Genomic DNA, 72,089 nt, shown 5'->3' with positions numbered 1-72,089 from the left:
TTGCCCAAATGCATCTCAGAAGTGTGCAACTTGTTCCCTGAGTTAGAAAACGTCGAGAAACGGTCGTTTCTGCTAGCGCTGTGCTTCTACACATCTATTTGCTGAACGGTGAAAGCGCACAGTAATGCACTTTTCTCCCAGCAAATACACTGTTTCTAAGGAAATGGGAACACACTGAGGAGACACTTGTGGGAGCTACTGTGACTAAAACTGAGCTTCCCTACGCACAGGGAAGCAAGAGAAATGCTGATTTCATCAAGCCCAGTTACATACTCAGAATCTGTACTACTGCGCAAATAGGCATGTCTCTGTAGGCAAAAAACTCATTTCTGACAAAGTTGCCCAAATGCATCTCAGAAGTGTGCAACTTGTTCCCTGAGTTAGAAAACGTCGAGAAACGGTCGTTTCTGCTAGCGCTGTGCTTCTACACATGTATTTGCTGAACGGTGAAAGCGCACAGTAATGCACTTTTCTCCCAGCAAATACACTGTTTCTAAGGAAATGGGAACACACTGAGGAGACACTTGTGGGAGCTACTGTGACTAAAACTGAGCTGCCCTACACACAGGGAAGCAAGAGAAATGCTGATTTCATCAAGCCCAGTTACATACTCAGAATCTGTACTACTGCGCAAATAGGCATGTCTCTGTAGGCAAAAAACCCATTTCTGACAAAGTTGCCCAAATGCATCTCAGAAGTATGCCACTTGTTCCCTGAGTTAGAAAACGTCGAGAAACGGTCGTTTCAGCTAGCGCTGTGCTTCTACACATGTATTTGCTGAACGGTGAAAGCGCACAGTAATGCACTTTTCTCCCAGCAAATACACTGTTTCTAAGGAAATGGGAACACACTGAGGAGACACTTGTGGGAGCTACTGTGACTAAAACTGACCTTCCCTACACACAGGGAAGCAAGAGAAATGCTGATTTCATCAAGCCCAGTAACATACTCAGAATCTGTACTACTGCGCAAATAGGCATGTCTCTGTAGCCAAAAAACTCATTTCTGACAAAGTTGCCCAAATGCATCCCAGAAGTGTACAACTTGTTCCCTGAGTTAGAAAATGTCGAGAAACGGTCGTTTCTGCTAGCGCTGTGCTTCTACACATGTATTTGCTGTACAGTGAAAGCACAAAGTGATGCACTTTTCTCCCAGCAAATACACTGTTTCTAAGGAAATGGGAACACACTGAGGAGACACTTGTGGGAGCTACTGTGACTAAAACTGAGCTTCCCTACGCACAGGGAAGCAAGAGAAATGCTGATTTCATCAAGCCCAGTTACATACGCAGAATCTGTACTACTGCGCAAATAGGCATGTCTCTGTAGGCAAAAAACTCATTTCTGACAAAGTTGCCCAAATGCATCTCAGAAGTGTGCAACTTGTTCCCTGATTTAGAAAACGTCGAGAAACCGTCGTTTCTGCTAGCGCTGTGCTTCTACACATCTATTTGCTGAACGGTGAAAGCGCACAGTAATGCACTTTTCTCCCAGCAAATACACTGTTTCTAAGGAAATGGGAACACACTGAGGAGACACTTGTGGGAGCTACTGTGACTAAAACTGAGCTTCCCTACATAAAGGGAAGCAAGAGAAATGCTGATTTCATCAAGCCCAGGTACATACTCAGAATCTGTACTACTGCGCAAATAGGCATGTCTCTGTAGGCAAAAAACTCATTTCTGACAAAGTTGCCCAAATGCATCTCAGAAGTGTGCAACTTGTTCCCTGAGTTAGAAAACGTCGAGAAACGTTCGTTTCTGCTAGCGCTGTGCTTCTACACATGTATTTGCTGAACGGTGAAAGCGCACAGTAATGCACTTTTCTCCCAGCAAATACACTGTTTCTAAGGAAATGGGAACACACTGAGGAGACACTTGTGGGAGCTACTGTGACTAAAACTGAGCTTCCCTACGCACAGGGAAGCAAGAGAAATGCTGATTTCATCAATCCCAGTTACATACTCTGAATATGTACTACTGCGCAAATAGGCATGTCTCTGTAGGCAAAAAACTCATTTCTGACAAAGTTGCCCAAATGCATCTCAGAAGTGTGCAACTTGTTCCCTGAGTTAGAAAACGTCGAGAAACGGTCGTTTCTGCTAGCGCTGTGCTTCTACACATCTATTTGCTGAACGGTGAAAGCGCACAGTAATGCACTTTTCTCCCAGCAAATACACTGTTTCTAAGGAAATGGGAACACACTGAGGAGACACTTGTGGGAGCTACTGTGACTAAAACTGAGCTTCCCTACGCACAGGGAAGCAAGAGAAATGCTGATTTCATCAAGCCCAGTTACATACTCTGAATGTGTACTACTGCGCAAATAGGCATGTCTCTGTAGGCAAAAAACTCATTTCTGACAAAGTTGCCCAAATGCATCTCAGAAGTGTGCAACTTGTTCCCTGAGTTAGAAAACGTCGAGAAACGGTCGTTTCTGCTAGCGCTGTGCTTCTACACATCTATTTGCTGAACGGTGAAAGCGCACAGTAATGCACTTTTCTCCCAGCAAATACACTGTTTCTAAGGAAATGGGAACACACTGAGGAGACACTTGTGGGAGCTACTGTGACTAAAACTGAGCTTCCCTACGCACAGGGAAGCAAGAGAAATGCTGATTTCATCAAGCCCAGTTAAATACTCAGAATCTGTACTACTGCGCAAATAGGAATGTCTCTGTAGGCAAAAAACTCATTTCTGACAAAGTTGCCCAAATGCATCTCAGAAGTGTGCAACTTGTTCCCTGAGTTAGAAAACGTCGAGAAACGGTCGTTTCTGCTAGCGCTGTGCTTCTACACATGTATTTGCTGAACGGTGAAAGCGCACAGTAATGCACTTTTCTCCCAGCAAATACACTGTTTCTAAGGAAATAGGAACACACTGAGGAGACACTTGTGGGAGCTACTGTGACTAAAACTGAGCTTCCCTACGCACAGGGAAGCTAGAGAAATGCTGATTTCATCAAGCCCAGTTACATACTCAGAATCTGTACTACTGCGCAAATAGGCATGTCTCTGTAGGCAAAAAACTCATTTCTGACAAAGTTGCCCAAATGCATCTCAGAAGTGTGCAACTTGTTCCCTGAGTTAGAAAACGTCGAGAAACGGTCGTTTCTGCTAGCGCTGTGCTTCTACACATGTATTTGCAGAACTGGGAAAGCGCACAGTAATGCACTTTTCTAACAGCAAATAAACTGTTTCTAAGGAAATGGGAACACACTGAGGAGACACTTGTGGGAGCTACTGTGACTAAAACTGAGCTTCCCTACGCACAGGGAAGCAAGAGAAATGCTGATTTCATCAAACCCAGTTACATACTCAGAATCTGTACTACTGCGCAAATAGGCATGTCTCTGTAGGCAAAAAATTCATTTCTGATAAAGTTGCCCAAATGCATCTCAGAAGTGTGCCACTTGTTCCCTGAGTTAGAAAACATCGAGAAACGGTCTTTTCTGTTAGCGCTGTGCTTCTACACATGTATTTGCTGAACGGTGAAAGCGCAAGGTAATGCATTTTCCCCCAACAAATACACTGTTTCTTAGGAAATGGGAACACACTGAGGAGACACTTGTGGGAGATACTGTGACTAAAACTGAGCTTCCCTACGCACAGGGAAGCAAGAGAAATGCTGATTTCATCAAGCCCAGTTACATACTCAGAATCTGTACTACTGCGCAAATAGGCATGTCTCTGTAGGCAAAAAACTCATTTCTGACAAAGTTGCCCAAATGCATCTCAGAAGTGTGCAACTTGTTCCCTGATTTAGAAAACGTCGAGAAACCGTCGTTTCTGCTAGCGCTGTGCTTCTACACATGTATTTGCTGAACGGTGAAAGCGCACAGTAATGCACTTTTCTCCCAGCAAATACACTGTTTCTAAGGAAATGGGAACACACTGAGGAGACACTTGTGGGAGCTACTGTGACTAAAACTGAGCTTCCCTACATAAAGGGAAGCAAGAGAAATGCTGATTTCATCAAGCCCAGGTACATACTCAGAATCTGTACTACTGCGCAAATAGGCATGTCTCTGTAGGCAAAAAACTCATTTCTGACAAAGTTGCCCAAATGCATCTCAGAAGTGTGCAACTTGTTCCCTGAGTTAGAAAACGTCGAGAAACGTTCGTTTCTGCTAGCGCTGTGCTTCTACACATGTATTTGCTGAACGGTGAAAGCGCACAGTAATGCACTTTTCTCCCAGCAAATACACTGTTTCTAAGGAAATGGGAACACACTGAGGAGACACTTGTGGGAGCTACTGTGACTAAAACTGAGCTTCCCTACGCACAGGGAAGCAAGAGAAATGCTGATTTCATCAATCCCAGTTACATACTCTGAATATGTACTACTGCGCAAATAGGCATGTCTCTGTAGGCAAAAAACTCATTTCTGACAAAGTTGCCCAAATGCATCTCAGAAGTGTGCAACTTGTTCCCTGAGTTAGAAAACGTCGAGAAACGGTCGTTTCTGCTAGCGCTGTGCTTCTACACATCTATTTGCTGAACGGTGAAAGCGCACAGTAATGCACTTTTCTCCCAGCAAATACACTGTTTCTAAGGAAATGGGAACACACTGAGGAGACACTTGTGGGAGCTACTGTGACTAAAACTGAGCTTCCCTACGCACAGGGAAGCAAGAGAAATGCTGATTTCATCAAGCCCAGTTACATACTCTGAATGTGTACTACTGCGCAAATAGGCATGTCTCTGTAGGCAAAAAACTCATTTCTGACAAAGTTGCCCAAATGCATCTCAGAAGTGTGCAACTTGTTCCCTGAGTTAGAAAACGTCGAGAAACGGTCGTTTCTGCTAGCGCTGTGCTTCTACACATCTATTTGCTGAACGGTGAAAGCGCACAGTAATGCACTTTTCTCCCAGCAAATACACTGTTTCTAAGGAAATGGGAACACACTGAGGAGACACTTGTGGGAGCTACTGTGACTAAAACTGAGCTTCCCTACGCACAGGGAAGCAAGAGAAATGCTGATTTCATCAAGCCCAGTTAAATACTCAGAATCTGTACTACTGCGCAAATAGGAATGTCTCTGTAGGCAAAAAACTCATTTCTGACAAAGTTGCCCAAATGCATCTCAGAAGTGTGCAACTTGTTCCCTGAGTTAGAAAACGTCGAGAAACGGTCGTTTCTGCTAGCGCTGTGCTTCTACACATGTATTTGCTGAACGGTGAAAGCGCACAGTAATGCACTTTTCTCCCAGCAAATACACTGTTTCTAAGGAAATAGGAACACACTGAGGAGACACTTGTGGGAGCTACTGTGACTAAAACTGAGCTTCCCTACGCACAGGGAAGCTAGAGAAATGCTGATTTCATCAAGCCCAGTTACATACTCAGAATCTGTACTACTGCGCAAATAGGCATGTCTCTGTAGGCAAAAAACTCATTTCTGACAAAGTTGCCCAAATGCATCTCAGAAGTGTGCAACTTGTTCCCTGAGTTAGAAAACGTCGAGAAACGGTCGTTTCTGCTAGCGCTGTGCTTCTACACATGTATTTGCAGAACTGGGAAAGCGCACAGTAATGCACTTTTCTAACAGCAAATAAACTGTTTCTAAGGAAATGGGAACACACTGAGGAGACACTTGTGGGAGCTACTGTGACTAAAACTGAGCTTCCCTACGCACAGGGAAGCAAGAGAAATGCTGATTTCATCAAACCCAGTTACATACTCAGAATCTGTACTACTGCGCAAATAGGCATGTCTCTGTAGGCAAAAAATTCATTTCTGATAAAGTTGCCCAAATGCATCTCAGAAGTGTGCCACTTGTTCCCTGAGTTAGAAAACATCGAGAAACGGTCTTTTCTGTTAGCGCTGTGCTTCTACACATGTATTTGCTGAACGGTGAAAGCGCAAGGTAATGCATTTTCCCCCAACAAATACACTGTTTCTTAGGAAATGGGAACACACTGAGGAGACACTTGTGGGAGATACTGTGACTAAAACTGAGCTTCCCTACGCACAGGGAAGCAAGAGAAATGCTGATTTCATCAAGCCCAGTTACATACTCAGAATCTGTACTACTGCGCAAATAGGCATGTCTCTGTAGGCAAAAAACTCATTTCTGACAAAGTTGCCCAAATGCATCTCAGAAGTGTGCAACTTGTTCCCTGAGTTAGAAAACGTCGAGAAACGGTCGTTTCTGCTAGCGCTGTGCTTCTACACATGTATTTGCTGAACGGTGAAAGCGCAAGGTAATGCACTTTTCTCCCAGCAAATACACTGTTTCTTAGGAAATGGGAACACACTGAGGAGACACTTGTGGGAGCTACTGTGACTAAAACTGAGCTTCCCTACGCACAGGGAAGCAAGAGAAATGCTGATTTCATCAAGCCCAGTTACATACTCAGAATCTTTACTACTGCGCAAATAGGCATGTCTCTGTAGGCAAAAAACTCATTTCTGACAAAGTTGCCCAAATGCATCTCAGAAGTGTGCAACTTGTTCCCTGAGTTAGAAAACGTCGAGAAACGGTCGTTTCTGCTAGCGCTGTGCTTCTACACATGTATTTGCAGAACGGTGAAAGCGCACAGTAATGCACTTTTCTAACAGCAAATAAACTGTTTCTAAGGAAATGGGAACACACTGAGGAGACACTTGTGGGAGCTACTGTGACTAAAACTGAGCTTCCCTACGCACAGGGAAGCAAGAGAAATGCTGATTTCATCAAACCCAGTTACATACTCACAATCTGTATTACTGCGCAAATAGACATGTCTCTGTAGGCAAAAAATTCATTTCTGATAAAATTGCCCAAATGCATCTCAGAAGTGTGCCACTTGTTCCCTGAGTTAGAAAATATCGAGAAACGGTCTTTTCTGTTAGCGCTGTGCTTCTACACATGTTTTTGCTGAACGGTGAAAGCGCAAGGTAATGCACTTTTCTCCCAGCAAATACACTGTTTCTTAGGAAATGGGAACACACTGAGGAGACACTTGTGGGACCTACTGTGACTAAACCTGAGCTTCCCTACGCACAGGGAAGCAAGAGAAATGCTGATTTCATCAAGCCCAGTTACATACTCAGAATCTTTACTACTGCGCAAATAGGCATGTCTCTGTAGGCAAAAAACTCATTTTTGACAAAGTTGCCCAAATGCATCTCAGAAGTGTGCAACTTGTTCCCTGAGTTAGAAAACGTCGAGAAACGTTCGTTTCTGCTAGCGCTGAGCTTCTACACATGTATTTGCTGAACGGTGAAAGCGCACAGTAATGCACTTTTCTCCCAGCAAATACACTGTTTCTAAGGAAATGGGAACACACTGAGGAGACACTTGTGGGAGCTACTGTGACTAAAACTGAGCTTCCCTACGCACAGGGAAGCAAGAGAAATGCTGATTTCATCAAGCCCAGTTACATACTCAGAATCTGTACTACTGCGCAAATAGGCATGTCTCTGTAGGTAAAAAACTCATTTCTGATAAAGTTGCCCAAATGCATCTCAGAAGTGTGCAACTTGTTCCCTGAGTTAGAAAACGTCGAGAAACGGTCGTTTCAGCTAGCGCTGTGCTTCTACACATGTATTTGCTGAACGTTGAAAGCGCACAGTAATGCACTTTTCTCCCAGCAAAAACACTGTTTCTAAGGAAATGGGAACACACTGAGGAGACACTTGTGGGAGCTACTGTGACTAAAACTGAGCTTCCCTACGCACAGGGAAGCAAGAGAAATGCTGATTTCATCCAGCCCAATTACATACTCAGAATCTGTACTACTGCGCAAATAGGCATGTCTCTTTAGGCAAAAAACTCATTTCTGACAAAGTTGCCCAAATGCATCTCAGAAGTGTGCCACTTGTTCCCTGAGTTAGAAAACGTCGAGAAATGATCGTTTCAGCTAGCGCTGTGCTTCAACACATATATTTGCTGAACGGTGCAAGCGCACAGTAATGCACTTTTCTCCCAGCAAATACACTGTTTCTAAGGAACTGGGAACACACTGAGGAGACACTTGTGGGAGCTACTGTGACTAAAACTGAGCTTCCCTACGCACAGGGAAGCAAGAGAAATGCTGATTTCATCAAGCCCAGTTACATACTCAGAATCTGTACTACTGCGCAAATAGGCATGTCTCTGTAGGCAAAAAACTCATTTCTGAGAAAGTTGCCCAAATGCATCGCAGAAGTGTGCAACTTGTTCCCTGAGTTCGAAAACGTCGAGAAACGTTCGTTTCTGCTAGCGCTGTGCTTCTACACATGTATTTGCTGAACGGTGAAAGCGCACAATAATGAACTTTTCTCCCAGCAAATACACTGTTTCTAAGGAAATGGGAACACACTGAGGAGACACTTGTGGGAGCTACTGTGACTAAAACTGAGCTTCCCTACGCACAGGGAAGCAAGAAAAATGCTGATTTCATCAAGCCCAGTTACATACTCAGAATCTGTACTACTGCGCAAATAGGCATGTCTCTGTAGGCAAAAAAAATCATTTTTGAGAAAGTTACCGAAATGCATCTCAGAAGTGTGCAACTTGTTCCCTGAGTTCGAAAACGTCGAGAAACGTTCGTTTCTGCTAGCGCTGTGCTTCTACACATGTATTTGCTGAACGGTGAAAGTGCACAGTAATGCACTTTTCTCCCAGAATACACTGATTCTAAGGAAATGGGAACACACTGAGGAGACACTTGTGGGAGCTACTGTGACTAAAACTGAGCTTCCCTACGCACTGGGAAGCAAGAGAAATGCTGATTTCATCAAGCCCAGTTACATACTCAGAATCTGTACTACTACGCAAATAGGCATGTCTCTGTAGGCAAAAAACTCATTTTTGAGAAAGTTACCGAAATGCATCTCAGAAGTGTGCAACTTGTTCCCTGAGTTAGAAAACGTCGAGAAACGGTCGTTTCTGCTAGCGCTGTGCTTCTACACATGTATTTGCTGAACGGTGAAAGCGCGCAGTAATGCACTTTTCTCCCAGCAAATACACTGTTTCTAAGGAAATGGGAACACACTGAGGAGACACTTGTGGGAGCTACTGTGACTAAAACTGAGCTTCCCTACGCACAGGGAAGCAAGAGAAATGCTGATTTCATCAAGCCCAGTTACATACTCAGAATCTGTACTACTGCGCAAATAGGCATGTCTCTGTAGGCAAAAAACTCATTTCTGAGAAAGTTGCCCAAATGCATCGCAGAAGTGTGCAACTTGTTCCCTGAGTTCGAAAACGTCGAGAAACGTTCGTTTCTGCTAGCGCTGTGCTTCTACACATGTATTTGCTGAACGGTGAAAGCGCACAGTAATGAACTTTTCTCCCAGCAAATACACTGTTTCTAAGGAAATGGGAACACACTGAGGAGACACTTGTGGGAGCTACTGTGACTAAAACTGAGCTTCCCTACGCACAGGGAAGCAAGAAAAATGCTGATTTCATCAAGCCCAGTTACATACTCAGAATCTGTACTACTGCGCAAATAGGCATGTCTCTGTAGGCAAAAAAAATCATTTTTGAGAAAGTTACCGAAATGCATCTCAGAAGTGTGCAACTTGTTCCCTGAGTTCGAAAACGTCGAGAAACGTTCGTTTCTGCTAGCGCTGTGCTTCTACACATGTATTTGCTGAACGGTGAAAGTGCACAGTAATGCACTTTTCTCCCAGAATACACTGATTCTAAGGAAATGGGAACACACTGAGGAGACACTTGTGGGAGCTACTGTGACTAAAACTGAGCTTCCCTACGCACTGGGAAGCAAGAGAAATGCTGATTTCATCAAGCCCAGTTACATACTCAGAATCTGTACTACTACGCAAATAGGCATGTCTCTGTAGGCAAAAAACTCATTTTTGAGAAAGTTACCGAAATGCATCTCAGAAGTGTGCAACTTGTTCCCTGAGTTAGAAAACGTCGAGAAACGGTCGTTTCTGCTAGCGCTGTGCTTCTACACATGTATTTGCTGAACGGTGAAAGCGCGCAGTAATGCACTTTTCTCCCAGCAAATACACTGTTTCTAAGGAAATGGGAACACACTGAGGAGACACTTGTGGGAGCTACTGTGACTAAAACTGAGCTTCCCTACGCACAGGGAAGCAAGAGAAATGCTGATTTCATCAAGCCCAGGTACATACTCAGAATCTGTACTACTGCGCAAATAGGCATGTCTCTTTAGGCAAAAAACTCATTTCTGACAAAGTTGCCCAAATGCATCTCAGAAGTGTGCAACTTGTTCCCTGAGTTAGAAAACGTCGAGAAACGGTCGTTTCTGCTAGCGCTGTGCTTCTACACATGTATTTGCTGAACGGTGAAAGCGCACAGTAATGCAATTTTCTCCCAGCAAATACACTGTTTCTAAGGAAATGGGAACACACTGAGGAGACACTTGTGGGAGCTACTGTGACTAAAACTGAGCTTCCCTATGCACAGGGAAGCAAGAGAAATGCTGATTTCATCAAGCCCAGTTACATACTCAGAATCTGTACTACTGCGCAAATAGGCATGAATCTGAAGGCAAAAAACTCATTTCTGACAAAGTTGCCCAAATGCATCTCAGAAGTGTGCAACTTGTTCCCTGAGTTAGAAAACGTCGAGAAACGTTCGTTTCTGCTAGCGCTGTGCTTCTACACATGTATTTGCTGAACGGTGAAAGCGCACAGTAATGCACTTTTCTCCCAGCAAATACACTGTTTCTACGGAACTGGGAACACACTTAGGAGACACTTGTGGGAGCTACTGTGACTAAAACTGAGCTTCCCTACGCACAGGGAAGCAAGAGAAATGCTGATTTCATCAAGCCCAGTTACATACTCAGAATCTGTACTACTGCGCAAATAGGCATGTCTCTGTAGGCAAAAAACTCATTTCTGACAAAGTTGCCCAAATGCATCTCAGAAGTGTGCAACTTGTTCCCTGAGTTAGAAAACGTCGAGAAACGGTCGTTTCTGCTAGCACTGTGCTTCTACACATGTATTTGCTGAACGGTGAAAGCGCACAGTAATGCACTTTTCTCCCAGCAAATACACTGTTTCTAAGGAAATGGGAACACACTGAGGAGACACTTGTGGGAGCTACTGTGACTAAAACTGGGCTTCCCTACGCACAGGGAAGCAAGAGAAATGCTGATTTCATCAAGCCCAGTTACATACACAGAATCTGTACTACTGCGCAAATAGGCATGTCTCTGTAGGCAAAAAACTCATTTCTGACAAAGTTGCCCAAATGCATCTCAGAAGTGTGCCACTTGTTCCCTGAGTTAGAAAACGTCGAGAAACGGTCGTTTCAGCTAGCGCTGTGCTTCTACACATGTATTTGCTGAACGGTGAAAGCGCACAGTAATGCACTTTTCTCCCAGCAAATACACTGTTTCTAAGGAAATGGGAACACACTGAGGAGACACTTGTGGGAGCTACTGTGACTATAACTGAGCTTCCCTACGCACAGGGAAGCAAGAGAAATGCTGATTTCATCAAGCCCAGTTACATACTCAGAATCTGTACTACTGCGCAAATAGGCATGTCTCTGTAGGCAAAAAACTCATTTCTGACAAAGTTGCCCAAATGCATCTCAGAAGTGTGCAATTTGTTCCCTGAGTTAGAAAACGTCGAGAAACGGTCGTTTCTGCTAGCGCTGTGCTTCTACACATGTATTTGCTGAACGGTGAAAGCGCACAGTAATGCACTTTTCTCCCAGCAAATACACTGTTTCTAAGGAACTGGGAACACACTGAGGAGACACTTGTGGGAGCTACTGTGAGTAAAATTGAGCTTCCCTACGCACAGGGAAGCAAGAGAAATGCTGATTTCATCAAGCCCAGTTACATACTCAGAATCTGTACTACTGCGCAAATAGGCATGTCTCTGTAGGCAAAAAACTCATTTCTGACAAAGTTGCCCAAATGCATCTCAGAAGTGTGCAACTTGTTCCCTGACTTAGAAAACGTCGAGAAACATTCGTTTTTGCTAGTGCTGTGCTTCTACACATGTATTTGCTGAACGGTGAAAGCGCACAGTAATGCACTTTTCTCCCAGCAAATACACTGTTTCTAAGGAAATGGGAACACACTGAGGAGACACTTGTGGGAGCTACTGTGACTAAAACTGAGCTTCCCTACGAACAGGGAAGCAAGAGAAATGCTGATTTCATCAAGCCCAGTTACATACTCAGAATGTGTACTACTGCACAAATAGGCATGTCTCTTAAGGCAAAAAACTCATTTTTGAGAAAGTTGCCCAAATGCATCTTAGAAGTGTGCATCTTGTTCCCTGAGTTAGAAAACGTCGAAAAACGGTCGTTTCTGCTAGCGCTGTGCTTCTACACATGTATTTGCTGAACGGTGAAAGCGCACAGTAATGCACTTTACTCCCAGCAAATACACTGTTTCTAAGGAAATGGGAACACACTGAGGAGACACTTGTGGGAGCTACTGTGACTAAAAGTGAGCTTCCCTATGCACAGGGAAGCAAGAGAAATGCTGATTTCATCAAGCACAGTTACATACTCAGAATCTGTACTACTGCGCAAATAGGCATGAATCTGAAGGCAAAAAACTCATTTCTGACAAAGTTGCCCAAATGCATCTCAGAAGTGTGCAACTTGTTCCCTGAGTTAGAAAACGTCGAGAAACGTTCGTTTCTGCTAGCGCTGTGCTTCTACACATGTATTTGCTGAACGGTGAAAGCGCACAGTAATGCACTTTTCTCCCAGCAAATACACTGTTTCTAAGGAACCGGGAACACACTTAGGAGACACTTGTGGGAGCTACTGTGACTAAAACTGAGCTTCCCTACGCACAGGGAAGCAAGAGAATGCTGATTTCATCAAGCCCAGTTACCTACTCAGAATCTGTACTACTGCGCAAATAGGCATGTCTCTGTAGGCAAAAAACTCATTTCTGACAAAGTTGCCCAAATGCATCTCAGACGTGTGCAACTTGTTCCCTGAGTTAGAAAACGTCGAGAAACGGTCGTTTCTGCTAGCGCTGTGCTTCTACACATGTATTTGCTGAACGGTGAAAGCGCACAGTAATGTACTTTTCTCCCAGCAAATACACTGTTTCTAAGGAAATGGGAACACACTGAGGAGACACTTGTGGGAGCTACTGTGACTAAAACTGAGCTTCCCTACGCACAGGGAAGCAAGAGAAATGCTGATTTCATCAAGCCCAGTTACATACTCAGAATCTGTACTACTGCGCAAATAGGCATGTCTCTGTAGGCAAAAAACTCATTTCTGACAAAGTTGCCCAAATGCATCTCAGAAGTGTGCAAATTGTTCCCTGAGTTAGAAAACGTCGAGAAACGGTCGTTTCTGCTAGCACTGTGCTTCTACACATGTATTTACTGAACGGTGAAAGCGCACAGTAATGCACTTTTCTCCCAGCAAATACACTGTTTCTAAGGAAATGGGAACACACTGAGGAGACACTTGTGGGAGCTACTGTGACTAAAACTGAGCTTCCCTACGCACAAGGAAGCAAGAGAATGCTGATTTCATCAAGCCCAGTTACATGCTCAGAATCTGTACTACTGCGCAAATAGGCATGTCTCTGTAGGCAAAAAACTCATTTCTGACAAAGTTGCCCAAATGCATCTCAGAAGTGTGCAACTTGTTCCCTGAGTTAGAAAACGTCGAGAAACGTTCGTTTCTGCTAGCGCTGTGCTTCTAGACATGTATTTTCTGAACGGTGAAAGCGCACAGTAATGCACTTTTCTCCCAGCAAATACACTGTTTCTAAGGAAATGGGAACACACTGAGGAGACACTTGTGGGAGCTACTGTGACTAAAACTGGGCTTCCCTACACACAGGGAAGCAAGAGAAATGCTGATTTCATCAAGCCCAGTTACATACACAGAATCTGTACTACTGGGCAAATAGGCATGTCTCTGTAGGCAAAAAACTCATTTCTGACAAAGTTGCCCAAATGCATCTCAGAAGTGTGCAACTTGTTCCCTGAGTTAGAAAACGTCGAGAAACGGTCGTTTCAGCTAGCGCTGTGCTTCTACACATGTATTTGCTGAACGGTGAAAGCGCACAGTAATGCACTTTTCTCCCAGCAAATACACTGTTTCTAAGGAAATGGGAACACACTGAGGAGACACTTGTGGGAGCTACTGTGAGTAAAACAGAGCTTCCCTACGCACAGGGAAGCAAGAGAAATGCTGATGTCATCAATCCCAGTTACATACTCAGAATCTGTACTACTGCGCAAATAGGCATGTCTCTGTAGGCAAAAAACTCATCTGACAAAGTTGCCCAAATGCATCTCAGAAGTGTGCAACTTGTTCCCTGAGTTAGAAAACGTCGAGAAACGGTAGTTTCTGCTAGCGCTGTGCTTCTACACATGTATTTGCTGAACGGTGAAAGCGCACAGTAATGCACTTTTCTCCCAGCAAATACACTGTTTCTAAGGAACTGGGAACACACTGAGGAGACACTTGTGGGAGCTACTGTGACTAAAACTGAGCTTCCCTACGCACAGGGAAGCAAGAGAAATGCTGATTTCATCAAGCCCAGTTACCTACTCAGAATCTGTACTACTGCGCAAATAGGCATGTCTCTGTAGGCAAAAAACTCATTTCTGACAAAGTTGCCCAAATGCATCTCAGAAGTGTGCAACTTGTTCCCTGAGTTAGAAAACGTCGAGAAACGGTAGTTTCTGCTAGCGCTGTGCTTCTACACATGTATTTGCTGAATGGTGAAAGCGCACAGTAATGCACTTTTCTCCCAGCAAATACACTGTTTCTAAGGAAATGGGAACACACTGAGGAGACACTTGTGGGAGCTACTGTGACTAAAACTGAGCTTCCCTACGCACAGGGAAGCAAGAGAAATGCTGATTTCATCAAGCCCAGTTACCTACTCAGAATCTGTACTACTGCGCAAATAGGCATGTCTCTGTAGGCAAAAAACTCATTTCTGACAAAGTTGCCCAAATGCATCTCAGAAGTGTGCAACTTGTTCCCTGAGTTAGAAAACGTCGAGAAACGGTCGTTTCTGCTAGCGCTGTGCTTCTACACATGTATTTGCTGAACGGTGAAAGCGCACAGTAATGCCCTTTTCTCCCAGCAAATACACTGTTTCTAAGGAAATGGGAACACACTGAGGAGACACTTGTGGGAGCTACTGTGACTAAAACTGAGCTTCCCTACGCACAGGGAAGCAAGAGAAATGCTGATGTCATCAAGCCCAGTTACAATCTCAGAATCTGTACTACTGCGCAAATAGGCATGTCTCTGTAGACAAAAAAATCATTTTTGAGAAAGTTACCCAAATGCATCTCAGAAGTGTGCAACTTGTTCCCTGAGTTAGAAAACGTCGAGAAAAGTTCGTTTCTGCTAGCGCTGGGCTACTACACATGTATTTGCTGAACTGTGAAAGCGCACAGTAATGCACTTTTCTCCCAGAAAATACACTGTTTCTAAGGAACTGGGAACACACTGAAGAGACACTTGTGGGAGCTACTGTGACTAAAACTGAGCTTCCCTACGCACAGGGAAGCAAGAGAAATGCTGATTTTATCAAGCCCAGTTACATACTCAGAATCTCTACTACTGCGCAAATAGGCATGTCTCTGTAGACAAAAAAATCATTTTTGAGAAAGTTACCCAAATGCATCTCAGAAGTGTGCAACTTGTTCCCTGAGTTAGAAAACGTCGAGAAACGTTCGTTTCTGCTAGCGCTGTGCTTCTACACATTTATTTGCTGAACAGTGAATGCGCACAGTAATGCACTTTTCTCCCAGCAAATACACTGTTTATAAGGAAATGGGAACACACTGAGGAGACACTTGTGGGAGCTACTGTGAGTAAAATTGTGCTTCCCTACGCACAGGGAAACAAGAGAAATGCTGATGTCATCAAGCCCAGTTACATACTCAGAATCTGTACTACTGCGCAAATAGGCATGTCTCTGTAGGCAAAAAACTCATTTCTGACAAAGTTGCCCAAATGCATCTCAGAAGTGTGCAACTTGTTCTGAGTTAGAAAACGTCGAGAAACGGTAGTTTCTGCTAGCGCTGTGCTTCTACACATGTATTTGCTGAACGGTGAAAGCGCACAGTAATGCACTTTTCTCCCAGCAAATACACTGTTTCTAAGGAACTGGGAACACACTGAGGAGACACTTGTGGGAGCTACTGTGACTAAAACTGAGCTTCCCTACGCACAGGGAAGCAAGAGAAATGCTGATTTCATCAAGCCCAGTTACCTACTCAGAATCTGTACTACTGCGCAAATAGGCATGTCTCTGTAGGCAAAAAACTCATTTCTGACAAAGTTGCCCAAATGCATCTCAGAAGTGTGCAACTTGTTCCCTGAGTTAGAAAACGTCGAGAAACGTTCGTTTCTGCTAGCGCTGTGCTTCTACACATGTATTTGCTGAACGGTGAAAGCGCACAGTAATGCACTTTTCTCCCAGCAAATACACTGTTTCTAAGGAAATGGGAACACACTGAGGAGACACTTGTGGGAGCTACTGTGACTAAAACTGAGCTTCCCTACGCACAGGGAAGCAAGAGAAATGCTGATTTCATCAAGCCCAGTTACATACTCAGAATCTGTACTACTGCACAAATAGGCATGTCTCTGTAGGCAAAAAACTCATTTCTGACAAAGTTGCCCAAATGCATCTTAGAAGTGTGCATCTTGTTCCCTGAGTTAGAAAACGTCGAAAAACGGTCGTTTCTGCTAGCGCTGTGCTTCTACACATGTATTTGCTGAACGGTGAAAGCGCACAGTAATGCACTTTTCTCCCAGCAAATACACTGTTTCTAAGGAAATGGGAACACACTGAGGAGACACTTGTGGGAGCTACTGTGACTAAAAGTGAGCTTCCCTACGCCCAGGGAAGCAAGAGAAATGCTGATGTCATCAAGCCCAGTTACATACTCAGAATCTGTACTACTGCGCAAATAGGCATGTCTCTGTAGGCAAAAAACTCATTTCTGACAAAGTTGCCCAAATGCATCTCAGAAGTGTGCAACTTGTTCCCTGAGTTAGAAAACGTCGAGAAACGTTCATTTCTGCTAGCGCTGTGCTTCTACACATGTATTTGCAGAACGGTGAAAGCGCACAGTAATGCACTTTTCTCCCAGCAAATACACTGCTTCTAAGGAACAGGGAACACACTGAGGAGACACTTGTGGGAGCTACTGTGACTAAAACTGAGCTTCCCCACGCACAGGGAAGCAAGAGAAATGCTGATTTCATCAAGCCCAGTTACATACTCAGAATCTGTACTACTGCGCAAATAGGCATGTCTCTGTAGACAAAAAATCATTTTTGAGAAAGTTGCCCGAATGCATCTCAGAAGTGTGCAACTTGTTCTGAGTTAGAAAACGTCGAGAAACGGTAGTTTCTGCTAGCGCTGTGCTTCTACACATGTATTTGCTGAACGGTGAAAGCGCACAGTAATGCACTTTTCTCCCAGCAAATACACTGTTTCTAAGGAACTGGGAACACACTGAGGAGACACTTGTGGGAGCTACTGTGACTAAAACTGAGCTTCCCTACGCACAGGGAAGCAAGAGAAATGCTGATTTCATCAAGCCCAGTTACCTACTCAGAATCTGTACTACTGCGCAAATAGGCATGTCTCTGTAGGCAAAAAACTCATTTCTGACAAAGTTGCCCAAATGCATCTCAGAAGTGTGCAACTTGTTCCCTGAGTTAGAAAACGTCGAGAAACGTTCGTTTCTGCTAGCGCTGTGCTTCTACACATGTATTTGCTGAACGGTGAAAGCGCACAGTAATGCACTTTTCTCCCAGCAAATACACTGTTTCTAAGGAAATGGGAACACACTGAGGAGACACTTGTGGGAGCTACTGTGACTAAAACTGAGCTTCCCTACGCACAGGGAAGCAAGAGAAATGCTGATTTCATCAAGCCCAGTTACATACTCAGAATCTGTACTACTGCACAAATAGGCATGTCTCTGTAGGCAAAAAACTCATTTCTGACAAAGTTGCCCAAATGCATCTTAGAAGTGTGCATCTTGTTCCCTGAGTTAGAAAACGTCGAAAAACGGTCGTTTCTGCTAGCGCTGTGCTTCTACACATGTATTTGCTGAACGGTGAAAGCGCACAGTAATGCACTTTTCTCCCAGCAAATACACTGTTTCTAAGGAAATGGGAACACACTGAGGAGACACTTGTGGGAGCTACTGTGACTAAAAGTGAGCTTCCCTACGCCCAGGGAAGCAAGAGAAATGCTGATGTCATCAAGCCCAGTTACATACTCAGAATCTGTACTACTGCGCAAATAGGCATGTCTCTGTAGGCAAAAAACTCATTTCTGACAAAGTTGCCCAAATGCATCTCAGAAGTGTGCAACTTGTTCCCTGAGTTAGAAAACGTCGAGAAACGTTCATTTCTGCTAGCGCTGTGCTTCTACACATGTATTTGCAGAACGGTGAAAGCGCACAGTAATGCACTTTTCTCCCAGCAAATACACTGCTTCTAAGGAACAGGGAACACACTGAGGAGACACTTGTGGGAGCTACTGTGACTAAAACTGAGCTTCCCCACGCACAGGGAAGCAAGAGAAATGCTGATTTCATCAAGCCCAGTTACATACTCAGAATCTGTACTACTGCGCAAATAGGCATGAATCTGTAGGCAAAAAACTCATTTCTGACAAAGTTGACCAAATGCATCTCAGAAGTGTGCAACTTGTTCCCTGAGTTAGAAAACGTGGAGAAACGGTCGTTTCTGCTAGCGCTGTGCTTCTACACATGTATTTGCTGAACGGTGAAAGCGCACAGTAATGCACTTTTCTCCCAGTAAATTCACTGTTTCTAAGGAACTGGGAACACACTGAGGAGGCACTTGTGGGAGCTACTGTGACTAAAACTGAGCTTCCCTACGCACAGGGAAGCAAGAGAATGCTGATTTCATCAAGCCCAGTTACATACTCAAAATCTGTACTACTGCGCAAATAGGCATGTCTCTGTAGGCAAAAAACTCATTTCTGACAAAGTTGCCCAAATGCATCTCAGAAGTGTGCAACTTGTTCCCTGAGTTAGAAAACGTCGAGAAACGTTCGTTTCTGCTAGCGCTGTGCTTCTACACATGTATTTGCTGAAGGATGAAAGCGCACAGTAATGCACTTTTCTCCCAGCAAATACACTGTTTCTAAGGAAATGGGAACACACTGAGGAGACACTTGTGGGAGCTACTGTGACTAAAACTGAGCTTCCCTACGCACAGGGAAGCAAGAGAATGCTGATTTCATCAAGCCCAGTTACATACTCAGAATCTGTACTACTGCGCAAATAGGCATGTCTCTGTAGGCAAAAAACTCATTTCTGACAAAGTTGCCCAAATGCATCTCAGAAGTGTGCCACTTGTTCCCTGAGTTAGAAAACGTCGAGAAACGGTCGTTTCAGCTAGCACTGTGCTTCTACACATGTATTTGTTGAACGGTGAAAGCGCACAGTAATGCACTTTTCTCCCAGCAAATACACTGTTTCTAAGGAAATGGGAACACACTGAGGAGACACTTGTGGGAGCTACTGTGACTAAAACTGAGCTTCCCTACCCACAGGGAAGCAAGAGAAATGCTGATTTCATCAAGCCCAGTTACATACTCAGAATCTGTACTACTGCGCAAATAGGCATGTCTCTGTAGGCAAAAAACTCATTTCTGACAAAGTTGCCAAAATGCATCTCAGAAGTGTGCCACTTGTTCCCTGAGTTGAAAACGTTGAGAAACGGTCGTTTCAGCTAGCGCTGTGCTTCTACACATGTATTTGCTGAACGGTGAAAGCACACAGTAATGCACTTTTCTCCCAGCAAATACACTGTTTCTAAGGAACTGGGAACAACCTGAGGAGACACTTGTGGGAGCTACTGTGACTAAAACTGAGCTTCCCTACGCACAGGGAAGCAAGAGAAATGCTGATTTCATCAAGCCCAGTTACATACTCAGAATCTGTACTACTGCGCAAATAGGCATGTCTCTGTAGACAAAAAAATCATTTTTGAGAAAGTTACCCAAATGCATCTCAGAAGTGTGCAACTTGTTCCCTGAGTTAGAAAACGTCGAGAAACGTTCGTTTCTGCTAGCGCTGTGCTTCTACACATTTATTTGCTGAACGGTGAAAGCGCACAGTAATGCACTTTTCTCCCAGCAAATACACTGTTTCTAAGGAAATGGGAACACACTGAGGAGACACTTGTGGGAGCTACTGTGACTAAAACTGAGCTTCCCTACGCACAGGGAAGCAAGAGAATGCTGATTTCATCAAGCCCAGTTACCTACTCAGAATCTGTACTACTGCGCAAATAGGCATGTCTCTTTAGGCAAAAAACTCATTTCTGACAAAGTTGCCCAAATGCATCTCAGAAGTGTGCCACTTGTTCCCTGAGTTAGAAAACGTCGAGAAACGATCGTTTCAGCTAGCGCTGTGCTTCTACACATGTATTTTCTGAACGGTGAAAGCGCACAGTAATGCACTTTTCTCCCAGCAAATACACTGTTTCTAAGGAAATGGGAACACACTGAAGAGACACTTGTGGGAGCTACTGTGACTAAAACTGAGCTTCCCTACCCACAGGGAAGCTAGAGAAATGCTGATTTCATCAAGCCCATTTACATACTCAGAATCTGTACTACTGCGCAAATAGGCATGTCTCTGTAGGCAAAAAACTCATTTCTGACAAAGTTGCCCAAATGCACCTCAGAAGTGTGCAACTTGTTCCCTGAGTTAGAAAACGTCGAGAAACGGTCATTTCTGCTAGCGCTGTGCTTCTACACATGTATTTGCTGAACGGTGAAAGCCCACAGTAACGCACTTTTCTCCCAGCAAATACACTGTTTCTAAGGTACTGGGAACACACTGAGGAGACACTTGTGGGAGCTACTGTGACTAAAACTGAGCTTCCCTACGCACAGGGAAGCAAGAGAAAAGCTGATTTCATCAAGAACAGTTACATACTCAGAATCTGTACTACTGCGCAAATAGGCATGTCTCTGTAGGCAAAAAACTCATTTCGGACAAAGTTGCCCAAATGCATCTCAGAAGTGTGCAACTTGTTCCCTGAGTTAGAAAACGTCGAGAAACGGTCGTTTCAGCTAGCGCTGTGCTTCTACACATGTATTTGCTGAACGTTGAAAGCGAACAGTAATGCACATTTCTCCCAGCAAAAACACTGTTTATAAGGAAATGGGAACACACTGAGGAGACACATGTGGGAGCTACTGTGACTAAAACTGAGCTTCCCTACGCACAGGGAAGCAAGAGAAATGCTGATTTCATCAAGCCCAGTTACATACTCAGAATCTGTACTACTGCGCAAATAGGCATGTCTCTGTAGGCAAAAAACTCATTTCTGACAAAGTTGCCCAAATGCATCTCAGAAGTGTGCAACCTGTTCCCTGAGTTAGACAACGTCGAGAAACGGTCGTTTCTGCTAGCGCTGTGCTTCTACACATGTATTTGCTGAATGGTGAAAGTGCACAGTAATGCACTTTTCTCCCAGCAAATACACTGTTTCTAAGGAACTGGGAACTCACTGAGGAGACACTTGTGGGAGCTACTGTGACTAAAACTGAGCTTCCCTACGCACAGGGAAGCAAGAGAAATGCTGATTTCATCCAGCCCAGTTACATACTCAGAATCTGTACTACTGCGCAAATAGACATGACTCAGTAGGCAAAAAACTCATTTCTGACAAAGTTGCCCAAATGCATCTCAGAAGTGTGCAACTTGTTACCTGAGTTAGAAAACGTCGAGGAACATTCGTTTCTGCTAGCGCTCTGCTTCTACTCTTGTATTTGCTGAATGGTGAAAGCGCACAGTAATGCACTTTTCTCCCAGCAAATACAGTGTTTCTAAGGAACTGGGAACACACTGAGAAGACACTTGTGGGAGCTACTGTGACTAAAACTGAGCTTCCCTACGCACAGGGAAGCAAGAGAAATGCTGATTTCATCAAGCCCAGTTACATACTCAGAATCTGTACTACTGCGCAAATAGGCATGTCTCTGTAGGCAAAAAACTCATTTCTGACAAAGTTGCCCAAATGCATCTCAGATGTGTGCAACTTGTTCCCTGAGTTAGAAAACGTCGAGAAACGGTCATTTCAGCTAGCGCTGTGCTTCTACAAAAGTATTTGCTGAACGGTGAAAGCGCACAGTAATGCACATTTCTCCCAGCAAAAACACTGTTTCTAAGGAAATGGGAACACACTGAGGAGACACTTGTGGGAGCTACTGTGACTAAAACTGAGCTTCCCTACGCACAGGGAAGCAAGAGAAATGCTGATTTCATCAAGCCCAGTTACATACTCAGAATCTGTACTACTGCGCAAATAGGTATGTCTCTTTAGGCAAAAAACTCATTTCTGACAAAGTTGCCCAAATGCATCTCAGAAGTGTGCAACTTCTTCCCTGAGTTAGAAAATGTCGAGAAACGTTCGTTTCTGCTAGCGCTGTGCTTCTGCACATGTATTTGCTGAACGCTGAAAGCGCACAGTAATGCACTTTTCTCCCAGCAAATACACTGTTTCTAAGGAAATGGGAACACACTGAGAAGACACATGTGGGAGCTACTGTGACTAAAACTGAGCTTCCCTACGCACAGGGAAGCAAGAGAAATGCTGATTTCATCCAGCCCAGTTACATACTCAGAATCTGTACTACTGCGCAAATAGGCATGTCTCTGTAGGCAAAAAACTCATTTCTGACAAAGTTGCCCAAATGCATCTCAGAAGTGTGCAACTTGTTCCCTGAGTTAGAAAACGTCGAGAAACGGTCGTTTCTGCTAGCGCTGTGCTTCTACACATGTATTTGCTGAACGGTGAAAGCGCACAGTAATGCACTTTTCTCCCAGCAAATACACTGTTTCTAAGGAAATGGGAACACACTGAGGAGACACTTGTGGGAGCTACTGTGACTAAAACTGAGCTTCCCTACGCACAGGGAAGCAAGAGAAGTGCTGATTTCATCAAGAACAGTTACATACTCAGAATCTGTACTACTGCGCAAATAGGCATGTCTCTGTAGGCAAAAAACTCATTTCTGACAAAGTTGCCCAAATGCATCTCAGAAGTGTGCAACTTGTTCCCTGAGTTAGAAAACGTCGAGGAACATTCGTTTCTGCTAGCGCTCTGCTTCTACTCATGTATTTGCTGAATGGTGAAAGCGCACAGTAATGCACTTTTCTCCCAGCAAATACAGTGTTTCTAAGGAACTGGGAACACACTGAGAAGACACTTGTGGGAGCTACTGTGACTAAAACTGAGCTTCCCTACGCACAGGGAAGCAAGAGAAATGCTGATTTCATCAAGCCCAGTTACATACTCAGAATCTGTACTACTGCGCAAATAGGCATGTCTCTGTAGGCAAAAAACTCATTTCTGACAAAGTTGCCCAAATGCATCTCAGATGTGTGCAACTTGTTCCCTGAGTTAGAAAACGTCGAGAAACGGTCGTTTCAGCTAGCGCTGTGCTTCTACAAAAGTATTTGCTGAACGGTGAAAGCGCACAGTAATGCACATTTCTCCCAGCAAAAACACTGTTTCTAAGGAAATGGGAACACACTGAGGAGACACTTGTGGGAGCTACTGTGACTAAAACTGAGCTTCCCTACGCACAGGGAAGCAAGAGAAATGCTGATTTCATCAAGCCCAGTTACATACTCAGAATCTGTACTACTGCGCAAATAGGTATGTCTCTTTAGGCAAAAAACTCATTTCTGACAAAGTTGCCCAAATGCATCTCAGAATGTGCAACTTCTTCCCTGAGTTAGAAAATGTCGAGAAACGTTCGTTTCTGCTAGCGCTGTGCTTCTGCACATGTATTTGCTGAACGCTGAAAGCGCACAGTAATGCACTTTTCTCCCAGCAAATACACTGTTTCTAAGGAAATGGGAACACACTGAGAAGACACATGTGGGAGCTACTGTGACTAAAACTGAGCTTCCCTACGCACAGGGAAGCAAGAGAAATGCTGATTTCATCCAGCCCAGTTACATACTCAGAATCTGTACTACTGCGCAAATAGGCATGTCTCTGTAGGCAAAAAACTAATTTCTGACAAAGTTGCCCAAATGCATCTCAGAAGTGTGCAACTTGTTCCCTGAGTTAGAAAACGTCGAGAAACGGTCGTTTCTGCTAGCGCTGTGCTTCTACACATGTATTTGCTGAACGGTGAAAGCGCACAGTAATGCACTTTTCTCCCAGCAAATACACTGTTTCTAAGGAAATGGGAACACACTGAGGAGACACTTGTGGGAGCTACTGTGACTAAAACTGAGCTTCCCTACGCACAGGGAAGCAAGAGAAGTGCTGATTTCATCAAGAACAGTTACATACTCAGAATCTGTACTACTGCGCAAATAGGCATGTCTCTGTAGGCAAAAAACTCATTTCTGACAAAGTTGCCCAAATGCATCTCAGAAGTGTGCAACTTGTTCCCTGAGTTAGAAAACGTCGAGGAACATTCGTTTCTGCTAGCGCTCTGCTTCTACTCATGTATTTGCTGAATGGTGAAAGCGCACAGTAATGCACTTTTCTCCCAGCAAATACAGTGTTTCTAAGGAACTGGGAACACACTGAGAAGACACTTGTGGGAGCTACTGTGACTAAAACTGAGCTTCCCTACGCACAGGGAAGCAAGAGAAATGCTGATTTCATCAAGCCCAGTTACATACTCAGAATCTGTACTACTGCGCAAATAGGCATGTCTCTGTAGGCAAAAAACTCATTTCTGACAAAGTTGCCCAAATGCATCTCAGAAGTGTGCAACTTGTTCCCTGAGTTAGAAAACGTCGAGAAACGGTCGTTTCAGCTAGCGCTGTGCTTCTACAAAAGTATTTGCTGAACGGTGAAAGCGCACAGTAATGCACATTTCTCCCAGCAAAAACACTGTTTCTAAGGAAATGGGAACACACTGAGGAGACACTTGTGGGAGCTACTGTGACTAAAACTGAGCTTCCCTACGCACAGGGAAGCAAGAGAAATGCTGATTTCATCAAGCCCAGTTACATACTCAGAATCTGTACTACTGTGCAAATAGGTATGTCTCTTTAGGCAAAAAACTCATTTCTGACAAAGTTGCCCAAATGCATCTCAGAAGTGTGCAACTTCTTCCCTGAGTTAGAAAATGTCGAGAAACGTTCGTTTCTGCTAGCGCTGTGCTTCTGCACATGTATTTGCTGAACGCTGAAAGCGCACAGTAATGCACTTTTCTCCCAGCAAATACACTGTTTCTAAGGAAATGGGAACACACTGAGAAGACACATGTGGGAGCTACTGTGACTAAAACTGAGCTTCCCTACGCACAGGGAAGCAAGAGAAATGCTGATTTCATCCAGCCCAGTTACATACTCAGAATCTGTACTACTGCGCAAATAGGCATGTCTCTGTAGGCAAAAAACTAATTTCTGACAAAGTTGCCCAAATGCATCTCAGAAGTGTGCAACTTGTTCCCTGAGTTAGAAAACGTCGAGAAACGGTCGTTTCTGCTAGCGCTGTGCTTCTACACATGTATTTGCTGAACGGTGAAAGCGCACAGTAATGCACTTTTCTCCCAGCAAATACACTGTTTCTAAGGAAATGGGAACACACTGAGGAGACACTTGTGGGAGCTACTGTGACTAAAACTGAGCTTCCCTACGCACAGGGAAGCAAGAGAAGTGCTGATTTCATCAAGAACAGTTACATACTCAGAATCTGTACTACTGCGCAAATAGGCATGTCTCTGTAGGCAAAAAACTCATTTCTGACAAAGTTGCCCAAATGCATCTCAGAAGTGTGCAACTTGTTCCCTGAGTTAGAAAACGTCGAGGAACATTCGTTTCTGCTAGCGCTCTGCTTCTACTCATGTATTTGCTGAATGGTGAAAGCGCACAGTAATGCACTTTTCTCCCAGCAAATACAGTGTTTCTAAGGAACTGGGAACACACTGAGAAGACACTTGTGGGAGCTACTGTGACTAAAACTGAGCTTCCCTACGCACAGGGAAGCAAGAGAAATGCTGATTTCATCAAGCCCAGTTACATACTCAGAATCTGTACTACTGCGCAAATAGGCATGTCTCTGTAGGCAAAAAACTCATTTCTGACAAAGTTGCCCAAATGCATCTCAGATGTGTGCAACTTGTTCCCTGAGTTAGAAAACGTCGAGAAACGGTCGTTTCAGCTAGCGCTGTGCTTCTACAAAAGTATTTGCTGAACGGTGAAAGCGCACAGTAATGCACATTTCTCCCAGCAAAAACACTGTTTCTAAGGAAATGGGAACACACTGAGGAGACACTTGTGGGAGCTACTGTGACTAAAACTGAGCTTCCCTACGCACAGGGAAGCAAGAGAAATGCTGATTTCATCAAGCCCAGTTACATACTCAGAATCTGTACTACTGCGCAAATAGGTATGTCTCTTTAGGCAAAAAACTCATTTCTGACAAAGTTGCCCAAATGCATCTCAGAAGTGTGCAACTTCTTCCCTGAGTTAGAAAATGTCGAGAAACGTTCGTTTCTGCTAGCGCTGTGCTTCTGCACATGTATTTGCTGAACGCTGAAAGCGCACAGTAATGCACTTTTCTCCCAGCAAATACACTGTTTCTAAGGAAATGGGAACACACTGAGAAGACACATGTGGGAGCTACTGTGACTAAAACTGAGCTTCCCTACGCACAGGGAAGCAAGAGAAATGCTGATTTCATCCAGCCCAGTTACATACTCAGAATCTGTACTACTGCGCAAATAGGCATGTCTCTGTAGGCAAAAAACTAATTTCTGACAAAGTTGCCCAAATGCATCTCAGAAGTGTGCAACTTGTTCCCTGAGTTAGAAAACGTCGAGAAACGGTCGTTTCTGCTAGCGCTGTGCTTCTACACATGTATTTGCTGAACGGTGAAAGCGCACAGTAATGCACTTTTCTCCCAGCAAATACACTGTTTCTAAGGAAATGGGAACACACTGAGGAGACACTTGTGGGAGCTACTGTGACTAAAACTGAGCTTCCCTACGCACAGGGAAGCAAGAGAAGTGCTGATTTCATCAAGAACAGTTACATACTCAGAATCTGTACTACTGCGCAAATAGGCATGTCTCTGTAGGCAAAAAACTCATTTCTGACAAAGTTGCCCAAATGCATCTCAGAAGTGTGCAACTTGTTCCCTGAGTTAGAAAACGTCGAGGAACATTCGTTTCTGCTAGCGCTCTGCTTCTACTCATGTATTTGCTGAATGGTGAAAGCGCACAGTAATGCACTTTTCTCCCAGCAAATACAGTGTTTCTAAGGAACTGGGAACACACTGAGAAGACACTTGTGGGAGCTACTGTGACTAAAACTGAGCTTCCCTACGCACAGGGAAGCAAGAGAAATGCTGATTTCATCAAGCCCAGTTACATACTCAGAATCTGTACTACTGCGCAAATAGGCATGTCTCTGTAGGCAAAAAACTCATTTCTGACAAAGTTGCCCAAATGCATCTCAGATGTGTGCAACTTGTTCCCTGAGTTAGAAAACGTCGAGAAACGGTCGTTTCAGCTAGCGCTGTGCTTCTACAAAAGTATTTGCTGAACGGTGAAAGCGCACAGTAATGCACATTTCTCCCAGCAAAAACACTGTTTCTAAGGAAATGGGAACACACTGAGGAGACACTTGTGGGAGCTACTGTGACTAAAACTGAGCTTCCCTACGCACAGGGAAGCAAGAGAAATGCTGATTTCATCAAGCCCAGTTACATACTCAGAATCTGTACTACTGCGCAAATAGGTATGTCTCTTTAGGCAAAAAACTCATTTCTGACAAAGTTGCCCAAATGCATCTCAGAAGTGTGCAACTTCTTCCCTGAGTTAGAAAATGTCGAGAAACGTTCGTTTCTGCTAGCGCTGTGCTTCTGCACATGTATTTGCTGAACGCTGAAAGCGCACAGTAATGCACTTTTCTCCCAGCAAATACACTGTTTCTAAGGAAATGGGAACACACTGAGAAGACACATGTGGGAGCTACTGTGACTAAAACTGAGCTTCCCTACGCACAGGGAAGCAAGAGAAATGCTGATTTCATCCAGCCCAGTTACATACTCAGAATCTGTACTACTGCGCAAATAGGCATGTCTCTGTAGGCAAAAAACTAATTTCTGACAAAGTTGCCCAAATGCATCTCAGAAGTGTGCAACTTGTTCCCTGAGTTAGAAAACGTCGAGAAACGGTCGTTTCTGCTAGCGCTGTGCTTCTACACATGTATTTGCTGAACGGTGAAAGCGCACAGTAATGCACTTTTCTCCCAGCAAATACACTGTTTCTAAGGAAATGGGAACACACTGAGGAGACACTTGTGGGAGCTACTGTGACTAAAACTGAGCTTCCCTACGCACAGGGAAGCAAGAGAAGTGCTGATTTCATCAAGAACAGTTACATACTCAGAATCTGTACTACTGCGCAAATAGGCATGTCTCTGTAGGCAAAAAACTCATTTCTGACAAAGTTGCCCAAATGCATCTCAGAAGTGTGCAACTTGTTCCCTGAGTTAGAAAACGTCGAGGAACATTCGTTTCTGCTAGCGCTCTGCTTCTACTCATGTATTTGCTGAATGGTGAAAGCGCACAGTAATGCACTTTTCTCCCAGCAAATACACTGTTTCTAAGGAACTGGGAACACACTGAGAAGACACTTGTGGGAGCTACTGTGACTAAAACTGAGCTTCCCTACGCACAGGGAAGCAAGAGAAATGCTGATTTCATCAAGCCCAGTTACATACTCAGAATCTGTACTACTGCGCAAATAGGCATGTCTCTGTAGGCAAAAAACTCATTTCTGACAAAGTTGCCCAAATGCATCTCAGATGTGTGCAACTTGTTCCCTGAGTTAGAAAACGTCGAGAAACGGTCGTTTCAGCTAGCGCTGTGCTTCTACAAAAGTATTTGCTGAACGGTGAAAGCGCACAGTAATGCACATTTCTCCCAGCAAAAACACTGTTTCTAAGGAAATGGGAACACACTGAGGAGACACTTGTGGGAGCTACTGTGACTAAAACTGAGCTTCCCTACGCACAGGGAAGCAAGAGAAATGCTGATTTCATCAAGCCCAGTTACATACTCAGAATCTGTACTACTGCGCAAATAGGTATGTCTCTTTAGGCAAAAAACTCATTTCTGACAAAGTTGCCCAAATGCATCTCAGAAGTGTGCAACTTCTTCCCTGAGTTAGAAAATGTCGAGAAACGTTCGTTTCTGCTAGCGCTGTGCTTCTGCACATGTATTTGCTGAACGCTGAAAGCGCACAGTAATGCACTTTTCTCCCAGCAAATACACTGTTTCTAAGGAAATGGGAACACACTGAGAAGACACATGTGGGAGCTACTGTGACTAAAACTGAGCTTCCCTACGCACAGGGAAGCAAGAGAAATGCTGATTTCATCCAGCCCAGTTACATACTCAGAATCTGTACTACTGCGCAAATAGGCATGTCTCTGTAGGCAAAAAACTAATTTCTGACAAAGTTGCCCAAATGCATCTCAGAAGTGTGCAACTTGTTCCCTGAGTTAGAAAACGTCGAGAAACGGTCGTTTCTGCTAGCGCTGTGCTTCTACACATGTATTTGCTGAACGGTGAAAGCGCACAGTAATGCACTTTTCTCCCAGCAAATACACTGTTTCTAAGGAAATGGGAACACACTGAGGAGACACTTGTGGGAGCTACTGTGACTAAAACTGAGCTTCCCTACGCACAGGGAAGCAAGAGAAGTGCTGATTTCATCAAGAACAGTTACATACTCAGAATCTGTACTACTGCGCAAATAGGCATGTCTCTGTAGGCAAAAAACTCATTTCTGACAAAGTTGCCCAAATGCATCTCAGAAGTGTGCAACTTGTTCCCTGAGTTAGAAAACGTCGAGGAACATTCGTTTCTGCTAGCGCTCTGCTTCTACTCATGTATTTGCTGAATGGTGAAAGCGCACAGTAATGCACTTTTCTCCCAGCAAATACAGTGTTTCTAAGGAACTGGGAACACACTGAGAAGACACTTGTGGGAGCTACTGTGACTAAAACTGAGCTTCCCTACGCACAGGGAAGCAAGAGAAATGCTGATTTCATCAAGCCCAGTTACATACTCAGAATCTGTACTACTGCGCAAATAGGCATGTCTCTGTAGGCAAAAAACTCATTTCTGACAAAGTTGCCCAAATGCATCTCAGATGTGTGCAACTTGTTCCCTGAGTTAGAAAACGTCGAGAAACGGTCGTTTCAGCTAGCGCTGTGCTTCTACAAAAGTATTTGCTGAACGGTGAAAGCGCACAGTAATGCACATTTCTCCCAGCAAAAACACTGTTTCTAAGGAAATGGGAACACACTGAGGAGACACTTGTGGGAGCTACTGTGACTAAAACTGAGCTTCCCTATGCACAGGGAAGCAAGAGAAATGCTGATTTCATCAAGCCCAGTTACATACTCAGAATCTGTACTACTGCGCAAATAGGTATGTCTCTTTAGGCAAAAAACTCATTTCTGACAAAGTTGCCCAAATGCATCTCAGAAGTGTGCAACTTCTTCCCTGAGTTAGAAAATGTCGAGAAACGTTCGTTTCTGCTAGCGCTGTGCTTCTGCACATGTATTTGCTGAACGCTGAAAGCGCACAGTAATGCACTTTTCTCCCAGCAAATACACTGTTTCTAAGGAAATGGGAACACACTGAGAAGACACATGTGGGAGCTACTGTGACTAAAACTGAGCTTCCCTACGCACAGGGAAGCAAGAGAAATGCTGATTTCATCCAGCCCAGTTACATACTCAGAATCTGTACTACTGCGCAAATAGGCATGTCTCTGTAGGCAAAAAACTAATTTCTGACAAAGTTGCCCAAATGCATCTCAGAAGTGTGCAACTTGTTCCCTGAGTTAGAAAACGTCGAGAAACGGTCGTTTCTGCTAGCGCTGTGCTTCTACACATGTATTTGCTGAACGGTGAAAGCGCACAGTAATGCACTTTTCTCCCAGCAAATACACTGTTTCTAAGGAAATGGGAACACACTGAGGAGACACTTGTGGGAGCTACTGTGACTAAAACTGAGCTTCCCTACGCACAGGGAAGCAAGAGAAGTGCTGATTTCATCAAGAACAGTTACATACTCAGAATCTGTACTACTGCGCAAATAGGCATGTCTCTGTAGGCAAAAAACTCATTTCTGACAAAGTTGCCCAAACGCATCTCAGAAGTGTGCAACCTGTTCCCTGAGTTAGCAAACGTCGAGAAACGTTCGTTTCTGCTAGCGCTGTGCTTCTACACATGTATTTGCTGAACGGTGAAAGCGCACAGTAATGAACTTTCCTCCCATCAAATACACTGTTTCTAAGGAACTGGGAACACACTGAGGAGACACTTGTGGGAGCTACTGTGACTAAAACTGAGCTTCCCTACGCACAGGGAAGCAAGAGAAATGCTGATTTCATCCAGCCCAGTTACATACTCAGAATCTGTACTACTGCGCAAATAGGCATGTCTCTGTAGGCAAAAAACTCATTTCTGACAAAGTTACCCAAATGCATCTCAGAAGTGTGCAACCTGTTCCCTGAGTCGAAAACGTCGAGAAACATTCGTTTCTGCTAGCGCTGTGCTTCTACACATGTATTTGCTGAATGGTGAAAGCGCACAGTAATGCACTTTTCTCCCAGCAAATACACTGTTTCTAAGGAACTGGGAACACACTGAGGAGACACTTGTGGGAGCTACTGTGACTAAAACTGAGCTTCCCTACGCACAGGGAAGCAAGAGAAATGCTGATTTCATCAAGCCCAGTTACATACTCAGAATCTGTACTACTGCGCAAATAGGCATGTCTCTTTAGGCAAAAAACTCATTTCTGACAAAGTTGCCCAAATGCATCTCAGAAGTGTGCAACTTGTTCCCTGAGTTAGAAAACGTCGAGAAACGGTCGTTTCTGCTAGCGCTGTGCTTCTACACATGTATTTGCTGAACGGTGAAAGCGCACAGTAATGCACTTTTCTCCCAGCAAATACACTGTTTCTAAGGAAATGGGAACACACTGAGGAGACACTTGTGGGAGCTACTGTGACTAAAACTGAGCTTCCCTACGCACAGGGAAGCAAAAGAAATGCTGATATCATAAAGCCCAGTTACATACTCAGAATCTGTACTACTGCACAAATAGACATGTCTCTGTAGGCAAAAAACTCATTTCTGACAAAGTTGCCCAAATGCATCTCAGAAGTGTGCAACTTGTTCCCTGAGTTAGAAAACGTCAAGAAACCTTCGTTTCTGCTAGCGCTGTGCTTCTACACATGTATTTGCTGAACGGTGAAAGCGCACAGTAATGCACTTTTCTCCCAGCAAATACACTGTTTCTTAGGAACTGGGAACACACTGAGGAGACACTTGTGGGAGCTACTGTGACTAAAACTGAGCTTCCCTACGCACAGGGAAGCAAGAGAAATGCTGACTTCATCAAGAACAGTTACATACTCAGAATCTGTACTACTGCGCAAATAGGCATGTCTCTGTAGGCAAAAAACTCATTTCTGACAAAGTTGCCCAAATGCATCTCAGAAGTGTGCAACCTGTTGCCTGAGTTAGAAAACGTCGAGAAACGTTCGTTTCTGCTAGCGCTGTGCTTCTACACATGTATTTGCTGAACGGTGAAAGCGCACAGTAATGAACTTTCCTCCCATCAAATACACTGTTTCTAAGGAACTGGGAACACACTGAGGAGACACTTGTGGGAGCTACTGTGACTAAAACTGAGCTTCCCTAACGCACAGGGAAGCAAGAGAAATGCTGATTTCATCAAGAACAGTTACATACTCAGAATCTGTACTACTGTGCAAATAGGCATGTCTCTGTAGGCAAAAAACTCATTTCTGACAAAGTTGCCCAAATGCATCTCAGAAGTGTGCAACCTGTTCCCTGAGTTAGAAAACGTCAAGAAACCTTCGTTTCTGCTAGCGCTGTGCTTCTACACATGTATTTGCTGAACGGTGAAAGCGCACAGTAATGCACTTTTCTCCCAGCAAATACACTGTTTCTAAATAACTGGGAACACACTGAGGAGACACTTGTGGGAGCTACTGTGACTAAAACTGAGCTTCCCTACGCACAGGGAAGCAAGAGAAATGCTGATTTCATCCAGCCCAGTTACATACTCAGAATCTGTACTACTGCGCAAATAGACATGTCTCTGTAGGCAAAAAACTCATTTCTGACAAAGTTGCCCAAATGCATCTCAGAAGTGTGCCACCTGTTCCCTGAGTTAGAAAACGTCGAGAAACGTTCGTTTCTGCTAGCGCTGTGCTTCTACACATGTATTTGCTGAACGGTGAAAGCGCACAGTAATGAACTTTCCTCCCATCAAATACACTGTTTCTAAGGAACTGGGAATACACTGAGGAAACACTTGTAGGAGCTACTGTGACTAAAACTGAGCTTCCCTACGCACAGGGAAGCAAGAGAAATGCTGATTTCATCAAGCCCAGTTACAAACTCAGAATCTGTACTACTGCGCAAATAGGCATGTCTCTGTAGGCAAAAAACTCATTTCTGACAAAGTTGCCCAATTGCATCTCAGAAGTGTGCAACTTGTTCCCTGAGTTAGAAAACGTCGAGAAACGGTCGTTTCTGCTGGCGCTGTGCTTCTACACATGTATTTGCTGAACGGTGAAAGTGCACAGTAATGCACTTTTCTCCCAGCAAATACACTGTTTCTAAGGAAATGGGAACACACTGAGGAGACACTTGTGGGAGCTACTGTGACTAAAACTGAGCTTCCCTACGCACAGGGAAGCAAGAGAAATGCTGATTTCATCAAGAACATTTACATACTCAGAATCTGTACTACTGCGCAAATAGACATGTCTCTGTAGGCAAAAAACTCATTTCTGACAACGTTGCCCAAATGCATCTCAGAAGTGTGCAACCTGTTCCCTGAGTTAGAAAACGTCGAGAAACGTTCGTTTCTGCTAGCGCTGTGCTTCTACACATGTATTTGCTGAATGGTGAAAGCGCACAGTAATGCACTTTTCTCCCAGCAAATACACTGTTTCTAAGGAACTGGGAACACACTGAGGAGACACTTGTGGGAGCTACTGTGACTAAAACTGAGCTTCCCTACGCACAGGGAAGCAAGAGAAATGCTGATTTCATCAAGCCCAGTTACATACTCAGAATCTGTACTACTGCGCAAATAGGCATGTCTCTTTAGGCAAAAAACTCATTTCTGACAAAGTTGCCCAAATGCATCTCAGAAGTGTGCAACTTGTTCCCTGAGTTAGAAAACGTCGAGAAACGGTCGTTTCTGCTAGCGCTGTGCTTCTACACATGTATTTGCTGAACGGTGAAAGCGCACAGTAATGCACTTTTCTCCCAGCAAATACACTGTTTCTAAGGAAATGGGAACACACTGAGGAGACACTTGTGGGAGCTACTGTGACTAAAACTGAGCTTCCCTACGCACAGGGAAGCAAAAGAAATGCTGATATCATAAAGCCCAGTTACATACTCAGAATCTGTACTACTGCACAAATAGACATGTCTCTGTAGGCAAAAAACTCATTTCTGACAAAGTTGCCCAAATGCATCTCAGAAGTGTGCAACTTGTTCCCTGAGTTAGAAAACGTCAAGAAACCTTCGTTTCTGCTAGCGCTGTGCTTCTACACATGTATTTGCTGAACGGTGAAAGCGCACAGTAATGCACTTTTCTCCCAGCAAATACACTGTTTCTTAGGAACTGGGAACACACTGAGGAGACACTTGTGGGAGCTACTGTGACTAAAACTGAGCTTCCCTACGCACAGGGAAGCAAGAGAAATGCTGACTTCATCAAGAACAGTTACATACTCAGAATCTGTACTACTGCGCAAATAGGCATGTCTCTGTAGGCAAAAAACTCATTTCTGACAAAGTTGCCCAAATGCATCTCAGAAGTGTGCAACCTGTTGCCTGAGTTAGAAAACGTCGAGAAACGTTCGTTTCTGCTAGCGCTGTGCTTCTACACATGTATTTGCTGAACGGTGAAAGCGCACAGTAATGAACTTTCCTCCCATCAAATACACTGTTTCTAAGGAACTGGGAACACACTGAGGAGACACTTGTGGGAGCTACTGTGACTAAAACTGAGCTTCCCTAACGCACAGGGAAGCAAGAGAAATGCTGATTTCATCAAGAACAGTTACATACTCAGAATCTGTACTACTGTGCAAATAGGCATGTCTCTGTAGGCAAAAAACTCATTTCTGACAAAGTTGCCCAAATGCATCTCAGAAGTGTGCAACCTGTTCCCTGAGTTAGAAAACGTCAAGAAACCTTCGTTTCTGCTAGCGCTGTGCTTCTACACATGTATTTGCTGAACGGTGAAAGCGCACAGTAATGCACTTTTCTCCCAGCAAATACATTGTTTCTAAATAACTGGGAACACACTGAGGAGACACTTGTGGGAGCTACTGTGACTAAAACTGAGCTTCCCTACGCACAGGGAAGCAAGAGAAATGCTGATTTCATCCAGCCCAGTTACATACTCAGAATCTGTACTACTGCGCAAATAGACATGTCTCTGTAGGCAAAAAACTCATTTCTGACAAAGTTGCCCAAATGCATCTCAGAAGTGTGCCACCTGTTCCCTGAGTTAGAAAACGTCGAGAAACGTTCGTTTCTGCTAGCGCTGTGCTTCTACACATGTATTTGCTGAACGGTGAAAGCGCACAGTAATGAACTTTCCTCCCATCAAATACACTGTTTCTAAGGAACTGGGAATACACTGAGGAGACACTTGTAGGAGCTACTGTGACTAAAACTGAGCTTCCCTACGCACAGGGAAGCAAGAGAAATGCTGATTTCATCAAGCCCAGTTACAAACTCAGAATCTGTACTACTGCGCAAATAGGCATGTCTCTGTAGGCAAAAAACTCATTTCTGACAAAGTTGCCCAATTGCATCTCAGAAGTGTGCAACTTGTTCCCTGAGTTAGAAAACGTCGAGAAACGGTCGTTTCTGCTAGCGCTGTGCTTCTACACATGTATTTGCTGAACGGTGAAAGCGCACAGTAATGCACTTTTCTCCCAGCAAATACACTGTTTCTAAGGAAATGGGAACACACTGAGGAGACACTTGTGGGAGCTACTGTGACTAAAACTGAGCTTCCCTACGCACAGGGAAGCAAGAGAAATGCTGATTTCATCAAGAACATTTACATACTCAGAATCTGTACTACTGCGCAAATAGACATGTCTCTGTAGGCAAAAAACTCATTTCTGACAACGTTGCCCAAATGCATCTCAGAAGTGTGCAACCTGTTCCCTGAGTTAGAAAACGTCGAGAAACGTTCGTTTCTGCTAGCGCTGTGCTTCTACACATGTATTTGCTGAATGGTGAAAGCGCACAGTAATGCACTTTTCTCCCAGCAAATACACTGTTTCTAAGGAACTGGGAACACACTGAGGAGACACTTGTGGGAGCTACTGTGACTAAAACTGAGCTTCCCTACGCACAGGGAAGCAAGAGAAATGCTGATTTCATCAAGCCCAGTTACATACTCAGAATCTGTACTACTGTGCAAATAGGCATGTCTCTTTAGGCAAAAAACTCATTTCTGACAAAGTTGCCCAAATGCATCTCAGAAGTGTGCAACTTGTTCCCTGGGTTAGAAAACGTCGAGAAACGTTCGTTTCTGCTAGCGCTGTGCTTCTACACATGTATTTGCTGAACGGTGAAAGCGCACAGTAATGCACTTTTCTCCCAGCAAATACAATGTTTCTAAGGAACCGGGAACACACTGAGGAGACACTTGTGGGAGCTACTGTGACTAAAACTGAGCTTCCCTACCCACAGGGAACCAAGAGAAATGCTGATTTCATAAAGCCCAGTTACATACTCAGAATCTGTACTACTGCGCAAATAGACATGTCTCTATAGGCAAAAAACTCATTTCTGACAAAGTTGCCCAAATGCATCTCAGAGTGTGCAACCTGTTCCCTGAGTTAGAAAACGTCGAGAAACGGTCGTTTCTGCTAGCGCTGTGCTTCTACACATGTATTTGCTGAATGGTGAAAGCACACTGTAATGCACTTTTCTCCCAGCAAATACACTGTTTCTAAGGAACTGGGAACACACTGAGGAGACACTGGTGGGAGCTACTGTGACTAAAACTGAGCTTCCCTACGCACAGGGAAGCAAGAGAAATGGTGATTTCATCAAGCCCAGTTACATACTCAGAATCCGTACTACTGCGCAAATAGGCATGTCTCTGTAGGCAAAAAACTCATTTCTGACAAAGTTGCCCAAATGCATCTCAGAAGTGTGCAACTTCTTCCCTGAGTTAGAAAACGTCGAGAAACGGTCGTTTCTGCTAGCGCTGTGCTTCTACACATGTATTTGCTGAACGGTGAAAGCGCACAGTAATGCACTTTTCTCCTAGCAAATACACTGTTTCCAAGGAAATGGGAACACACTGTGGAGACACTTGTGGGAGCTACTGTGACTAAAACTGAGCTTCCCTACGCACAGGGAAGCAAGAGAAATGCTGATTTCATCAAGCCCAATTACATACTCAGAATCTGTACTACTGCGCAAATAGGCATGTCTCTGTAGGCAAAAAACTCATTTCTGACAAAGTTGCCCAAATGCATCTCAGAAGTGTGCAACCTGTTCCCTGAGTTAGAAAACGTCGAGAAACATTCGTTTCTGCTAGCGCTGTGCTTCTACACATGTATTTGCTGAATGGTGAAAGCGCACAGTAATGCACTTTTCTCCCAGCAAATACACTGTTTCTAAGGAACTGGGAACACACTGAGGAGACACTTGTGGGAGCTACTGTGACTAAAACTGAGCTTCCCTACGCACAGGGAAGCAAGAGAAATGCTGATTTCATCAAGCCCAGTTACATACTCAGAATCTGTACTACTGCGCAAATAGGCATGTCTCTTTAGGCAAAAAACTCATTTCTGACAAAGTTGCCCAAATGCATCTCAGAAGTGTGCAACTTGTTCCCTGAGTTAGAAAACGTCGAGAAACGGTCGTTTCTGCTAGCGCTGTGCTTCTACACATGTATTTGCTGAACGGTGAAAGCGCACAGTAATGCACTTTTCTCCCAGCAAATACACTGTTTCTAAGGAAATGGGAACACACTGAGGAGACACTTGTGGGAGCTACTGTGACTAAAACTGAGCTTCCCTACGCACAGGGAAGCAAAAGAAATGCTGATATCATAAAGCCCAGTTACATACTCAGAATCTGTACTACTGCACAAATAGACATGTCTCTGTAGGCAAAAAACTCATTTCTGACAAAGTTGCCCAAATGCATCTCAGAAGTGTGCAACTTGTTCCCTGAGTTAGAAAACGTCAAGAAACCTTCGTTTCTGCTAGCGCTGTGCTTCTACACATGTATTTGCTGAACGGTGAAAGCGCAGAGTAATGCACTTTTCTCCCAGCAAATACACTGTTTCTAAGGAACTGGGAACACACTGAGGAGACACTTGTGGGAGCTACTGTGACTAAAACTGAGCTTCCCTACGCACAGGGAAGGAAGAGAAATGCTGACTTCATCAAGAACAGTTACATACTCAGAATCTGTACTACTGCGCAAATAGACATGTCTCTGTAGGCAAAAAACTCATTTCTGACAAAGTTGCCCAAATGCATCTCAGAAGTGTGCAACCTGTTGCCTGAGTTAGAAAACGTCGAGAAACGTTCGTTTCTGCTAGCGCTGTGCTTCTACACATGTATTTGCTGAACGGTGAAAGCGCACAGTAATGAACTTTCCTCCCATCAAATACACTGTTTCTAAGGAACTGGGAACACACTGAGGAGACACTTGTGGGAGCTACTGTGACTAAAACTGAGCTTCCCTAACGCACAGGGAAGCAAGAGAAATGCTGATTTCATCAAGCCCAGTTACATACTCAGAATCTGTACTACTGCTCAAATAGGCATGTCTCTGTAGGCAAAAAACTCATTTCTGACAAAGTTGCCCAAATGCATCTCAGAAGTGTGCAACCTGTTCCCTGAGTTAGAAAAGGTCAAGAAACCTTCGTTTCTGCTAGCGCTGTGCTTCTACACATGTATTTGCTGAACGGTGAAAGCGCACAGTAATGCACTTTTCTCCCAGCAAATACACTGTTTCTAAATAACTGGGAACACACTGAGGAGACACTTGTGGGAGCTACTGTGACTAAAACTGAGCTTCCCTACGCACAGGGAAGCAAGAGAAATGCTGATTTCATCCAGCCCAGTTACATACTCAGAATCTGTACTACTGCGCAAATAGGCATGTCTCTGTAGGCAAAAAACTCATTTCTGACAAAGTTGCCCAATTGCATCTCAGAAGTGTGCAACTTGTTCCCTGAGTTAGAAAACGTCGAGAAACGGTCGTTTCTGCTAGCGCTGTGCTTCTACACATGTATTTGCTGAACGGTGAAAGTGCACAGTAATGCACTTTTCTCCCAGCAAATACACTGTTTCTAAGGAAATGGGAACACACTGAGGAGACACTTGTGGGAGCTACTGTGACTAAAACTGAGCTTCCCTACGCACAGGGAAGCAAGAGAAATGCTGATTTCATCAAGAACATTTACATACTCAGAATCTGTACTACTGCGCAAATAGACATGTCTCTGTAGGCAAAAAACTCATTTCTGACAACGTTGCCCAAATGCATCTCAGAAGTGTGCAACCTGTTCCCTGAGTTAGAAAACGTCGAGAAACGTTCGTTTCTGCTAGCGCTGTGCTTCTACACATGTATTTGCTGAATGGTGAAAGCGCACAGTAATGCACTTTTCTCCCAGCAAATACACTGTTTCTAAGGAACTGGGAACACACTGAGGAGACACTTGTGGGAGCTACTGTGACTAAAACTGAGCTTCCCTACGCACAGGGAAGCAAGAGAAATGCTGATTTCATCAAGCCCACTTACATACTCAGAATCTGTACTACTGCGCAAATAGGCATGTCTCTTTAGGCAAAAAACTCATTTCTGACAAAGTTGCCCAAATGCATCTCAGAAGTGTGCAACTTGTTCCCTGAGTTAGAAAACGTCGAGAAACGTTCGTTTCTGCTAGCGCTGTGCTTCTACACATGTATTTGCTGAACGGTGAAAGCGCACAGTAATGCACTTTTCTCCCAGCAAATACAATGTTTCTAAGGAACCGGGAACACACTGAGGAGACACTTGTGGGAGCTACTGTGACTAAAACTGAGCTTCCCTACCCACAGGGAACCAAGAGAAATGCTGATTTCATCAAGCCCAGTTACATACTCAGAATCTGTACTACTGCGCAAATAGACATGTCTCTATAGGCAAAAAACTCATTTCTGACAAAGTTGCCCAAATGCATCTCAGAGTGTGCAACCTATTCCCTGAGTTAGAAAACGTCGAGAAACGGTCGTTTCTGCTAGCGCTGTGCTTCTACACATGTATTTGCTGAATGGTGAAAGCACACTGTAATGCACTTTTCTCCCAGCAAATACACTGTTTCTAAGGAACTGGGAACACACTGAGGAGACACTGGTGGGAGCTACTGTGACTAAAACTGAGCTTCCCTACGCACAGGGAAGCAAGAGAAATGGTGATTTCATCAAGCCCAGTTACATACTCAGAATCCGTACTACTGCGCAAATAGGCATGTCTCTGTAGGCAAAAAACTCATTTCTGACAAAGTTGCCCAAATGCATCTCAGAAGTGTGCAACTTCTTCCCTGAGTTAGAAAACGTCGAGAAACGGTCGTTTCTGCTAGCGCTGTGCTTCTACACATGTATTTGCTGAACGGTGATAGCGCACAGTAATGCACTTTTCTCCCAGCAAATACACTGTTTCTAAGGAAATGGGAACACACTGAGGAGACACTTGTGGGAGCTACTGTGACTAAAACTGAGCTTCCCTACGCACAGGGAAGCAAGAGAAATGCTGATTTCATCAAGCCCAGTTACATACTCAGAATCTGTACCTCTGCGCAAATAGACATGTCTCTGTAGGCAAAAAACTCATTTCGGACAAAGTTGCCCAAATGCAACGCAGAAGTGTGCAACCTGTTCCCTGAGTTAGAAAACGTCGAGAAACGTTAGTTTCTGCTAGCGCTGTGCTTCTACACATGTATTTGCTGAACGGTGAAAGCGCACAGTAATGCACTTTTCTCCCAGCAAATATACTGTTTCTAAGGAAATGGGAACACACTGAGGAGACACTTGTGGGAGCTACTGTGACTAAAACTGAGCTTCCCTACGCACAGGGAAGCAAGAGAAATGCTGATTTCATCAAGCACAGTTACATACTCAGAATCTGTACTACTGCGCAAATAGGCATGTCTCTTTAGGCAAAAAACTCATTTCTGACAAAGTTGCCCAAATGCATCTCAGAAGTGTGCAACTTGTTCCCTGAGTTAGAAAACATCGAGAAACGGTCGTTTCTGCTAGCGCTGTGCTTCTACACATGTATTTGCTGAACGGTGAAAGCGCACAGTAATGCACTTTTCTCCTAGCAAATACACTGTTTCCAAGGAAATGGGAACACACTGTGGAGACACTTGTGGGAGCTACTGTGACTAAAACTGAGCTTCCCTACGCACAGGGAAGCAAGAGAAATGCTGATTTCATCAAGCCCAATTACATACTCAGAATCTGTACTACTGCGCAAATAGGCATGTCTCTGTAGGCAAAAAACTCATTTCTGACAAAGTTGCCCAAATGCATCTCAGAAGTGTGCAACCTGTTCCCTGAGTTAGAAAACGTCGAGAAACATTCGTTTCTGCTAGCGCTGTGCTTCTACACATGTATTTGCTGAATGGTGAAAGCGCACAGTAATGCACTTTTCTCCCAGCAAATACACTGTTTCTAAGGAACTGGGAACACACTGAGGAGACACTTGTGGGAGCTACTGTGACTAAAACTGAGCTTCCCTACGCACAGGGAAGCAAGAAAATGCTGATTTCATCAAGCCCAGTTACATACTCAGAATCTGTACTACTGCGCAAATAGGCATGTCTCTTTAGGCAAAAAACTCATTTCTGACAAAGTTGCCCAAATGCATCTCAGAAGTGTGCAACTTGTTCCCTGAGTTAGAAAACGTCGAGAAACGGTCGTTTCTGCTAGCGCTGTGCTTCTACACATGTATTTGCTGAACGGTGAAAGCGCACAGTAATGCACTTTTCTCCCAGCAAATACACTGTTTCTAAGGAAATGGGAACACACTGAGGAGACACTTGTGGGAGCTACTGTGACTAAAACTGAGCTTCCCTACGCACAGGGAAGAAAGAGAAATGCTAATATCATAAAGCCCAGTTACATACTCAGAATCTGTACTACTGCACAAATAGACATGTCTCTGTAGGCAAAAAACTCATTTCTGACAAAGTTGCCCAAATGCATCTCAGAAGTGTGCAACCTGTTCCCTGAGTTAGAAAACGTCAAGAAACCATCGTTTCTGCTAGCGCTGTGCTTCTACACATGTATTTGCTGAACGGTGAAAGCGCACAGTAATGCACTTTTCTCCCAGCAAATACACTGTTTCTAAATAACTGGGAACACACTGAGGAGACACTTGTGGGAGCTACTGTGACTAAAACTGAGCTTCCCTACGCACAGGGAAGCAAGAGAAATGCTGATTTCATCCAGCCCAGGTACATACTCAGAATCTGTACTACTGCGCAAATAGACATGTATCTGTAGGCAAAAAACTCATTTCTGACAAAGTTGCCCAAATGCATCTCAGAAGTGTCCAACCTGTTCCCTGAGTTAGAAAACGTCGAGAAACGTTCGTTTCTGCTAGCGCTGTGCTTCTACACATGTATTTGCTGAACGGTGAAAGCGCACAGTAATGAACTTTCCTCCCATCAAATACACTGTTTCTAAGGAACTGGGAACACACTGAGGAGACACTTGTGGGAGCTACTGTGACTAAAACTGAGCTTCCCTACGCACAGGGAAGCAAGAGAAATGCTGATTTCATCAAGCCCAGTTACATACTCAGAATCTGTACTACTGCGCAAATAGGCATGTCTCTGTAGGCAAAAAACTCATTTCTGACAAAGTTGCCCAAATGTATCTCAGAAGTGTGCAACTTGTTCCCTGAGTTAGAAAACGTCGAGAAACGGTCGTTTCTGCTAGCGCTGTGCTTCTACACATGTATTTGCTGAACGGTGAAAGTGCACAGTAATGCACTTTTCTCCCAGCAAATACACTGTTTCTAAGGAAATGGGAACACACTGAGGAGACACTTGTGGGAGCTACTGTGACTAAAACTGAGCTTCCCTACGCACAGGGAAGCAAGAGAAATGCTGATTTCATCAAGAACATTTACATACTCAGAATCTGTACTACTGCGCAAATAGACATGTCTCTGTAGGCAAAAAACTCATTTCTGACAACGTTGCCCAAATGCATCTCAGAAGTGTGCAACCTGTTCCCTGAGTTAGAAAACGTCGAGAAACGTTCGTTTCTGCTAGCGCTGTGCTTCTACACATGTATTTGCTGAATGGTGAAAGCGCACAGTAATGCACTTTTCTCCCAGCAAATACACTGTTTCTAAGGAACTGGGAACACACTGAGGAGACACTTGTGGGAGCTACTGTGACTAAAACTGAGCTTTCCTACGCACAGGGAAGCAAGAGAAATGCTGATTTCATCAAGCCCAGTTACATACTCAGAATCTGTACTACTGCGCAAATAGGCATGTCTCTTTAGGCAAAAAACTCATTTCTGACAAAGTTGCCCAAATGCATCTCAGAAGTGTGCCACTTGTTCCCTGAGTTAGAAAATGTCGAGAAACGTACGTTTCTGCTAGCGCTGTGCTTCTACACATGTATTTGCTGAACGGTGAAAGCGCACAGTAATGCACTTTTCTCCCAGCAAATACACTGTTTCTAAGGAAATGGGAACACACTGAGGAGACACTTGTGGGAGCTACTGTGACTAAAACTGAGCTTCCCTACGCACAGGGAAGCAAGAGAAATGCTGATTTCATCAAGCACAGTTACATACTCAGAATCTGTACTACTGTGCAAATAGGCATGTCTCTTTAGGCAAAAAACTCATTTCTGACAAAGTTGCCCAAATGCATCTCAGAAGTGTGCAACTTGTTCCCTGAGTTAGAAAACATCGAGAAACGGTCGTTTCTGCTAGCGCTGTGCTTCTACACATGTATTTGCTGAACGGTGAAAGCGCACAGTAATGCACTTTTCTCCTAGCAAATACACTGTTTCCAAGGAAATGGGAACACACTGTGGAGACACTTGTGGGAGCTACTGTGACTAAAACTGAGTTTCCTTACGCACAGTGAAGCAAGAGAAATGCTGATTTCATCCAGCCCAGTTACATACTCAGAATCTGTACTACTGCGCAAATAGACATGTATCTGTAGGCAAAAAACTCATTTCTGACAAAGTTGCCCAAATGCATCTCAGAAGTGTGCAACCTGTTCCCTGAGTTAGAAAACGTCGAGAAACGTTCGTTTCTGCTAGCGCTGTGCTTCTACACATGTATTTGCTGAACGGTGAAAGCGCACAGTAATGAACTTTCCTCCCATCAAATACACTGTTTCTAAGGAACTGGGAACACACTGAGGAGACACTTGTGGGAGCTACTGTGACTAAAACTGAGCTTCCCTACGCACAGGGAAGCAAGAGAAATGCTGATTTCATCAAGCCCAGTTACATACTCAGAATCTGTACTACTGCGCAAATAGGCATGTCTCTGTAGGCAAAAAACTCATTTCTGACAAAGTTGCCCAAATGCATCTCAGAAGTGTGCAACTTGTTCCCTGAGTTAGAAAACGTCGAGAAACGGTCGTTTCTGCTAGCGCTGTGCTTCTACACATGTATTTGCTGAACGGTGAAAGTGCACAGTAATGCACTTTTCTCCCAGCAAATACACTGTTTCTAAGGAAATGGGAACACACTGAGGAGACACTTGTGGGAGCTACTGTGACTAAAACTGAGCTTCCCTACGCACAGGGAAGCAAGAGAAATGCTGATTTCATCAAGAACATTTACATACTCAGAATCTGTACTACTGCGCAAATAGACATGTCTCTGTAGGCAAAAAACTCATTTCTGACAACGTTGCCCAAATGCATCTCAGAAGTGTGCAACCTGTTCCCTGAGTTAGAAAACGTCGAGAAACGTTCGTTTCTGCTAGCGCTGTTCTTCTACACATGTATTTGCTGAATGGTGAAAGCGCACAGTAATGCACTTTTCTCCCAGCAAATACACTGTTTCTAAGGAACTGGGAACACACTGAGGAGACACTTGTGGGAGCTACTGTGACTAAAACTGAGCTTCCCTACGCACAGGGAAGCAAGAGAAATGCTGATTTCATCAAGCCCAGTTACATACTCAGAATCTGTACTACTGCGCAAATAGGCATGTCTATTTAAGCAAAAAACTCATTTCTGACAAAGTTGCCCAAATGCATCTCAGAAGTGTGCAACTTGTTCCCTGAGTTAGGAAACGTCGAGAAACGGTCGTTTCTGCTAGCGCTGTGCTTCTACACATGTATTTGCTGAACGGTGAAAGCGCACAGTAATGCACTTTTCTCCCCGCAAATACAATGTTTCTAAGGAACCGGGAACACACTGAGGAGACACTTGTGGGAGCTACTGTGACTAAAACTGAGCTTCCCTACCCACAGGGAACCAAGAGAAATGCTGATTTCATAAAGCCCAGTTACATACTCAGAATCTGTACACCTGCGCAAATAGACATGTCTCTATAGGCAAAAAACTCATTTCTGACAAAGTTGCCCAAATGCATCTCAGAGTGTGCAACCTGTTCCCTGAGTTAGAAAACGTCGAGAAACGGTCGTTTCTGCTAGCGCTGTGCTTCTACACATGTATTTGCTGAATGGTGAAAGCACACAGTAATGCACTTTTCTCCCAGCAAATACACTGTTTCTAAGGAACTGGGAACACACTGAGGAGACACTGGTGGGAGCTACTGTGACTAAAACTGAGCTTCCCTACGCACAGGGAAGCAAGAGAAATGGTGATTTCATCAAGCCCAGTTACATACTCAGAATCCGTACTACTGCGCAAATAGGCATGTCTCTGTAGGCAAAAAACTCATTTCTGACAAAGTTGCCCAAATGCATCTCAGAAGTATGCAACTTGTTCCCTGAGTTAGAAAACGTCGAAAAACGGTCGTTTCTGCTACTGCTGTGCTTCTACACATGTATTTGCTGAACGGTGATAGCGCACAGTAATGCACTTTTCTCCCAGCAAATACACTGTTTCTAAGGAAATGGGAACACACTGAGGAGACACTTGTGGGAGCTACTGTGACTAAAACTGAGCTTCCCTACGCACAGGGAAGCAAGAGAAATGCTGATTTCATCAAGCCCAGTTACATACTCAGAATCTGTACTACTGCGCAAATAGGCATGTCTCTTTAGGCAAAAAACTCATTTCTGACAAAGTTGCCCAAATGCATCTCAGAAGTGTGCAACTTCTTCCCTGAGTTAGAAAACGTCGAGAAACGGTCGTTTCTGCTAGCGCTGTGCTTCTACACATGTATTTGCTGAACGGTGAAAGCGCACAGTAATGCACTTTTCTCCCAGCAAATACACTGTTTCTAAGGAAATGGGAACACACTGAGGAGACACTTGTGGGAGCTACTGTGACTAAAACTGAGCTTCCCTACGCACAGGGAAGAAAGAGAAATGCTAATATCATAAAGCCCAGTTACATACTCAGAATCTGTACTACTGCACAAATAGACATGTCTCTGTAGGCAAAAAACTCATTTCTGACAAAGTTGCCCAAATGCATCTCAGAAGTGTGCAACCTGTTCCCTGAGTTAGAAAACGTCAAGAAACCTTCGTTTCTGCTAGCGCTGTGCTTCTACACATGTATTTGCTGAACGGTGAAAGCGCACAGTAATGCACTTTTCTCCCAGCAAATACACTGTTTCTAAATAACTGGGAACACACTGAGGAGACACGTGTGGGAGCTACTGTGACTAAAACTGAGCTTCCCTACGCACAGGGAAGCAAGAGAAATGCTGATTTCATCCAGCCCAGTTACATACTCAGAATCTGTACTACTGCGCAAATAGACATGTATCTGTAGGCAAAAAACTCATTTCTGACAAAGTTGCCCAAATGCATCTCAGAAGTGTGCAACCTGTTCCCTGAGTTAGAAAACGTCGAGAAACGTTCGTTTCTGCTAGCGCTGTGCTTCTACACATGTATTTGCTGAACGGTGAAAGCGCACAGTAATGAACTTTCCTCCCATCAAATACACTGTTTCTAAGGAACTGGGAACACACTGAGGAGACACTTGTGGGAGCTACTGTGACTAAAACTGAGCTTCCCTACGCACAGGGAAGCAAGAGAAATGCTGATTTCATCAAGCCCAGTTACATACTCAGAATCTGTACTACTGCGCAAATAGGCATGTCTCTGTAGGCAAAAAACTCATTTCTGACAAAGTTGCCCAAATGTATCTCAGAAGTGTGCAACTTGTTCCCTGAGTTAGAAAACGTCGAGAAACGGTCGTTTCTGCTAGCGCTGTGCTTCTACACATGTATTTGCTGAACGGTGAAAGCGCACAGTAATGCACTTTTCTCCCAGCAAATACACTGTTTCTAAGGAAATGGGAACACACTGAGGAGACACTTGTGGGAGCTACTGTGACTAAAACTGAGCTTCCCTACGCACAGGGAAGCATGAGAAATGCTGATTTCATCAAGAACATTTACATACTCAGAATCTGTACTACTGCGCAAATAGACATGTCTCTGTAGGCAAAAAACTCATTTCTGACAACGTTGCCCAAATGCATCTCAGAAGTGTGCAACCTGTTCCCTGAGTTAGAAAACGTCGAGAAACGTTCGTTTCTGCTAGCGCTGTGCTTCTACACATGTATTTGCTGAATGGTGAAAGCGCACAGTAATGCACTTTTCTCCCAGCAAATACACTGTTTCTAAGGAACTGGGAACACACTGAGGAGACACTTGTGGGAGCTACTGTGACTAAAACTGAGCTTTCCTACGCACAGGGAAGCAAGAGAAATGCTGATTTCATCAAGCCCAGTTACATACTCAGAATCTGTACTACTGCGCAAATAGGCATGTCTCTTTAGGCAAAAAACTCATTTCTGACAAAGTTGCCCAAATGCATCTCAGAAGTGTGCCACTTGTTCCCTGAGTTAGAAAACGTCGAGAAACGTACGTTTCTGCTAGCGCTGTGCTTCTACACATGTATTTGCTGAACGGTGAAAGCGCACAGTAATGCACTTTTCTCCCAGCAAATACACTGTTTCTAAGCAAATGGGAACACACTGAGGAGACACTTGTGGGAGCTACTGTGACTAAAACTGAGCTTCCCTACGCACTGGGAAGCAAGAGAAATGCTGATTTCATCAAGCACAGTTACATACTCAGAATCTGTACTACTGTGCAAATAGGCATGTCTCTTTAGGCAAAAAACTCATTTCTGACAAAGTTGCCCAAATGCATCTCAGAAGTGTGCAACTTGTTCCCTGAGTTTGAAAACATCGAGAAACGGTCGTTTCTGCTAGCGCTGTGCTTCTACACATGTATTTGCTGAACGGTGAAAGCGCACAGTAATGCACTTTTCTCCTAGCAAATACACTGTTTCCAAGGAAATGGGAACACACTGTGGAGACACTTGTGGGAGCTACTGTGACTAAAACTGAGTTTCCTTACGCACAGTGAAGCAAGAGAAATGCTGATTTCATCCAGCCCAGTTACATACTCAGAATCTGTACTACTGCGCAAATAGACATGTATCTGTAGGCAAAAAACTCATTTCTGACAAAGTTGCCCAAATGCATCTCAGAAGTGTGCAACCTGTTCCCTGAGTTAGAAAACGTCGAGAAACGTTCGTTTCTGCTAGCGCTGTGCTTCTACACATGTATTTGCTGAACGGTGAAAGCGCACAGTAATGAACTTTCCTCCCATCAAATACACTGTTTCTAAGGAACTGGGAACACACTGAGGAGACACTTGTGGGAGCTACTGTGACTAAAACTGAGCTTCCCTACGCACAGGGAAGCAAGAGAAATGCTGATTTCATCAAGCCCAGTTACATACTCAGAATCTGTACTACTGCGCAAATAGGCATGTCTCTGTAGGCAAAAAACTCATTTCTGACAAAGTTGCCCAAATGCATCTCAGAAGTGTGCAACTTGTTCCCTGAGTTAGAAAACGTCGAGAAACGGTCGTTTCTGCTAGCGCTGTGCTTCTACACATGTATTTGCTGAACGGTGAAAGTGCACAGTAATGCACTTTTCTCCCAGCAAATACACTGTTTCTAAGGAAATGGGAACACACTGAGGAGACACTTGTGGGAGCTACTGTGACTAAAACTGAGCTTCCCTACGCACAGGGAAGCAAGAGAAATGCTGATTTCATCAAGAACATTTACATACTCAGAATCTGTACTACTGCGCAAATAGACATGTCTCTGTAGGCAAAAAACTCATTTCTGACAACGTTGCCCAAATGCATCTCAGAAGTGTGCAACCTGTTCCCTGAGTTAGAAAACGTCGAGAAACGTTCGTTTCTGCTAGCGCTGTTCTTCTACACATGTATTTGCTGAATGGTGAAAGCGCACAGTAATGCACTTTTCTCCCAGCAAATACACTGTTTCTAAGGAACTGGGAACACACTGAGGAGACACTTGTGGGAGCTACTGTGACTAAAACTGAGCTTCCCTACGCACAGGGAAGCAAGAGAAATGCTGATTTCATCAAGCCCAGTTACATACTCAGAATCTGTACTACTGCGCAAATAGGCATGTCTATTTAAGCAAAAAACTCATTTCTGACAAAGTTGCCCAAATGCATCTCAGAAGTGTGCAACTTGTTCCCTGAGTTAGGAAACGTCGAGAAACGATCGTTTCTGCTAGCGCTGTGCTTCTACACATGTATTTGCTGAACGGTGAAAGCGCACAGTAATGCACTTTTCTCCCCGCAAATACAATGTTTCTAAGGAACCGGGAACACACTGAGGAGACACTTGTGGGAGCTACTGTGACTAAAACTGAGCTTCCCTACCCACAGGGAACCAAGAGAAATGCTGATTTCATAAAGCCCAGTTACATACTCAGAATCTGTACACCTGCGCAAATAGACATGTCTCTATAGGCAAAAAACTCATTTCTGACAAAGTTGCCCAAATGCATCTCAGAGTGTGCAACCTGTTCCCTGAGTTAGAAAACGTCGAGAAACGGTCGTTTCTGCTAGCGCTGTGCTTCTACACATGTATTTGCTGAATGGTGAAAGCACACAGTAATGCACTTTTCTCCCAGCAAATACACTCTTTCTAAGGAACTGGGAACACACTGAGGAGACACTGGTGGGAGCTACTGTGACTAAAACTGAGCTTCCCTACGCACAGGGAAGCAAGAGAAATGGTGATTTCATCAAGCCCAGTTACATACTCAGAATCCGTACTACTGCGCAAATAGGCATGTCTCTGTAGGCAAAAAACTCATTTCTGACAAAGTTGCCCAAATGCATCTCAGAAGTGTGCAACTTGTTCCCTGAGTTAGAAAACGTCGAAAAACGGTCGTTTCTGCTAGCGCTGTGCTTCTACACATGTATTTGCTGAACGGTGATAGCGCACAGTAATGCACTTTTCTCCCAGCAAATACACTGTTTCTAAGGAAATGGGAACACACTGAGGAGACACTAGTGGGAGCTACTGTGACTAAAACTGAGCTTCCCTACGCACAGGGAAGCAAGAGAAATGCTGATTTCATCAAGCCCAGTTACATACTCAGAATCTGTACTACTGCGCAAATAGGCATGTCTCTTTAGGCAAAAAACTCATTTCTGACAAAGTTGCCCAAATGCATCTCAGAAGTGTGCAACTTCTTCCCTGAGTTAGAAAACGTCGAGAAACGGTCGTTTCTGCTAGCGCTGTGCTTCTACACATGTATTTGCTGAACGGTGAAAGCGCACAGTAATGCACTTTTCTCCCAGCAAATACACTGTTTCTAAGGAACTGGGAACACACTGAGGAGACACTTGTGGGAGCTACTGTGACTAAAACTGAGCTTCCCTACGCACAGGGAAGCAAGAGAAATGCTGATTTCATCAAGCCCAGTTACATACTCAGAATCTGTACCTCTGCGCAAATAGACATGTCTCTGTAGGCAAAAAACTCATTTCTGACAAAGTTGCCCAAATGCAACGCAGAAGTGTGCAAGTTGTTCCCTGAGTTAGAAAACATCGAGAAACGTTCGTTTCTGCTAGCGCTGTGCTTCTACACATGTATTTGCTGAACGGTGAAAGCGCACAGTAATGCACTTTTCTCACAGCAAATACACTGTTTCTAAGGAGCTGGGAACACACTGAGGAGACACTTGTGGGAGCTACTGTGACTAAAACTGAGCTTCCCTACGCACAGGGAAGCATGAGAAATGCTGATTTCATCAAGAACATTTACATACTCAGAATCTGTACTACTGCGCAAATAGACATGTCTCTGTAGGCAAAAAACTCATTTCTGACAACGTTGCCCAAATGCATCTCAGAAGTGTGCAACCTGTTCCCTGAGTTAGAAAACGTCGAGAAACGTTCGTTTCTGCTAGCGCTGTGCTTCTACACATGTATTTGCTGAATGGTGAAAGCGCACAGTAATGCACTTTTCTCCCAGCAAATACACTGTTTCTAAGGAACTGGGAACACACTGAGGAGACACTTGTGGGAGCTACTGTGACTAAAACTGAGCTTTCCTACGCACAGGGAAGCAAGAGAAATGCTGATTTCATCAAGCCCAGTTACATACTCAGAATCTGTACTACTGCGCAAATAGGCATGTCTCTTTAGGCAAAAAACTCATTTCTGACAAAGTTGCCCAAATGCATCTCAGAAGTGTGCCACTTGTTCCCTGAGTTAGAAAACGTCGAGAAACGTACGTTTCTGCTAGCGCTGTGCTTCTACACATGTATTTGCTGAACGGTGAAAGCGCACAGTAATGCACTTTTCTCCCAGCAAATACACTGTTTCTAAGCAAATGGGAACACACTGAGGAGACACTTGTGGGAGCTACTGTGACTAAAACTGAGCTTCCCTACGCACTGGGAAGCAAGAGAAATGCTGATTTCATCAAGCACAGTTACATACTCAGAATCTGTACTACTGTGCAAATAGGCATGTCTCTTTAGGCAAAAAACTCATTTCTGACAAAGTTGCCCAAATGCATCTCAGAAGTGTGCAACTTGTTCCCTGAGTTTGAAAACATCGAGAAACGGTCGTTTCTGCTAGCGCTGTGCTTCTACACATGTATTTGCTGAACGGTGAAAGCGCACAGTAATGCACTTTTCTCCTAGCAAATACACTGTTTCCAAGGAAATGGGAACACACTGTGGAGACACTTGTGGGAGCTACTGTGACTAAAACTGAGTTTCCTTACGCACAGTGAAGCAAGAGAAATGCTGATTTCATCCAGCCCAGTTACATACTCAGAATCTGTACTACTGCGCAAATAGACATGTATCTGTAGGCAAAAAACTCATTTCTGACAAAGTTGCCCAAATGCATCTCAGAAGTGTGCAACCTGTTCCCTGAGTTAGAAAACGTCGAGAAACGTTCGTTTCTGCTAGCGCTGTGCTTCTACACATGTATTTGCTGAACGGTGAAAGCGCACAGTAATGAACTTTCCTCCCATCAAATACACTGTTTCTAAGGAACTGGGAACACACTGAGGAGACACTTGTGGGAGCTACTGTGACTAAAACTGAGCTTCCCTACGCACAGGGAAGCAAGAGAAATGCTGATTTCATCAAGCCCAGTTACATACTCAGAATCTGTACTACTGCGCAAATAGGCATGTCTCTGTAGGCAAAAAACTCATTTCTGACAAAGTTGCCCAAATGCATCTCAGAAGTGTGCAACTTGTTCCCTGAGTTAGAAAACGTCGAGAAACGGTCGTTTCTGCTAGCGCTGTGCTTCTACACATGTATTTGCTGAACGGTGAAAGTGCACAGTAATGCACTTTTCTCCCAGCAAATACACTGTTTCTAAGGAAATGGGAACACACTGAGGAGACACTTGTGGGAGCTACTGTGACTAAAACTGAGCTTCCCTACGCACAGGGAAGCAAGAGAAATGCTGATTTCATCAAGAACATTTACATACTCAGAATCTGTACTACTGCGCAAATAGACATGTCTCTGTAGGCAAAAAACTCATTTCTGACAACGTTGCCCAAATGCATCTCAGAAGTGTGCAACCTGTTCCCTGAGTTAGAAAACGTCGAGAAACGTTCGTTTCTGCTAGCGCTGTTCTTCTACACATGTATTTGCTGAATGGTGAAAGCGCACAGTAATGCACTTTTCTCCCAGCAAATACACTGTTTCTAAGGAACTGGGAACACACTGAGGAGACACTTGTGGGAGCTACTGTGACTAAAACTGAGCTTCCCTACGCACAGGGAAGCAAGAGAAATGCTGATTTCATCAAGCCCAGTTACATACTCAGAATCTGTACTACTGCGCAAATAGGCATGTCTATTTAAGCAAAAAACTCATTTCTGACAAAGTTGCCCAAATGCATCTCAGAAGTGTGCAACTTGTTCCCTGAGTTAGGAAACGTCGAGAAACGATCGTTTCTGCTAGCGCTGTGCTTCTACACATGTATTTGCTGAACGGTGAAAGCGCACAGTAATGCACTTTTCTCCCCGCAAATACAATGTTTCTAAGGAACCGGGAACACACTGAGGAGACACTTGTGGGAGCTACTGTGACTAAAACTGAGCTTCCCTACCCACAGGGAACCAAGAGAAATGCTGATTTCATAAAGCCCAGTTACATACTCAGAATCTGTACACCTGCGCAAATAGACATGTCTCTATAGGCAAAAAACTCATTTCTGACAAAGTTGCCCAAATGCATCTCAGAGTGTGCAACCTGTTCCCTGAGTTAGAAAACGTCGAGAAACGGTCGTTTCTGCTAGCGCTGTGCTTCTACACATGTATTTGCTGAATGGTGAAAGCACACAGTAATGCACTTTTCTCCCAGCAAATACACTCTTTCTAAGGAACTGGGAACACACTGAGGAGACACTGGTGGGAGCTACTGTGACTAAAACTGAGCTTCCCTACGCACAGGGAAGCAAGAGAAATGGTGATTTCATCAAGCCCAGTTACATACTCAGAATCCGTACTACTGCGCAAATAGGCATGTCTCTGTAGGCAAAAAACTCATTTCTGACAAAGTTGCCCAAATGCATCTCAGAAGTGTGCAACTTGTTCCCTGAGTTAGAAAACGTCGAAAAACGGTCGTTTCTGCTAGCGCTGTGCTTCTACACATGTATTTGCTGAACGGTGATAGCGCACAGTAATGCACTTTTCTCCCAGCAAATACACTGTTTCTAAGGAAATGGGAACACACTGAGGAGACACTAGTGGGAGCTACTGTGACTAAAACTGAGCTTCCCTACGCACAGGGAAGCAAGAGAAATGCTGATTTCATCAAGCCCAGTTACATACTCAGAATCTGTACTACTGCGCAAATAGGCATGTCTCTTTAGGCAAAAAACTCATTTCTGACAAAGTTGCCCAAATGCATCTCAGAAGTGTGCAACTTCTTCCCTGAGTTAGAAAACGTCGAGAAACGGTCGTTTCTGCTAGCGCTGTGCTTCTACACATGTATTTGCTGAACGGTGAAAGCGCACAGTAATGCACTTTTCTCCCAGCAAATACACTGTTTCTAAGGAACTGGGAACACACTGAGGAGACACTTGTGGGAGCTACTGTGACTAAAACTGAGCTTCCCTACGCACAGGGAAGCAAGAGAAATGCTGATTTCATCAAGCCCAGTTACATACTCAGAATCTGTACCTCTGCGCAAATAGACATGTCTCTGTAGGCAAAAAACTCATTTCTGACAAAGTTGCCCAAATGCAACGCAGAAGTGTGCAAGTTGTTCCCTGAGTTAGAAAACATCGAGAAACGTTCGTTTCTGCTAGCGCTGTGCTTCTACACATGTATTTGCTGAACGGTGAAAGCGCACAGTAATGCACTTTTCTCACAGCAAATACACTGTTTCTAAGGAGCTGGGAACACACTGAGGAGACACTTGTGGGAGCTACTGTGACTAAAACTGAGCTTCCCTACGCACTGGGAAGCAAGAGAAATGCTGATTTCATCAAGCACAGTTACATACTCAGAATCTGTACTACTGTGCAAATAGGCATGTCTCTTTAGGCAAAAAACTCATTTCTGACAAAGTTGCCCAAATGCATCTCAGAAGTGTGCAACTTGTTCCCTGAGTTAGAAAACATCGAGAAACGGTCGTTTCTGCTAGCGCTGTGCTTCTACACATGTATTTGCTGAACGGTGAAAGCGCACAGTAATGCACTTTTCTCCTAGCAAATACACTGTTTCCAAGGAAATGGGAACACACTGTGGAGACACTTGTGGGAGCTACTGTGACTAAAACTGAGCTTCCCTACGCACAGGGAAGCAAGAGAAATGCTGATTTCATCAAGCCCAATTACATACTCAGAATCTGTACTACTGCGCAAATAGGCATGTCTCTGTAGGCAAAAAACTCATTTCTGACAAAGTTGCCCAAATGCATCTCAGAAGTGTGCAACTTGTTCCCTGAGTTAGAAAACGTCAAGAAACGTTCGTTTCTGCTAGCGCTGTGCTTCTACCCATGTATTTGCTGAACGGTGAAAACGCACAGTAATGCACTTTTCTCCCAGCAAATACACTGTTTCTAAGGAAATGGGAACACACTGAGGAGACACTTGTGGGAGCTACTGTGACTAAAACTGAGCTTCCCTACGCACAGGGAAGCAAGAGAAATGCTGATTTCATCAAGCCCAGTTACATACTCAGAATCTGTACTACTGCGCAAATAGGCATGTCTCTGTAGGTAAAAAACTCATTTCTGACAAAGTTGCCCAAATGCATCTCAGAAGTGTGCAACTTGTTCCCTGAGTTAGAAAACGTCGAGAAACGTTCGTTTCTGCTAGCGCTGTGCTTCTACACATGTATTTGCTGAACGGTGAAAGCGCACAGTAATGCACTTTTCTCCCAGCAAATAAACTGTTTCTAAGGAAATGGAAACACACTGAGGAGACACTTGTGGGAGCTACTGTGACTAAAACTGAGCTTCCCTACTCACAGGGAAGCAAGAGAAATGCTGATTTCATCCAGCCCAGTTACATACTCAGAATCTGTACTACTGCGCAAATAGGCATGTCTCTGTAGGCAAAAAACTCATTTCTGACAAAGTTGCCCAAATGCATCTCAGAAGTGTGCAACTTGTTCCCTGAGTTAGAAAACGTCGAGAAACGTTCGTTTCTGCTAGCGCTGTGCTTCTACCCATGTATTTGCTGAACGGTGAAAGCGCACAGTAATGCACTTTCCTCCCAGCAAATACACTGTTTCTAAGGAAATGGGAACACACTGAGGAGACACTTGTGGGAGCTACTGTGACTAAAACTGAGCTTCCCTACGCACAGGGAAGCAAGAGAAATGCTGATTTCATCAAGTCCAGTTACATACTCAGAATCTGTACTACTGCGCAAATAGGCATTTCTCTTTAGGCAAAAACTCATTTCTGACAAAGTTGCCCAAATGCATCTCAGAAGTGTGCATCTTGTTCCCTGAGTGAGAAATCGTCAAGAAACGGTCGTTTCTGCTAGCGCTGTGCTTCTACACATGTATTTGCTGAACGGTGAAAGCGCACAGTAATGCACTTTTCTCCCAGCAAATACACTGTTTCTAAGGAAATGGGAACACACTGAGGAGACACTTGTGGGAGCTACTGTGACTAAAACTGAGCTTCCCTACGCACAGGGAAGCAAGAGAAATGCTGATTTCATCAAGCCCAGTTACATACTCAGAATCTGTACTACTGCGCAAATAGGCATGTCTCTGTAGGCAAAAAACTCATTTCTGACAAAGTTGCCCAAATGCATCTCAGAAGTGTGCAACTTGTTCCCTGAGTTAGAAAACGTCGAGAAACGGTCGTTTCTGCTAGCGCTGTGCTTCTACCCATGTATTTGCTGAACGGTGAAAGCGCACAGTAATGCACTTTCCTCCCAGCAAATACACTGTTTCTAAGGAAATGGGAACACACTGAGGAGACACTTGTGGGAGCTATTGTGACTAAAACTGAGCTTCCCTACGCACAGGGAAGCAAGAGAAATACTGATTTCATCAAGCCCAGTTACATACTCAGAATCTGTACTACTGCGCAAATAGGCATGTCTCTGTAGGCAAAAAACTCATTTCTGACAAAGTTGCCCAAATGCATCTCAGAAGTTTGCAACTTGTTCCCTGTGTTAGAAAACGTCGAGAAACGTTCGTTTCTGCTAGCGCTGTGTTTCTACACATGTATTTGCTGAACGGTGAAAGCGCACAGTAATGCACTTTTCTCCCAGCAAATACACTGTTTCTAAGGAACTGGCAACACACTGAGGAGACACTTGTGGGAGCTACTGTGACTAAAACTGAGCTTCCCTACGCACAGGGAAGCAAGAGAAATGCTGATTTCATCAAGCCCATTTACATACTCAGAATCTGTACTACTGCGCAAATAGGCATGTGTCTTTAGGCAAAAAACTCATTTCTGACAAAGTTGCCCAAATGCATCTCAGAAGTGTGCAACTTGTTCCCTGAGTTAGAAAACGTCGAGAAAAGGTCGTTTCAGCTAGCGCTGTGCTTCTTCACATGTATTTGCTGAACGGTAAAAGCGCACAGTAATGCACTTTTCTCCCAGCAAATACACTGTTTCTAAGGAAATGGGAACACACTGAGGAGACACTTGTGGGAGCTACTGTGACTAAAACTGAGCTTCCCTACGCACAGGGAAGCAAGAGAAATGCTGATTTCATCCAGCCCAGTTACATACTCACAATCTGTACTACTGCGCAAATAGGCATGTCTCTGTAGGCAAAAAACTCATTTCTGACAAAGTTGCCCAAATGCGTCTCAGAAGTGTGCAACTTGATCCCTGAGTTAGAAAACGTCGAGAAACGGTCGTTTCTGCTAGCGCTGTGCTTCTACACATGTATTTGCTGAACGGTGAAAGCGCACAGTAATGCACTTTTCTCCCAGCAAATACACTGTTTCTAAGGAAATGGGAACACACTGAGGAGACACTTGTGGGAGCTACTGTGACTAAAACTGAGCTTCCCTATGCACAGAGAGGCAAGAGAAATGCTGACTTCATCAAGAACAGTTACATACTCAGAATCTGTACTACTGCGCAAATAGACATGTCTCTGTAGGCAAAAAACTCATTTCTGACAAAGTTGCCCAAATGCATCTCAGAAGTGTGCAACCTGTTCCCTGGGTTAGAAAACGTCGAGAAACGTTCGTTTCTGCTAGCGCTGTGCTTCTACACATGTATTTGCTGAACGGTGAAAGCGCACAGTAATGCACTTTTCTCCCAGCAAATACACTGTTTCTAAGGAACTGGCAACACACTGAGGAGACACTTGTGGGAGCTACTGTGACTAAAACTGAGCTTCCCTACGCACAGGGAAGCAAGAGAAATGCTGATTTCATCAAGCCCAGTTACATACTCAGAATCTGTACTACTGCGCAAATAGGCATGTCTCTTTAGGCAAAAAACTCATTTCTGACAAAGTTGCCCAAATGCATCTCAGAAGTGTGCAACTTGTTCCCTGAGTTAGAAAACGTCGAGAAACGTTCGTTTCTGCTAGCGCTGTGCTTCTACACATGTATTTGCTGAACGGTGAAAGCGCACAGTAATGCACTTTTCTCCCAGCAAATACACTCTTTCTAAGGAAATGGGAACACTCTGAGGAGACACTTGTGGGAGCTACTGTGACTAAAACTGAGCTTCCCTACGCACAGGGATGCAAGAGAAATGCTGATATCATAAAGCCCAGTTACATACTCAGAATCTGTACTACTGCACAAATAGACATGTCTCTGTAGGCAAAAAACTCATTTCTGACAAAGTTGCCCAAATGCATCTCAGAAGTGTGCAACCTGTTCCCTGAGTTAGAAAACGTCAAGAAACCTTCGTTTCTGCTAGCGCTGTGCTTCTACACATGTATTTGCTGAACGGTGAAAGCGCACAGTAATGCACTTTTCTCCCAGCAAATACACTGTTTCTAAGGAACTGGGAACACACTGAGGAGACACTTGTGGGAGCTACTGTGACTAAAACTGAGCTTCCATACGCACAGGGAAGCAAGAGAAATGCTGATTTCATAAAGCCCAGTTACATACTCAGAATCTGTACTACTGCGCAAATAGGCATGTCTCTGTAGGCAAAAAACTCATTTCTGACAAAGTTGCCCAAATGCATCTCAGAAGTGTGCAACTTCTTCCCTGAGTTAGAAAACGTCGAGAAACGGTCGTTTCTGCTAGCGCTGTGCTTCTACACATGTATTTGCTGAACGGTGAAAGCGCACAGTAATGCACTTTTCTCCCAGCAAATACACTGTTTCTAAGGAACTGGGAACACACTGAGGAGACACTTGTGGGAGCTACTGTGACTAAAACTGAGCTTCCCTACGCACAGGGAAGCAAGAGAAATGCTGATTTCATCAAGCCCAGTTACATACTCAGAATCTGTACTACTGCGCAAATAGGCATGTCTCTTTAGGCAAAAAACTCATTTCTGACAAAGTTGCCCAAATGCATCTCAGAAGTGTGCCACTTGTTCCCTGAGTTAGAAAACGTCCAGAAACGTTCGTTTCTGCTAGCGCTGTGCTTCTACACATGTATTTGCTGAACGGTGAAAGCGCACAGTAATGCACTTTTCTCCCAGCAAATACACTGTTTCTAAGGAAATGGGAACACACTGAGGAGACACTTGTGGGAGCTACTGTGACTAAAACTGAGCTTCCCTACGCACAGGGAATCAAGAGAAATGCTGATTTCATCAAGCCCAGTTACATACTCAGAATCTGTACTACTGCGCAAATAGGCATGTCTCTGTAGGCAAAAAAACTCATTTCTGACAAAGTTGCCCAAATGCATCTCAGAAGTGTGCAACTTGTTCCCTGAGTTAGAAAACGTCGAGAAACGTTCGTTTCTGCTAGCTCTGTGCTTCTACACATGTATTTGCTGAACGGTGAAAGCGCACAGTAATGCACTTTTCTCCCAGCAAATACACTGTTTCTAAGGAAATGGGAACACACTGAGGAGACACTTGTGGGAGCTACTGAGACTAAAACTGAGCTTCCCTACGCACAGGGAAGCTAGAGAAATGTTGATTTCATCAAGCCCGGTTACGTACTCAGAATCTGTACTACTGCGCAAATAGGCATGTCTCTGTAGGCAAAAAACTCATTTCTGACAAAGTTGCCCAAATGCATCTCAGAAGTGTGCAACCTGTTCCCTGAGTTAGAAAACGTCGAGAAACGTTCGTTTCTGCTAGCGCTGGGCTTCTGCACATGTATTTGCTGAACGGTGAAAGCGCACAGTAATGCACTTTTCTCCCAGCAAATACACTGTTTCTAAGGAAATGGGAACACACTGAGGAGACACTTGTGGGAGCTACTGTGACTAAAACTGAGCTTCCCTACGCACAGGGAAGCAAGAGAAATGCTGATTTCATCAAGCCCAGTTACATACTCAGAATCTGTACTACTGCGCAAATAGGCATGTCTCTGTAGGCAAAAAACTCATTTCTGACAAAGTTGCCCAAATGCATCTCAGAAGTGTGCAACTTGTTCCCTGAGTTAGAAAACGTCGAGAAACGGTCATTTCTGCTAGCGCTGTGCTTCTACACATGTATTTGCTGAACGGTGAAAGCACACAGTAATGCACTTTTCTCCCAGCAAATACACTGTTTCTAAGGAAATGGGAACACACAGAGGAGACACTTGTGGGAGCTACTGTGACTAAAACTGAGCTTCCCTACGCACAGGGAAGCAAGAGAAATGCTGATTTCATCAAGCCCAGTTACATACTCAGAATCTGTACTACTGCGCAAATAGGCATGTGTCTTTAGGCAAAAAACTCATTTCTGACAAAGTTGCCCAAATGCATCTCAGAAGTGTGCAACTTGTTCCCTGAGTTAGAAAACGTCGAGAAACGGTCGTTTCTGCTAGTGCTGTGCTTCTACACATGTATTTGCTGAACGGTGAAAGCGCACAGTAATGCACTTTTCTCCCAGCAAATACACTGTGACTAAGGAAATGGGAACACACTGAGGAGACACTTGTGGGAGCTACTGTGACTAAAACTGAGCTTCCCTACGCACAGGGAAGAAAGAGAAATGCTGATTTCATCAAGCCCAGTTACATACTCAGAATCTGTACTACTGCGCAAATAGGCATGTCTCTTTAGGCAAAAAACTCATTTCTGACAAAGTTGCCCAAATGCATCTCAGAAGTGTGCAACTTGTTCCCTGAGTTAGAAAACGTCGAGAAACGGTCGTTTCTGCTAGCGCTATGCTTCTACACATGTATTTGCTGAACGGTGAAAGCGCACAGTAATGCACTTTTTTCCCAGCAAATACACTGTGTCTAAGGAAATGGGAACACACTGAGGAGACACTTGTGGGAGCTACTGTGACTAAAACTGAGCTTCCCTACGCACAGGGAAGCAAGAGAAATGCTGATTTCATCAAGCCCAGTTACATACTCAGAATCTGTACTACTGCGCAAATAGGCATGTCTCTTTAGGCAAAAAACTCATTTCTGACAAAGTTGCCCAAATGCATCTCAGAAGTGTGCAACTTGTTCCCTGAGTTAGAAAACATCGAGAAAAGGTCGTTTCTGCTAGCGCTGTGCTTCTACACATGTATTTGCTGAACGGTGAAAGCGCACAGTAATGCACTTTTCTCCCAGCAAATACACTGTTTCCAAGGAAATGGGAACACACTGAGGAGACACTTGTGGGAGCTACTGTGACTAAAACTGAGTTTCCCTACGCACAGTGAAGAAAGAGAAATGCTGATTTCATCAAGCCCAGTTACATACTCAGAATCTGTACTACTGCGCAAATAGGCATGTATCTGTAGGCAAAAAAGTCATTTCAGACAAAGTTGCCCAAATGCATCTCAGAAGTGTGCATCTTGTTCCCTGAGTGAGAAATCATCAAGAAACGTTCGTTTCTGCTAGCGCTGTGCTTCTACACATGTATTTGCTAACCGTGAAAGCGCACAGTAATGCACTTTTCTTCCAGCAAATACACTGTTTCTAAGGAAATGGGAACACACTGAGGAGACACTTGTGGGAGCTATTGTGACTAAAACTGAGCTTCCCTACTCACAGGGAAGCAAGAGAAATGCTGATTTCATCAAGCCCAGTTACATACTCAGAATCTGTACTACTGCGCAAATAGGCATGTCTCTGTAGGCAAAAAATTCATTTCTGACAAAGTTGCCCAAATGCATCTCAGAAGTGTGCAACTTGTTCCCTGAGTTAGAAAACGTCGAGAAACGGTCGTTTCTGCTAGCGCTGTGCTTCTACACATGTATTTGCTGAACGGTGAAAGCGCACAGTAATGCACTTTCCTCCCAGCAAATATACTGTTTCTAAGGAAATGGGAACACACTGAGGAGACACTTGTGGGAGCTACTGTGACTAAAACTGAGCTTCCCTACGCACAGGGAAGCAAGAGAAATGCTGATTTCATCAAGCCCAGTTACATACTAAGAATCTGTACTACTGCGCAAATAGGCATGTCTCTGTAGGCAAAAAACTCATTTCTGACAAAGTTGCCCAAATGCATCTCAGAAGTGTGCAACTTGTTCCCTGAGTTAGAAAACGTCGAGAAACGTTCGTTTCTGCTAGCGCTGTGTTTCTACACATGTATTTGCTGAACGGTGAAAGCGCACAGTAATGCACTTTTCTCCCAGCAAATACACTGTTTCTAAGGAACTGGCAACACACTGAGGAGACACTTGTGGGAGCTACTGTGACTAAAACTGAGCTTCCCTACGCACAGGGAAGCAAGAGAAATGCTGATTTCATCAAGCCCATTTACATACTCAGACTCTGTACTACTGCGCAAATAGCCATGTCTCTTTAGGCAAAAAACTCATTTCTGACACAGTTGCCCAAATGCATCTCAGAAGTGTGCAACTTGTTCCCTGAGTTAGAAAACGTCGAGAAACGGTCGTTTCTGCTAGCGCTGTGCTTCTACACATGTATTTGCTGAACGGTGAAAGCGCACAGTAATGCACTTTTCTCCCAGCAAATACACTGTGTCTAAGGAAATGGGAACACACTGAGGAGACACTTGTGGGAGCTACTGTGACTAAAACTGAGCTTCCCTACGCACAGGGAAGCAAGAGAAATGCTGATTTCATCAAGCCCAGTTACATACTCAGAATCTGTACTACTGCGCAAATAGGCATGTCTCTTTAGGCAAAAAACTCATTTCTGACAAAGTTGCCCAAATGCATCTCAGAAGCGTGCAACTTGTTCCCTGAGTTAGAAAACGTCGAGAAACGGTCGTTTCTGCTAGCACTGTGCTTCTACACATGTATTTGCTGAACGGTGAAAGCGCACAGTAATGCACTTTTCTCCCAGCAAATACACTGTGTCTAAGGAAATGGGAACACACTGAGGAGACACTTGTGGGAGCTACTGTGACTAAAACTGAGCTTCCCTACGCACAGGGAAGCAAGAGAAATGCTGATTTCATCAAGCCCAGTTACATACTCAGAATCTGTACTACTGCGCAAATAGGCATGTCTCTTTAGGCAAAAAACTCATTTCTGACAAAGTTGCCCAAATGCATCTCAGAAGTGTGCAACTTGTTCCCTGAGTTAGAAAACGTCGAGAAACGGTCGTTTCTGCTAGCGCTGTGCTTCTACACATGTATTTGCTGAACGGTGAAAGCGCACAGTAATGCACTTTTCTCCCAGCAAATACACTGAGTCTAAGGAAATAGGAACACACTGAGGAGACACTTGTGGGAGCTACTGTGTCTAAAACTGAGCTTCCCTACGCACAGGGAAGAAAGAGAAATGCTGATTTCATTAAGCCCAGTTACATACTCAGAATCTGTTCTACTGCGCAAATAGGCATGTGTCTTTAGGCAAAAAACTCATTTCTGACAAAGTTGCCCAAATGCATCTCAGAAGCGTGCAACTTGTTCCCTGAGTTAGAAAACGTCGAGAAACGGTCGTTTCTGCTAGCGCTGTGCTTCTACACATGTATTTGCTGAACGGTGAAAGCGCACAGTAATGCACTTTTCTCCCAGCAAATACACTGTGTCTAAGGAAATGGGAACACACTGAGGAGACACTTGTGGGAGCTACTGTGACTAAAACTGAGCTTCCCTACGCACAGGGAAGCAAGAGAAATGCTGATTTCATCAAGCCCAGTTACATACTCAGAATCTGTACTACTGCGCAAATAGGCATGTCTCTTTAGGCAAAAAACTCATTTCTGACAAAGTTGCCCAAATGCATCTCAGAAGTGTGCAACTTGTTCCCTGAGTTAGAAAACGTCGAAAAACGGTCGTTTCTGCTAGCGCTATGCTTCTACACATGTATTTGCTGAACGGTGAAAGCGCACAGTAATGCACTTTTCTCCCAGCAAATACACTGTGTCTAAGGAAATGGGAACACACTGAGGAGACACTTGTGGGAGCTACTGTGACTAAAACTGAGCTTCCCTACGCACAGGGAAGCAAGAGAAATGCTGATTTCATCAAGCCCAGGTACATACTCAGAATCTGTACTACTGCGCAAATAGCCATGTCTCTTTAGGCAAAAAACTCATTTCTGACAAAGTTGGCCAAATGCATCTCAGAAGTGTGCAACTTGTTCCCTGAGTTAGAAAACATCGAGAAACGGTCGTTTCTGCTAGCGCTGTGCTTCTACACATGTATTTGCTGAACGGTGAAAGCGCACAGTAATGCACTTTTCTCCCAGCAAATACACTGTTTCCAAGGAAATGGGAACACACTGAGGAGACACTTGTGGGAGCTACTGTGACTAAAACTGAGCTTCCCTACGCACAGGGAAGCAAGAGAAATGCTGATTTCATCAAGCCCAGTTACATACTCAGAATCTGTACTACTGCGCAAATAGGCATGTCTCTGTAGGCAAAAAACTCATTTCTGACAAATTTGCCCAAATGCATCTCAGAAGTGTGCAACTTGTTCCCTGAGTTAGAAAACGTCGAGAAACGTTCGTTTCTGCTAGCTCTGTGTTTCTACACATGTATTTGCTGAACGGTGAAAGCGCACAGTAATGCATTTTCTCCCAGCAAATACACTGTTTCTAAGGAACTGGGAACACACTGAGGAGACACTTGTGGGAGCTACTGTGACTAAAACTGAGTTTCCCTACGCACAGTGAAGAAAGAGAAATGCTGATTTCATCAAGCCCAGTTACATACTCAGAATCTGTACTACTGCGCAAATAGGCATGTATCTATAGGCAAAAAAGTCATTTCAGACAAAGTTGCCCAAATGCATCTCAGAAGTGTGCATCTTGTTCCCTGAGTGAGAAATCGTCAAGAAACAGTCGTTTCTGCTAGCGCTCTGCTTCTACACATGTATTTGCTGAACGGTGAAAGCGCACAGTAATGCACTTTCCTCCCAGCAAATACACTGTTTCTAAGGAAATGGGAACACACTGAGGAGACACTTGTGGGAGCTACTGTGACTAAAACTGAGCTTCCCTACGCACAGGGAAGCAAGAGAAATGCTGATTTCATCAAGCCCAGTTACATACTAAGAATCTGTACTACTGCGCAAATAGGCATGTCTCTGTAGGCAAAAAACTCATTTCTGACAAAGTTGCCCAAATGCATCTCAGAAGTGTGCAACTTGTTCCGTGAGTTAGAAAACGTCGAGAAACGTTCGTTTCTGCTAGCGCTGTGTTTCTACACATGTATTTGCTGAACGGTGAAAGTGCACAGTAATGCACTTTTCTCCCAGCAAATACACTGTTTCTAAGGAACTGGCAACACACTGAGGAGACACTTGTGGGAGCTACTGTGACTAAAACTGAGCTTCCCTACGCACAGGGAAGCAAGAGAAATGCTGATTTCATCAAGCCCAGTTACATACTCAGAATCTGTACTACTGCGCAAATAGGCATGTCTCTTTAGGCAAAAAACTCATTTCTGACACAGTTGCCCAAATGCATCTCAGATGTGTGCAACTTGTTCCCTGAGTTAGAAAACGTCGAGAAACGTTCGTTTCTGCTAGCGCTTTGTTTCTACACATGTATTTGCTGAACGGTGAAAGCGCACAGTAATGCACTTTTCTCCCAGCAAATACACTGTTTCTAAGGAACTGGCAACACACTTAGGAGACACTTGTGGGAGCTACTGTGACTAAAACTGAGCTTCCCTCCGCACAGGGAAGCAAGAGAAATGCTGATTTCATCAAGCCCATTTACATACTCAGACTCTGTACTACTGCGCAAATAGGCATGTCTCTGTAGGCAAAAAACTCATTTCTGACAAAGTTGCCCAAATGCATCTCAGAAGTGTGCAACTTGTTCCCTGAGTTAGAAAACGTCGAGAAACGTTCGTTTCTGCTAGCTCTGTGTTTCTACACATGTATTTGCTGAACGGTGAAAGCGCACAGTAATGCATTTTCTCCCAGCAAATACACTGTTTCTAAGGAACTGGGAACACACTGAGGAGACACTTGTGGGAGCTACTGTGACTAAAACTGAGTTTCCCTACGCACAGTGAAGAAAGAGAAATGCTGATTTCATCAAGCCCAGTTACATACTCAGAATCTGTACTACTGCGCAAATAGGCATGTATCTATAGGCAAAAAAGTCATTTCAGACAAAGTTGCCCAAATGCATCTCAGAAGTGTGCATCTTGTTCCCTGAGTGAGAAATCGTCAAGAAACGGTCGTTTCTGCTAGCGCTCTGCTTCTACACATGTATTTGCTGAACGGTGAAAGCGCACAGTAATGCACTTTCCTCCCAGCAAATACACTGTTTCTAAGGAAATGGGAACACACTGAGGAGACACTTGTGGGAGCTACTGTGACTAAAACTGAGCTTCCCTACGCACAGGGAAGCAAGAGAAATGCTGATTTCATCAAGCCCAGTTACATACTAAGAATCTGTACTACTGCGCAAATAGGCATGTCTCTGTAGGCAAAAAACTCATTTCTGACAAAGTTGCCCAAATGCATCTCAGAAGTGTGCAACTTGTTCCGTGAGTTAGAAAACGTCGAGAAACGTTCGTTTCTGCTAGCGCTGTGTTTCTACACATGTATTTGCTGAACGGTGAAAGTGCACAGTAATGCACTTTTCTCCCAGCAAATACACTGTTTCTAAGGAACTGGCAACACACTGAGGAGACACTTGTGGGAGCTACTGTGACTAAAACTGAGCTTCCCTACGCACAGGGAAGCAAGAGAAATGCTGATTTCATCAAGCCCAGTTACATACTCAGACTCTGTACTACTGCGCAAATAGGCATGTCTCTTTAGGCAAAAAACTCATTTCTGACACAGTTGCCCAAATGCATCTCAGATGTGTGCAACTTGTTCCCTGAGTTAGAAAACGTCGAGAAACGTTCGTTTCTGCTAGCGCTGTGTTTCTACACATGTATTTGCTGAACGGTGAAAGCGCACAGTAATGCACTTTTCTCCCAGCAAATACACTGTTTCTAAGGAACTGGCAACACACTTAGGAGACACTTGTGGGAGCTACTGTGACTAAAACTGAGCTTCCCTACGCACAGGGAAGCAAGAGAAATGCTGATTTCATCAAGCCCATTTACATACTCAGACTCTGTACTACTGCGCAAATAGGCATGTCTCTGTAGGCAAAAAACTCATTTCTGACAAAGTTGCCCAAATGCATCTCAGAAGTGTGCAACTTGTTCCCTGAGTTAGAAAACGTCGAGAAACGGTCGTTTCAGCTAGCGCTGTGCTTCTACACATGTATTTGCTGAACGGTGAAAGCGCACAGTAATGCACTTTTCTCCCAGCAAATACACTGTTTCTAAGGAAATGGGAACACACTGAGGAGACACTTGTGGGAGCTACTGTGACTAAAACTGAGCTGCCCTACACACAGGGAAGCAAGAGAAATGCTGATTTCATCAAGCCCAGTTACATACTCAGAATCTGTACTACTTCGCAAATAGGCATGTCTCTGTAGGCAAAAAAGTCGTTTCGGACAAAGTTGCCCAAATGCATATCAGAAGTTTGCCACTTGTTCCCTGAGTTAGAAAACGTCGAGAAACGGTCGTTTCTGCTAGCGCTGTGCTTCTACACATGTATTTGCTGAACGGTGAAAGCGCACAGTAATGCACTTTTCTCCCAGCAAATACACTGTTTCTAAGGAAATGGGAACACACTGAGGAGACACTTGTGGGAGCTACTGTGACAAAAACTGAGCTTCCCTACGCACAGGGAAGAAAGAGAAATGCTGATTTCATCAAACCCAGTTACATACTCAGAATCTGTCCTACTTCGCAAATAGGCATGTCTCTTTAGGCAAAAAACTCATTTCTGACAAAGTTGCCCAAATGCATCTCAGAAGTGTGCAACTTGTTCCCTGAGTTAGAAAACGTCGAGAAACGGTCGTTTCTGCTAGCGCTGTGCTTCTACACATGTATTTGCTGAACGGTGAAAGCGCACAGTAATGCACTTTTCTCCCATCAAATACACTGGGTCTAAGGAAATGGGAACACACTGAGGAGACACTTGTGGGAGCTACTGTGACTAAAACTGAGCTTCCCTACGCACAGGGAAGCAAGAGAAATGCTGATTTCATCAAGCCCAGTTACATACTCAGAATCTGTACTACTGCGCAAATAGGCATGTCTCTGTAGGCAAAAAACTCATTTCTGACAAAGTTGCCCAAATGCATCTCAGAAGTGTGCAACTTGTTCCCTGAGTTAGAAAACATCGAGAAACGGTCGTTTCTGCTAGCGCTGTGCTTCTACACATGTATTTGCTGAACGGTGAAAGCGCACAGTAATGCACTTTTCTCCCAGTAAATACACTGTTTCCAAGGAAATGGGAACACACTGAGGAGACACTTGTGGGAGCTACTGTGACTAAAACTGAGCTTCCCTACGCACAGGGAAGAAAGAGAAATGCTGATTTCATCAAACCCAGTTACATACTCAGAATCTGTCCTACTTCGCAAATAGGCATGTCTCTGTAGGCAAAAAACTCATTTCTGACAAAGTTGCCCAAATGCATCTCATAAGTGTGCAACTTGTTCCCTGAGTTAGAAAACGTCGAGAAACGGTCGTTTCTGCTAGCGCTGTGCTTCTACACATGTATTTGCTGAACGGTGAAAGCGCACAGTAATGCACTTTTCTCCCATCAAGTACACTATGTCTAAGGAAATGGGAACACACTGAGGAGACACTTGTGGGAGCTACTGTGACTAAAACTGAGTTTCCCTACGCACAGTGAAGAAAGAGAAATGCTGATTTCATCAAGCCCAGTTACATACTCAGAATCTGTACTACTGCGCAAATAGGCATGTCTCTTTAGGCAAAAAAGTCATTTCAGACAAAGTTGCCCAAATGCATCTCAGAAGTGTGCATCTTCTTCCCTGAGTGAGAAATCGTCAAGAAACGGTCGTTTCTGCTAGCGCTCTGCTTCTACACATGTATTTGCTGAACGGTGAAAGCGCACAGTAATGCACTTTCCTCCCAGCAAATACACTGTTTCTAAGGAAATGGGAACACACTGAGGAGACACTTGTGGGAGCTACTGTGACTAAAACTGAGCTTCCCTACGCACAGGGAAGCAAGAGAAATGCTGATTTCATCAAGCCCAGTTACATACTAAGAATCTGTACTACTGCGCAAATAGGCATGTCTCTGTAGGCAAAAAACTCATTTCTGACAAAGTTGCCCAAATGCATCTCAGAAGTGTGCAACTTGTTCCCTGAGTTAGAAAACGTCGAGAAACGTTCGTTTCTGCTAGCGCTGTGTTTCTACACATGTATTTGCTGAACGGTGAAAGCGCACAGTAATGCACTTTTCTCCCAGCAAATACACTGTTTCTAAGGAACTGGCAACACACTTAGGAGACACTTGTGGGAGCTACTGTGACTAAAACTGAGCTTCCCTACGCACAGGGAAGCAAGAGAAATGCTGATTTCATCAAGCCCATTTACATACTCAGACTCTGTACTACTGCGCAAATAGGCATGTCTCTGTAGGCAAAAAACTCATTTCTGACAAAGTTGCCCAAATGCATCTCAGAAGTGTGCAACTTGTTCCCTGAGTTAGAAAACGTCGAGAAACGGTCGTTTCAGCTAGCGCTGTGCTTCTACACATGTATTTGCTGAACGGTGAAAGCGCACAGTAATGCACTTTTCTCCCAGCAAATACACTGTTTCTAAGGAAATGGGAACACACTGAGGAGACACTTGTGGGAGCTACTGTGACTAAAACTGAGCTGCCCTACACACAGGGAAGCAAGAGAAATGCTGATTTCATCAAGCCCAGTTACATACTCAGAATCTGTACTACTTCGCAAATAGGCATGTCTCTGTAGGCAAAAAAGTCGTTTCGGACAAAGTTGCCCAAATGCATATCAGAAGTTTGCCACTTGTTCCCTGAGTTAGAAAACGTCGAGAAACGGTCGTTTCTGCTAGCGCTGTGCTTCTACACATGTATTTGCTGAACGGTGAAAGCGCACAGTAATGCACTTTTCTCCCAGCAAATACACTGTTTCTAAGGAAATGGGAACACACTGAGGAGACACTTGTGGGAGCTACTGTGACAAAAACTGAGCTTCCCTACGCACAGGGAAGAAAGAGAAATGCTGATTTCATCAAACCCAGTTACATACTCAGAATCTGTCCTACTTCGCAAATAGGCATGTCTCTTTAGGCAAAAAACTCATTTCTGACAAAGTTGCCCAAATGCATCTCAGAAGTGTGCAACTTGTTCCCTGAGTTAGAAAACGTCGAGAAACGGTCGTTTCTGCTAGCGCTGTGCTTCTACACATGTATTTGCTGAACGGTGAAAGCGCACAGTAATGCACTTTTCTCCCATCAAATACACTGTGTCTAAGGAAATGGGAACACACTGAGGAGACACTTGTGGGAGCTACTGTGACTAAAACTGAGCTTCCCTACGCACAGGGAAGCAAGAGAAATGCTGATTTCATCAAGCCCAGTTACATACTCAGAATCTGTACTACTGCGCAAATAGGCATGTCTCTGTAGGCAAAAAACTCATTTCTGACAAAGTTGCCCAAATGCATCTCAGAAGTGTGCAACTTGTTCCCTGAGTTAGAAAACATCGAGAAACGGTCGTTTCTGCTAGCGCTGTGCTTCTACACATGTATTTGCTGAACGGTGAAAGCGCACAGTAATGCACTTTTCTCCCAGTAAATACACTGTTTCCAAGGAAATGGGAACACACTGAGGAGACACTTGTGGGAGCTACTGTGACTAAAACTGAGCTTCCCTACGCACAGGGAAGAAAGAGAAATGCTGATTTCATCAAACCCAGTTACATACTCAGAATCTGTCCTACTTCGCAAATAGGCATGTGTCTTTAGGCAAAAAACTCATTTCTGACAAAGTTGCCCAAATGCATCTCATAAGTGTGCAACTTGTTCCCTGAGTTAGAAAACGTCGAGAAACGGTCGTTTCTGCTAGCGCTGTGCTTCTACACATGTATTTGCTGAACGGTGAAAGCGCACAGTAATGCACTTTTCTCCCATCAAATACACTGTGTCTAAGGAAATGGGAACACACTGAGGAGACATTTGTGGGAGCTACTGTGACTAAAACTGAGCTTCCCTACGCACAGGGAAGCAAGAGAAATGCTGATTTCATCAAGCCCAGTTACATACTCAGAATCTGTACTACTGCGCAAATAGGCATGTCTCTTTAGGCAAAAAACTCATTTCTGACAAAGTTGCCCAAATGCATCTCAGAAGTGTGCAACTTGTTCCCTGAGTTAGAAATCGTCGAGAAACGGTCGTTTCTGCTAGCGCTATGCTTCTACACATATATTTGCTGAACGGTGAAAGCGCACAGTAATGCACTTTTCTCCCAGCAAATACACTGTGTCTAAGGAAATGGGAACACACTGAGAAGACACTTGTGGGAGCTACTGTGACGAAAACTGAGCTTCCCTACGCACAGGGAAGCAAGAGAAATGCTGATTTCATCAAGCCCAGTTACATACTCAGAATCTGTACTACTGCGCAAATAGGCATGTCTCTGTAGGCAAAAAACTCATTTCTGACAAAGTTGCCCAAATGCATCTCAGAAGTGTGCAACTTGTTCCCTGAGTTAGAAAACATCGAGAAACGGTCGTTTCTGCTAGCGCTGTGCTTCTACACATGTATTTGCTGAACGGTGAAAGCACAC

Source organism: Acomys minous, assembly GCF_964271855.1.
Source record: "Acomys minous genome assembly, contig: scaffold_26, whole genome shotgun sequence".
NCBI classification, from domain to species: Eukaryota; Metazoa; Chordata; class Mammalia; order Rodentia; family Muridae; genus Acomys; species Acomys minous.
This window is presented reverse-complemented; position numbering follows the sequence as displayed.